The 60,948-nt window shown below is 48.4% G+C and overlaps 2 protein-coding genes across 3 annotated transcripts; one reads left to right on the forward strand and one right to left on the reverse strand.

The window, feature by feature from the left end:
* Window positions 1-11,892: 11,892 nt before the first annotated feature.
* On the reverse strand, window positions 11,893-29,723 carry LOC149334879 (acid sphingomyelinase-like phosphodiesterase 3b). The gene is made up of 7 exons (XM_089551514.1): window positions 29,288-29,723; window positions 27,101-27,317; window positions 23,216-23,463; window positions 22,237-22,397; window positions 20,195-20,387; window positions 15,810-16,006; window positions 11,893-14,566 (listed from the first exon to the last, which is right to left on the reverse strand). The coding sequence occupies exons 1-7, from the start codon at window positions 29,451-29,453 to the stop codon at window positions 14,144-14,146; spliced, it is 1,605 nt and encodes a 534-aa protein (XP_089407640.1). The 5' UTR covers window positions 29,454-29,723; the 3' UTR covers window positions 11,893-14,143.
* A 72-nt stretch (window positions 29,724-29,795) lies between these two features.
* LOC149334880 (protein FAM110B) lies at window positions 29,796-60,658 on the forward strand. Of its 2 annotated transcripts, XM_089551515.1 has the most exons (5): window positions 29,796-29,875; window positions 29,986-30,062; window positions 33,518-33,741; window positions 43,921-44,224; window positions 58,556-60,658. In XM_089551515.1, exons 3-5 carry the CDS (start codon window positions 33,594-33,596, stop codon window positions 59,286-59,288), a joined length of 1,185 nt encoding a protein of 394 aa, XP_089407641.1. In that variant the 5' UTR covers window positions 29,796-29,875; window positions 29,986-30,062; window positions 33,518-33,593; the 3' UTR covers window positions 59,289-60,658. The 2 variants fall into 2 exon arrangements, with proteins under 2 accessions (XP_089407641.1, XP_089407642.1); XM_089551516.1 differs by lacking the exons at window positions 29,796-29,875; window positions 29,986-30,062 and adding an exon at window positions 30,318-30,700.
* Window positions 60,659-60,948: the final 290 nt, after the last annotated feature.

The following is a 60,948-nucleotide window of genomic DNA, read 5'->3' on the forward strand; positions in this document are numbered from 1 at the left end:
CTGCTTAATTCTGCATATCTGCCCAATTTTATCCGTTCTTGAATCGCTCCCTTCACTACTACAGCTACGGACTTCGTACGGTCGAGCTGACCACGTACTATATGTACGAGGTCTGTTAGAAAAGTATCCGACCTTTGGCCGAAGAAAAAAAACTGGCATAACTGGAGCGTTGGAAACCTAATCATCTTCAAAGTAGTCTCCTTGGGACTTCACACACTTCTCCCAGCGGTGCTGCCATTGTTGGAAGTATTCCGAAAGAGCCTCTTTCGGAAGGGAGTTCAGCTCAGCTGTCGTTGCAGCCATAATGTCCTCTCTTGTCTGAAATCGCGCTCTTTTCAGTGTCCTCTTGACTTTGGGAAACAGCCAGAAGTCGCAGGGGGCCATATCAGGAGATTAAGGAGTCTGTTGAACTACAGTAGTCTGGTTTTTCGCCAAAAAAGTCTGAATCAAGTGCGAGGAATGTGCAGGAGCATTGTCGTGATGGATGCGCCAATTTCCTGTTGATCTCAACTCCGGTCTCTTGCGCCGCACAGCACCACGTAGGCGACGGAGGACGTCCCTATAGTACTCTTTGGTCATTGTTTGACCCTGTAGGGTGCGTACTCGTGTTGTGCCACACAGAGGGAGTCAAAGAAAGCTGTCAGCATCACTTTGACATTGCTGCGCACTTGGCGGGCCTTCTTTTGTCTCGGTGACATGAAATGTTTCCACTGTGACGACTGGGATTTGGTTTCCGGGTCGTATCCGTACACTCAAGACTCGTCACCAGTGGTTGTGGTGTTTATGAAGTCGGGGTCACTGTTTGTGGAATCTAGCATGTCCTGCGAGACTTCAACACGCAGCTGCTTTTGCTCCGCCGTGAGCAGCTTCGGCACGAATTTCGCCGCAATTCTCTCCATGGCCAAATCTTCGGGAATAATGGAATGTGCAAAAAAAAATGCTGATGTCCACCTCTTCCACAGTTTCTCGGATAGTCACACGACGGTCCCACATCACCACAGCGTTCACTTCGGCAATGACCTGGTCATTTCGGCATGTTGATGGCCGACCAGAGCGTGGCTCGCTCTCCGCCGATGTGCGGCCATCTTTAAACCAATTGTACCACTGTTTAATTTGTGTGCTGGTCATAGCATATTCACCGAAAGCCGCACTAAATATTCCAAACAATTTCCACTCGGTTGTCATCCCGTTTGTGGCAAAATTTGATGCAGTAGCGCTGCTCCTGTCGCTCCGCCATTTTCCTTGTAATAAAAAACCGACGAGAGCACTGCGCACTGCCTCACTCAAACGCAGCGTATACCAGCGACTGACGCTATCGGCAGGCCGGAAAATATTTGTACATGCGCACGAAGGTTCAACGTCGGCTGGTGCAAGCGCGCTTGTTTCATATTGCCACCTAGCATTGCCAGGTGGCGCATAGCTGCTGACGACGACGAAGAAGGGCTCGCGCCGTGTGGAATCTGTCGCCCTTGCTGCCCCAGCTTGCGTGGCCTTGTCTGTCTTCGCACTTGTTATTAAAGCCCCCTTCGTCAACAAGTACGTTACAGTTTGGTGGAGTGTGCCGGGTACCCGTGAGCCCATGCAAGAGACCCCTCCAGGCAGCCGTCGCGCCAGCCCTGTACCACTCGACACCCCGGTACACCGCTTCAGTCGGAGGATCCAGGGACTGCCTTCGGAGGTAGGACTAGTAGAGAGCGGCGCCATGGCGACAGCCGCTCCTTCTCCTCTGCAAACTGCCGCTGCCGCGCCATCTCACTACACCCTGCAGACTCCGCGGATTCCCAAGACGTTCCGTGGGGAACTTCTTGAGGATGTGGAGGACTGGCTCCTTCATTTTGAGCGCGTAGCTGCGTTTAACCAATGGGACCACGCAGCCAAACTCCGGAACGTTTACTTCAGCCTCGAGGATGGTGCTCGCACCTGGTTTGAGAACCGAGAGGACGTTTTAATCTCGTGGCATGAGTTCCGTCGTCGGCTGCTGGAGGCCTACACAAGCGCTGATCGTCGTGAACGAGCCGAGCGTGCACTACAATCTCGCATCCAGCTGCCGAACGAAAGTGTCCAGATGTACGTCGAGGACATGACGCGCCTTTTCAGAAGAGCTGACCCGGCCATGCCGGAAGACAAGAAACTCCGGCATTTGATGCGTGGCGTCAAAGAGCAGCTTTTCGCAGGCCTCGTGCGCAGCCCACCATCGACCGTTGCTGCATTCCTTACAGAGGCCACAACGATGGAAAAGGTGCTGCAACAACGTTCTGCGACCTACGACCGGCCCGTGCATGCTGCTGCTGTCACCGCATCGTTTGCTACCTCCGGGAGCCACCCTGACGATCTGCGTGAACTTATTCGCACCATCGTGCGTGAAGAGGTCCTGAAATTTTGCAGCCCTTCGCAGCCAGCGCTAGGTTCGATTTCTGCTCTTGTTCGCGAGGAAGTGCAACAGGCGTTCAGGGCTCCTGCTGTCGAAACACCTCCCCTACCAGGAGAATGCCACCGCCCCACCTATGCTGAAATTGCGAGGCGCCCGGCTGCGGTTTCGCCACCACCGTTTCCGGTAACGCCTCCTGAGCCGCGGTCCTCAGTGCCACCAGTGCAGTATTTCGACGATCGCCGAGCGCCCTTGCGGAAGGCCGATGTCTGGCGCACACCTGATAACCGGCCACTCTGCTTTCACTGCGGAGAACCAGGACATCTCTACCGTAACTGCTCTTATCGACGTCTCGGTCTGCAGGGCTTTCGAGCCGATTCACCCAGACCCCGGTTTGGCCATCGGCCCCCTGCCATTGAAGATTTCCTAGCGGAACAGCGAATTTCAGCCCGCACGCCGCATCAGCCGCGCTCATCGTCTCCGAGGCGCTCTTCCCCGAACCCCCACAGCTCCTCGCGAGCGCCACAGGGTCGCTCGCCCAGCCCTCGTCGGGAAAACTGAGACCGGCGACCTTCGGGGGCGAGGTCGCTGGGAGTCGCTGCGCTGAAGACCTCCCGTCGCCGCCGCTACGTTCCGACCGTGAACAGATGGCACCGTCATCCGACCTAGACAGCCCCGTTTCTTTGGACATACCTGTTCTTCTCGACGGTCACAGAGTCAGTGCATTAGTGGACACCGGGGCCGACTATTCAATTATCAGTGATAAATTGGCGACTCTTCTGAAAAAAGTGCTTACTCCATGTTCTGTGGTGCATCTTCGTACAGCCGGTGGTCATCTCGTTACCCCAAAGGGCATTTGCACGGCTCGCGTTCAGATTCATGGATCTACGTTCGTCATCAGTTGTGTAGTTCTGTGCAATTGCTCCCGCGATCTCATTATCGGCATTGACTTTCTGCGGGAGTATGGTGCTGTGATCGACCTCCGCCACCGAATCATCAGCTTTTCGACCAGTCAAGCCACCCACCTCGCCGACTCTTGCCACCGCAGTGCCGCCCTTCGAGTTTCTGCTGACAGTGTCACGTTGCCGCCACGGAGCAGTGTTTTGGTTGAAGTCGCCTGCAACGACTTGCATGACGCAGAAGCAGTCGCCGAGGCTAACTGTTCACTCCTGCTTACTCAAGGCATCTGTGCCGCTCGCAGTCTACTAACGCTTCGTAGTGGCCGATCTGCGGTGCTGGTCACAAATTTTTCTAATGAATACCGACATCTTTTTGCAGGAACCGCTATTGCTTCTGCCGAACCTTTTATCGATACTCCTGTTTGTTTTGTTTCGGCGGCAGCCGGCACTGACGAGCCCTCCCTTGAAAACGTCGACATAAACTGCCACCTGCCTCGGGAACAACGACTGGCTTTGGAGCTTCTGCTGAAGGAATACAAGCCGTGCTTCGCTTCTTCCTCGAAGGTTCGTCAAACACCCATCACGCAGCACCGTATCATCACCTATGACGACGCTCGCCCTATACGACAGCAGCCTTACCGTGTTTCTGCTAAAGAACGGGCAGTTATTCAAACCCAGGTTCAGGAAATGCTTGATGATGGCGTTGTTCAACCTTCCCAAAGCCCGTGGTCTTCGCCTGTCGTCCTCGTTCGGAAGAAGGACGGCACTCTCCGGTTTTGTGTCGACTATCGCAAACTGAACAGTGTGACCAAAAAGGACGTCTACCCGTTGCCGCGCATTGACGATTCGCTGGATAGATTACGGCGCGCTAAGTACTTCTCATCTATTGACTTGAAGAGCGGCTATTGGCAAATTGAAGTAGATGAACGGGAGCGCGAAAAAACCGCTTTTGTGACTCCAGATGGCCTCTATGAATTCAAAGTGCTTCCTTTCGGTTTGTGCTCCGCCCCGGCTACGTTTCAAAGGATGATGGACACCGTCCTCACAGGCCTCAAATGGCAAAGCTGTCTTGTCTACTTGGACGACGTCGTCGTTTTTTCGGAAACGTTTGATCAACATCTCCAGCGCCTGCGGGCTGTCCTCGACGCTCTCCGCTCGGCTGACCTTACCCTGAAGCCCCAGAAGTGTCATTTCGGTTACGAAGAGCTCAAATTTCTGGGTCACGTTGTGAGCGCTGAGGGAGTGCGGCCGGACCCCGAAAAGACTGCCGCCGTCGCGCGCTTTCCCGTTCCAACCGACAAGAAAGCTGTCCAGCGCTTCCTGGGTCTCTGTGCGTACTATCGGCGCTTTATTGCGGACTTTTCCACGATTGCCGAGCCGTTGACGCGTCTCACCAGGAATACCACCTCCTTTGTCTGGACCTCTGAGCAACAGACCGCTTTCTCTACGCTCCGCCAGCGCCTTCAAACATCTCCCGTTCTTGCGCACTTCGACGAAGATGCCGATACCGAGGTTCACACCGACGCCAGTAACATCGGTCTTGGAGCTGTCCTTGTTCAACACCAAGAGGGCCTTGAGAGGGTTATCGCCTATGCTAGCCGTACTCTCTCCCGCGCCGAGAGCAATTACTCCACGTCTGAAAAAGAATGTCTTGCGGTCGTGTGGGCCACCATGAAGTTTCGCCCTTACCTATACGGCCGCCCATTCAAAGTCGTAACCGATCACCACTGCCTATGCTGGCTGGCAAATTTGCGAGACCCATCTGGACGCCTGGCACGCTGGAGCTTACGGCTCCAGGAATTTGACATCACTATTGTCTACAAGTCCGGCCGCAGACACGAAGATGCCGACACACTGTCGCGTGCACCAGTTGATCCTGGCGACGCAGCGCCCGATGACGACAGCGGATTCCTTGGTACGCTCACCGCCTCCGACCTGCTGACCCGGCAGAGGGCGGACTCGGAACTTCGCCCTCTCATTGACGGCCTTGAAGGTAGCGATACGGCTATACCTCGCCACTTCTCTCGACGTCTTGGCTCCTTCTGTTTGCGGCAAGGCCTCTTGTACAAGAAGAACTCGAGAGGCAACGATAGACCTTACCTTCTGGTCATTCCAGCCGATCTCCGAGGTGACGTTCTTTTCGCCTGCCACGATGAGCCCACATCTGGCCACTTGGGTTTTTCACGTACGCTCGCCAGAGTGCGGAACATGTACTACTGGCCTGGACTTTCTGATGATGTCAAACGCTACGTTAAAAGCTGCCGAGAATGCCAGCGCCGGAAAACGCCACCACTTAAGCCGGCGGGTTTTCTCAAGCCCGTTACAGCCCCTCGCGCTCCGTTCGACCAGATCGGTATGGACCTCCTCGGCCCTTTCCCTTTGTCGCAGGCCGGCAATAAGTGGATCATAGTTGCTACCGACTATTTGACTCGCTACGCCGAGACCAAGGCGATCCCTCGTGGCACAGCTTCCGAAGTCGCGGAGTTTTTCATGCACAACATCGTCTTGCGACACGGCGCCCCATCGCACGTCATTACAGACAGGGGGACGGCGTTTACAGCGCAGCTAATCGACCACATCTTTCGGCTGAGCTGCACAACGCACCGCAAGACCACAGCCTACCATCCGCAGAGCAATGGCTTGACCGAAAGATTGAACAGGACCCTTTCGGACATATTGTCCATGTACGTAGATGTCCAGCACAAAACTTGGGATGAGGTCCTGCCGTATGTCACCTTCGCCTATAACACCGCCCTGCAGGAAACTACGCGCTTTACACCGTTCCGCCTTGTGTACGGACGTGAAGTTCAGAGCATGCTTGATGCCATGCTCCCGTGCCCAGAGGATGACCAACTCGACCCAGACGCCCAACAATTTGCCCAACGTGCTGAAGAAGCCCGTCAGCTGGCCCGCGTGCACATCGGGCAACAGCAGAGCACCGACGCGCGCCGTTACAACCTTCGCCACCGACAGGTTGACTACAAACCCGGTGACCAAGTCTGGGTATGGACTCCTGTCCGTCGCCAAGGCTTGTGCGAGAAACTGCTCTGCCGCTATTTTGGCCCTTACAGAGTGATCCGGCGTGTGAGTGACGTAAACTATGAAGTGGTTCCGGACGGTGTTGCGCAACCCCGACGCCGACAGCCCAGCTCTGACATTGTGCACGTTGTACGGCTTAAACCGTACTATAATCGGTGACGCAGACGTGTTGATGTCTTGGAACGGTTCACTTGCGGAACTTTGCTCGTTTTTTGTTTATTTTTTTTTGTTACGTCGACAGCGCTCTTTTTTCATAAGGGGGGGAATAATGCCACCTAGCATTGCCAGGTGGCGCATAGCTGCTGACGACGACGAAGAAGGGCTCGCGCCGTGTGGAATCTGTCGCCCTTGCTGCCCCAGCTTGCGTGGCCTTGTCTGTCTTCGCACTTGTTATTAAAGCCCCCTTCGTCAACAAGTACGTTACAATATCCATCAGGTGTTCGCAAAAAAAAATAGTCGGATACTTTACTAACAGACCTCGTATACGCATAGGCCCTACACATATGCGCACAGAGCCTTCCAGAGGCGTTTCAAAATGACTGGTGACGCCTTTGAGCACGCGTCCCACCCGATGACAACGACCGCGTTGAAAGACAGATAATTTTGCCGCTTTCTGCAAGCTCATAAAGTACGAAGCAGAGGCCAAGAAGGCCAATAATTTGCTTTTGCATTAAAAATATAAGTCCTTCCTAGAAATAAGAGTGGCATAATTTCCTCGCTAGAATCAGATTGGCCACCTGTCAAAACTGTCTCCAGTAAAGTTTGAGAGTAGTACCCTGTGCCATTCAGGTGCGCACGCTCAATTAGCATTTTCGGGAAGCAAGGAGGAGGGGGAAAACTTATTCATCGGCAAGGGTTGGGATGTGATGGGTTGTTGGTCGCACTAGGGTGCCAGAAGCCCCTAGCTCTCGGCGACCTCTTTAGCCCGCTCGACAGCCCGGAGTCGTACCCCGTCGGGTCGGAGCTCAGCAACACGGCCTCCCACTGCTCGGAAGGAGCTGACCCAGGTCCGGATCCGAGAAGGCGGTTCCTCCGGCCAGTTCCAAAGTGTATGATCAAATGTGGCTTTATAGCCGCAGTGGGTGCAGGAGAGAGAGTATTGACCCGTTATATGTGAGAATATACTACCGGGTTGGGGAAGGAGTGGGTCTGTAGCCGGCGCCAGCGTGATTTCCTTGGCCTTAGTTAGACTGTAGAGTTGCCTCTTGAGGCGACAGTGGTGTGTAATACCGTGAAATGAGACCGGTCTGTCTCTCGCAGTCCTCAGGTAGGAGATGTCCACAACTCGGCCGACGAATCCTTGGGCGCTAGTGTGGTAGTGTGGGCGGCCTCATTCCCCGTGTTGGAGCAATGGGCTGGGACCCAGATCAGTGGAATCTCCCGGTGGGGATATGGGGTGTGACGAAGGAGGGGGAGAGTGGTGGGGGATATGCGGCCCTTCGCAAAGTTGCGTATGGTCACTCTTGCTCAAAATTGTGTCGGCGTTAGTGTTGGCTGTCTCTAGAGGAATCGCTGCTTCCTCTGGTGTAACATTTTCGAATCTTTGAGAGTGAAACTCTTCGCTGATACCAGGTATTAAAGTCTTATTTCAAATCACAGTTTAAGAGCGACGATAGTGTCGAGGCACCCTATAGCTGGTACGAACCCATGGGCGCGGCTTAGAATCCGGACGCGAACACAGGAAGGCAAAAGTGAAGGCCAAGAATGCATTTCTGCATTGTAAGTGCACTTTCGCTGCACTACCGGAAAACGCGCTTTGGCTCTTAAGCATTGAGAGATCATTTACGTAATTTTTTTTTTATTCACACTGTTGGAATGAAGGTACAGCATCCCGCACACTCGTCTCGCAGCGCACTGCAGCGTCGGATGCCGCGGCACCGGAGTCACTGCTGAAGACAACCAGGAGCCACCTCGAGATGGCGCTGTCTTCGGGCTTCATGACGTCAACGCTGCCCTGGTGATTCTTAGGGAGCCTTACCATGATCAGCTGCCGGCACTGCAGACCAAGATGAACGAACTCTTCGAGCAAGTGCGGGAAATGGGCGAGATGTTTCAGCGTACGTTTGCGCACGATCATCAGAATGGCGGAAAACCACATGCCTTTGCCTCTGGAGCAGAGACACATCCTTCGAAGACTCCACGCTGTAGCACAATTAATGTGCATTCTTGACACGCTTCCAAGTCATTTTTTCCACACAGCGATAAGCAACACCTACCTGCACCAGACACACCACAGGCACCTCCTCCTGAAAAGGTTCACGACTGAGAGAAATAGTACGAAATTGTTGTGAATTTATAGCTTCTTTACTGTACATATATTCCAGAGGCGTTTCAGCCCTTGGTGTGACAGTTTCAAACTTATATGGAAAAAGCTAAACTCGTACTCCTAATTCTATAACTTTGCAGCTGGCGTCATCTGTAGGATCACTGCTCACTTCTCGATGGCAATTGGAATTCACCATTACAGGGCAAATGGCCATCGAAGAGTCCACTGGACACAAGCTCATTGCGCACCGTGCTGATTAACTCTTTATGACCTTATTCGCGCCATAGGCCATCGGTAATATACGACCGACGTTTTGAACCTGCTGCCAAAAATTCCAAACGGCGCTCCTCGGCAAGCTGCGCCATCTGGTTTGCTTCTATAACGCCATTTCTTTGGTTTCAGTCGTTTTTTCTTTTTTTCTAACGTTAGGAAGTGAAGTGAGAAATGAAATTTTGACCGGTCGTAGTCCGCCGGTCGCTGATCATGGCGTTTATAGTGAACTAGAATATAGCCAGGCTCTCCTAGAAGGCGAAAGGCTGCGCAGAGAACTTTAAATTGTCGGTTCTTGTGCTGCTTTTTTTTTTTTTTTTGTGAACAACAGTGGCGAGTTCGGCAACCACTTGGAATGGTCAGATTTCAGTTTCGATTGCGAGGCTTCGTCTCAAATGCCTGGGACATCAGCACGTGCTCGCACGTTTCGTTAACGATCACGATTGTATCACGTTGTAAACGATGGGTGGTTTTATTTGGTGCTTTACGGCCTTTGGAACATACCGCCAATATATTCTACCAACTGCTCCAGAAGATTTTTGATTATGATGATCATGGGCGTCCGGAAGGGGGGGTCAAGGGGGGGCGGTTGCACCCCCCTAGAATTAGAGATATTATTTATGCACTAGTAGAAAACAATACACAGCTTGATTAGCACACTAAGGTGATATTAAGTTATCGGATTTTGCTTATTGAGTTCAATTCTTTGTTCATTAATAAATTCTAATGTTTGTTCTCCAAGCCTAGCACTAATTTGCAGCTTCTAATTTTTGTTTCATGTGCCCAGTTTAGACAACAAATAGTTCCTTTTTGGAGGTAACCTACCGCCTGCCCCATATCCGGCCATCGGGTGCACCCCCCTGGAAAAAGTTCAACGGACGCCCTTGATGATGATGTTAAGGAAAGCCACGCCCTCTTTTCTGCGCCATAAGCCATCGGTCATTATACGTTTTGAACCTGCCGCCAAAAAGTCGGCGCTCCTGGACAAGCCGTGCCATTTAGTTTGCGTCTATAACACCATCTCTTTGGTTTTGTTTGTTCTTTTAATTTGCTAACGCGATGAGGCGACGTGAAAAATTAAACTGGACGGACGTAACCCGCTGATCGACGATTATGGCATCTGCTGCGCCGCGCTGTCCTGGAAGACGAAAAGCTACACTGAGCACTTTTTTTCTTTCTAGAGCAGCAGTGGCAAGTTAGGCAACCATGTGGAATGGTTTGAATTCAGTTCTGATAGCGCGACTTCGTTTCAGAGGCCCATGCCATCAGCCCGTATATCAGCTCGTATTGCGCGTTTCGTGTTGCTGTGGAGATATTTTATGCAGTACGCTCGCTTTTAAAATTCTGAGAGCGGTTTTAATTGGTGCTTCAGGGCCTTTGCAACATACTGCCAAGATATTTTACGAAATGCGCCCGCAGATTTTTTATTATGATGATGTCAAGGAAGGCCACGCCCCCTTTCACCCATAGAACCCATTCGCTACCAACCGAATAAAAAACAGAGAAAACCTGGCAAGCTCGTCTATATATATATATATAAAAAAAAAACAGGAACACAACTCAGAACAAGTGTGATATGCAGCCGTTCCATATCAACCTCTATATCATGACCTCAAAGGACTGTTTTGTCTAGTCGCAAAGCAGCTATACTGCCCAACTTGAAAGGCCACATAAAAGAAAATTTATTATGTACGCAGCTGAAAATTTCAACAATAGTAGCTAAGAATATGTGCAACGTTTTGAATATTCTAATTTTTTTTGTAACAAATTTCTGGCTCAGTGCAGCGGCTTTTGTTTTGCTTGAATTTTGTTTTGTGTTACCAGCATATTGAACCAATAAATACTTGAAAAGTTTCGCACACACATCTCTGGCATTTTTTTCATTCGAAAGTACAATCAATAAGCTATAGTATGATGTATTACAATGTGCAGTGCATTTAGCACTTCTTGAAGAAACAAATATTGCTACACAACACTCAAAATTGGTCATTTTTTCACAGCAAAAAAAGAGTTAACGCTTTCAGTGAGAGTATATGAATTTCATATTTGAGTCTTTTTATTACAAACCTGTTTTTGTGCTAACACACGTGGAGACTTCAGCTCTCCTGTACTCCGAACAATCTGTGCCGCCGCGGTGGCTCAGTGGTTATGGTGCTCGGCTGCTGACCCGAAAGACGCGGGTTCGATCCCGGCTGCGGCGGTTGAATTTCTTTGCAGGAAAAATTCTAGAGGCCCGTGTACTGTGCGATGTCAATGCACGTTACAGAACCCCAGTTGGTCGAAATTTCCGGAGCCCTCCACTACGGCGTCTCTCATAGCCTTAGTCGCTTTGGGACGTTCAACCCCATAAACAAAACCAAACCGAACAATCTGTGGGCATGCTTTTTTGTACATAAGGCTAGCGTAGAGGGCATTCAGTATGGTAACTTCCAAGCTGACACTGGCCCAATCATGAAAGCCATGCAATATGCAAGGTCTGCCTCCCTGTCACCACAAATTAACTCGGTGTCGTGTCCCAAGTCAGCTCTCAAAAACATGGCACCATTTCCCTTGCAAATAGTCTCATTTTTTCCCCCAAGAACAATGGGAGCTCCTGGCAAGGATAAATACAAACACCCTTGCACCTTTGAGTCCTACAACCTTCCCATTGCCACTCCTGCGCCTAATTATCATCCAATTTGAGCATGAGGACAACACAACTATCACAATTATCATCACCTGCTGCAGCAGCCCCAAGGAACCAAACTAGGTGCTTTCCCATCTTGCCATAACACAGGAGTCTTTCTGCTGCACTTATGCCACCGATTAATTGTTTGCTGTGTATATGAAAAGTTAGGCTCGTATTTGGCCTCCAGAAAAGGGAAGTAGCACCGAAACAGACAACACACAGAAAGCTAGACGGGGAGTGTAGTCTGTTTCGGAACTACAACCCTTTCCAGGAAACATGCACCAACGAGCCCCACAACAAGTATTACTCGCGTTTGGTCATGGCCCTAGCAAAAACTGACTTATTCGGTTTTTATACTTTTCTATGCAGTCAAGTACACACGTATTTTCAGAAAGTTCTTTATTTTTACAACACCCATCAACACACTTCATTCTCAACTAAAAAATCTGCGTCATAATATGCACAAGCTATTCAAATGGATGTTCAAAATGCCTGAAGGCACTGACAATGAAGGTTCTGGTACCTTAGGGTAAACATACTGGTATATATGCATGTGGTTCTGCAGCAATATTGCAAAACCACCTTAGACTAGCTTCGTTAACAGGCAAAAGGTGCCTTCCATTCTGAGCCCTGCCACAGTAGGTCCCCAGAATGTTAGTGCAGAATATTTAGAACACATTTTTTACAGTGAACTTAGAGTCCTGGTGCGATATTCCCATGCCAGCACTCCATACTATGTATTCGTCACCATGTATGTTACAGCAAGAGTCAACAAAGACACTGACTACTAGAAGCAGCCACAAACCTTTCCCAACGACTCCCTATGCAATGACTATTGCTGAATTCCAAACGCAGAAATAGAGCACTTCCAGATCAACTTTTTCTACTCTTCTCAGAGCAAGGCTATTCCAACGCCAAATCGAGATTGGGAATAGCTTGTTCCAATGGCAGATTGGGAGCAGTTGATGTGCAAAGATACCCCCGGTAGAGCAGTCCAGACTGCTCTGCCAAAACTGGCACATTTAACCGGATGCTTACCATTCCATAGCAGACAGCACGCATAGGAAAGCACAAGGAATACTGGGTGCTTTTCTCCCTCAGTGGTACGCAATCAACCCTAGCATGCTTCAGCTGGAGCACGGCACAGCGACGGTGGCTGCATGCACTGAAGTATCGGAGGCTTGGCATTGCTCAATTGTGGTGCACACATCTCAAGTGCTGCCTCTTCAATACGTCGACATATCAGCTGATTTCGTGTTTTACTAGAGAGAGGGAGGGGGGGCACGATTACGGTAGGCCTGAACATTTTGAGATAACATTATATCGTAATAATATTACTTTTACAATTCTCCAGAGCTCCCCCACGCGTTATTTTTGTGCAAATACAGTACAACAGCCATTTTTCCGTCACACTGTCATTCCTGTAACAACAATAGCATGAAAAAAAAAGAATGTGGCTCTTGACACACAATTCCACGAAAAATGCTTAAATCCATGATTTTTCGAAGAATCGCGGAATATTGTGAAACAGGTTGCCTTAAGCATGCCTACAGTAGCACTTCTGTAGTATACAACACAACGTTAGTGTAGTTTGTCATCAAGGCACTGGAGCAGTACAGAACCAAAGAAGTCGGTGGGGACAACTAAATAAGGACATCTTATCTGCCTTCCTCACTGCAGTTCTACACTACAACTGAGAGTGAACATAACAATGCCAGTTGTAGTAAATCACATCACACACCTTCGTTGTAGTCACGCAATTGATGTCGAACCTACCCAGTGAAATGTGTGTGCAGTGCAAATCACAAGTACAATAAATGCCTTTACACATTCATTGCATTATTAGTCTATGTATTATCATGCATGTACACAAGCTAAGCAAGCTAAGCACGCATAATCCCTAATCGTGATATTATGACATATACTGAAATTTGTTCCCACCATGTGTAACACAACCATGGCAGTGAAAACTGCACAACTAGCTAAAAGTAAGCTCATTCTGGCAGTCAAATATTGCAGTTAATAAGTAGCAGCACTCAACTATCAATCACTCCAGGATAAGTCATAAAACCAGAAACACACTCTTTACAGATTTCACAGCCAGCTTGGGCTAGATGTCCTCTACAATAAAAGCTTGCCCATAAAGCAGACAAGATCAGTCAACAATGTCTCCTGTATGACTGCCCACTTGATCACAGTTCTTTCTATGTTCCGCCTGATTCAGACAGTACATTCAAGCAGCATTTACGCCACAGCACTGCTCAGAAAACGGCATATTACTTTGATAGAAAACAAAAAATTGAAGTGCTAATGCACCATAAACTAGCAACACAAGAATGGCTTCAAAGTCTGAAAGCAAAGGCAAGTAGGCACAGAAACTCTCAACAAAGATTCATTAAAACAGGCCTGCACATCTAATTAAATCACCTTTCCTGTAGATTTCAACTGTCAAAAACTAACAAAGCCGCTCCCTTTTTTTCTCTTTTTGTCCTCATATGCTCTTCAACCAGGGCTGTAACAGCCTCGGAACAAATAAAGGTGCGATGCCAGTTTCGATCAGCAATGCAGCTCTCAACAACTATGTGATAACAATGCAGCAAAAATCTTTTCTGCAGTCTACTGCCACGCACAAATCAACTAAAACGGCCATAGCGTGGTCCCTGCATCATGTGTGCTCTCTTGGCTCGCACCAACAGCACAATGCCGGCGACAATCACAACAGACACCGACATGCCCACAAGAACATCCCTGACAGTTGTGGTGGCCTCGTCGTGGCCGCTCTGCTGGATGCTGTAAGCGTGCAGCTTTCCTCCTTCGGACATGCAGGCTGCGTGAGAGTCCTTGCGGGAAGCCAGGATGGCACAGAGCATTGTCTGACGGCAAGCAGTGTCACAGGGCCCCACGTCCTTGAGCGAGGAGCTGAGGCTGATGTACCGCGACAGCAGGTCCGGTGAGCGGGCGATTCGGTGAGCCAACTCCACGACAGAGGCAGTACTCAGGTCTGCCTGTCCCAAGTCACGGCTGGCTGAATACAGGTGCTCCCAGTCTGGCTCCTTCTGCAAGATGAGAAAATTATTAATGCGAAAGCATTACTAGTCCCATTATGAGCTCACTCACTCCATTCACTTTCACTTTTCCAGAACTACAGTTAAACCCACTTTTAACAATATTCAAGTGCCATGGAAATACCATTGTTATAACCAATAATTGTTATAACAGGGTTGTGCCGAAAAAAAAAAGAAAAGATGACAAACTTCAGAGCATTTATTGGCAGTAAATACCCGGAGGCGTTTGAGTGTTCTAATGCCTGTAAAAGCTCTTCAATTCGAACTTCAGGAGACCGGAAAAACGTTCACCGTTCACCAATGACCAAAGCACCGCCATCACTGCACTGGCGGGAGCTTCGCGGACCTCCAAGTCACAGGAATCAAGCAGGCTTTCCGGAAGCGATTCTTACGAGAAATTCAAGAAGCGTGCAGTATCAAGGGTGCGGTGACAGCTGACAAGAGAATAACCGCGCTGGCTGCTGGCGCGCGCACTGCACCGACTGATTGGGAGTACGCATGGCACACATAGCCAATGCAGCAACGCAGCAGCTCCCCTGACGCAATGGCTCCTGCCCCTGGGACACATGAAATTTGTGAAGTGGGGACCGTGGGGAAGTTAGCGAAGAACAGGGGAAGATGGAACAACGCACGCGCTGCTGGTGCCAGCCATAGCTCAGAATGCAAAGAACAAAGAAAAATGCCTCTACGCATTTTTTCTGTGAGCGGCGCACCCCTCAGAAATGTTAATAATGGACTGCTCCGCCAAGGCTCCCTACCATGCTCCCTACTTTCTTCTCTGCATGGGCCATTTGCTGAGGGGAACGCATCCGTTGTTTCTCTTGCCTGTGTCATTGCGACACGCAAGCATCCTCGAGGCGACCGGTGGCAGCGTGTCCGAGTGCGTGGCCACGGGTTCTTTTGCTTTCGTGGCGTCGCTGCGCCGGCTCAGTCTGTTGCTAGGCCCCACACGTGCGCTTTTGTGTTGTAAACATGGTTTTGATGGTGTGGTTGTAGCATTTCCATGTCTGTTTGTTTTTTCTATTATGGTTGACACTCAATGAAAATATTTGATATAATCAATAATGTGTCTTCACAGCATTGCTATAAGCAGGTTATTTTACCATAGAACACATAGTAAAGCTGATGGTGCTGCGAATGACCACTGTTATATCCGATATATTATTACAACCAGTATTGTTACAAGTGAGCCTGACTGTATACATCGGCAAAGCACAATGTTGAAGGCAGTCACCTGCGAAGCGGCAGCCAAATTGGCCTTGACCAGGTCCAGGTAGTAGACGTCGTAGTCGAGGAGGTGTCCGGTGGAGCGCCGGTACGTGTACAGTCGTACGGACGGGTTCGTTGGCACAGAGACTCGCCTGTAGGTGGGACTGCTGCTGCCCCACGGTGTCACCGATCCGGCCAGCTGTATCGAACTGACTGGCGCACCTGCACTTGCATTGCGTATGAGACCGACAACCGTCAACATCAGGCCACACACACATCTGAAGAGGGCTTCCAAAAACCCTCTCCTTAGCACACCTCCTTTTGGAGCACTTGCTCCTTTCAGTCACTACCCGTCCATCATGGCTCACAACCATTTCGTTTTATTTCTATTTCCTCTCATCGACTTGCACCAAGGCTGTGTGTACCCTGTGCCACTGATAATAAAATCACCACCATCAGCCTAAGTCCACTGCAGGGCAAAGGCCTCTCCCACATCCCTCCAATCAACCCTGTCCTGTGGTGCCAGCTGCAGCTACCTTATCCCTGCAAACTCCTTAAAGGGACACTGAGGAGAAATTGAAGTTGGCTTGTATCGACAGGACACCAGCTCCTGATTACAAAAACGCCACTCATACTGACAACAAAGCTCTTGTAACGGAGAAAAGAGCAAGAACCAAAATACAGGTATCGCCGCCACAGGCCAAACTCACAAGTACACGCGTGATGACGTCATAGGACAAAACAGTGTTGCTAGAACCAAAGGTTCTTGCAACGCTAGAACATGAGGAGCCACAAATCACTGAGGCGCAGCCAATGCATGTGGAAATCTCTTTGACGTCGCCAGATGGCGCCACGTACTCAGCAGCTACGCGCGCGCCTGCAGCATCGGGACCAATCAGCGCCTGCTTGCCGGCGGTAGGCGGGCTCCCGGTATTCTGCTAAGCGTAACAAGGTACACGGTATGCTAAAAATGTCTATTTGCTAGAACTTCGTTGACGACTTCGAGAACGGGATCCATCGTAACATTGGCAAAACGCTGGTGCAAACGTAAACGAAGTGACGGTAGCGACGGCCGCAATAGCCAATAGATGCCTTCAACAAGCGGCCGGCGGTAGCTTTCGTTTCGGCTGCTGCCAGGCCGCACTGCTGGTCGCCAGAAATCACGAAGTCTGCGTTACGTCATGTGCACGTCATGTTCCACGTCACTTAGTCCTGTGTCGTCATAAGAGAATTCCAAGTTTGAATGAGAGCGGCGGGAAAAACTTTTTCAACTTCGAATCAAAATTTCTTAGAAATAAATACATCTTTCGCTGCCGGCCAAGTGGCAACAAAGCCATGAAATGCCGAACTATCGGATTTTGCTTAAAAAAAAAATATTAATAGAGCTCTCCTCACTGTCCCTTTAACCTCATCCACCCACCTGACCCTCTGCCGCCCATGCTCTAGTTGCCTACTCTAGGAATGCATTAGTCAATGCCCACTTCTAGATGTAGCGCCATGCGTGCCGTCATCAATCACCACTGCATGAGCGGAGGTACGGTGTCTAAGGGAGGAGAAGTTGGTCTGCGGTGGCCCGCGCCCACGTGCACCCATGCACTGCCTCCTCGCAGGCGTGCAACGGTCCGCTCTGCGAGCAAGCAGTGCTGTGAAATGTGCTGCAAGTGATAGATTGTCTGCGTCAAACTCGCCACCCATAGCATTGCATCGACCACACCACTCATAGCATTGTCTTTCTAGTATAAACAGTCAGCTTATATAATACAATGCAAAATGGCCTCAGCCAGCTCTTTCTCAAGAACGAGCGATGCAACCGGTGGAAATGCTTCATCTGCCACTCAACAAGCTGCTCAAGCGGAGGCTAGGCAGCGCCTTTGAAAGGACACTGCTGTTTACACCACTGAAGCACGTGCTCGTCGTCGCCACCATGAGGACCCTATCGCTTGCGCCCCAGAAGCAGACAGAGCTGCACTCAAATTTCGCATTAGGGAGTATCGTAATTGTCCTCAGAATTTTTTTTTTTTCTAAGCCTTCACCACCACAAGCAGACAGATGTTAGAAAAGCAAACTCGGCTGATGATGACGACAGTGGTGCCCCAAAATGCTTTCAACAAACAAAATTCCGGCTTTATTGGGACTGCATGTCAAGTTGTGCCAGTGCAGATGTGACCTGCATTTCTCTTTTCCAGCATTTACCATTCGCTTGCAATCCTAAGCAAATATTTCAAGCAGGCTGACTAGGAAGTGGAGAAGATGCTACCGGAGGCACACATGCACCTGGAACTTTCTACCATACGCTGACACTCCAGTAAACTGGCAGCATGAAGAGCTCGGCAAACAGTGCCCACTTATCTAGAAAGGGTTTAAAGATGGCAGCTTGTGATGCAGATGGTGCTGCTGTAGCCACGCAGCCCAGCTTTGCACAGCAAGTGGCAGTTGTGCACAGTATTTTAATAATACGTGCTACACTCGCCCACAACAACGTCTCCACGATATATTAACACAAATTTCAGTGCTTAGCTAGCTGGACATAAAACGTACGGCAATATAAAACCAGAGCGTTAGATTTACAGCCACGCTATTCTCCCCTGAAATAAATGCCACTGGCAGGCAATGCAGACAAGCATTCAAGTGAAAAGTGACTGCAGCCCGTATTTTAATCCAGCGAATGAGACATTTGCAGGAACTTTTCCCAAAGCAATATAGCAAAAAGAAAAGTGCGACAGGCATGTAGCTAATACTGCCTGTCACCAAGAGTAAGTGTAGCCGTGAAAATGCAATGGAGCAAGTCGGCGCTAACTGCTGTCTTGCAAACATAGATCAAAGCAGGTGTCTTAGCATCATACAGCACTACGCAGGGAGAATCTGCTTCTTGGTGACAATCTCATTTGGTTCCCCTTCCTTCCTCTTCCCACTTTCCCCGCACTACAGTAAAAGCTCGTTAATTCGACCTTCGTTAATTAGGAAATCCGGATAATATCGAACCGCCGGCACGGTCCCATCCTACGACCATGCAGGAGTATAGCATCCAATGCTCGCTAATTCGGACGTATAGGTCTCGCACGGGTTAATTCAAATGGACAGTCCAGTCTTCAAGAGTAGTCTGACTGCATAGTTTCGGTTCTCTGAGCTTCGCATCAGCCCGCAGTGAGAGCGGCTTTCGGCCATGTATCAGCCAGACAACTGAAACCTGCTGCACGCAGTATCAGACGCTAATTGATGCCACTGCACATTTCCTCTCGCTTCCATCTGCGTGGTTCTTCCATTGTGCCAAAACTATGCACTCATCACGTGCCATTCACTGTTTAATCAGTGCACCTGCTTGTGAGCAGGCACCACCGCTACCACGTCACAATAGGAAGGGTGCCGGGGAAGCCCTTGTTATTTTGAAGCAGCTCTGCTTCGACACTTCTGACAGTATACGCGCACGCTGATAGAAATGTAAAAAACATCCACTGTCATGCTTTTCTCATCTCAAAAGCAGGTGACCATTGCCCAGTCTTTCAGTGAATTCAGCCGCAATGCGTTTTTTGCCAGTTTATTTCACGGTCATTCAATAATTCGAGCTCCGGAAAACTGGAGCATTTTTACTTTTTTTTTCTCATCCCTTGACGTTCGAATTAATGATCTTTTACAGCATTACTCAACAGGAACAGTGGGTTGGTTGGTTGGTTGGTTTATGGGGTTTAACGTCCCAAAGCGACTAAGGCTATGAGGGACGCGGAGTGGAGGGCTCCGGAAATTTCGACCACCTGGGGTTCTTTGACGTGCACTGACATCGCACAGTACACGGGCCTCGAATTTCTCCTCCAAAGAAATTCAGCCGCCGCGGCCGGGATCGAACCCGCGTCTTTCGGACCAGCAGCCGAGCACCATAGCCACTGAAGTGGGCTGCTCCCAGAACCAACAACCTGGCAAGCTGGCCGCCCACCCTGTCAGCAGCTAATGTGACAGCACTCACTTTTTGCCACTGCAACCTTGAAGGCTCCAGAAACAAGAGGTTCTGACCCCTACATAGTTGTTCACATTCCGCTCACTCCTTGGAGCTTGCGTCTTAAGCCATGTAGATTAAGCATTAAGCGAAAGTAATTACTGCACAAGCCGCCGCGGTGGCTCAGCGGTTATGGTGCTCGGCTGCTGACCCGAAAGACGCGGGTTCGATCCCGGCCGCGGCGGCTGGAATTTCTTTGGAGGAGAAATTCTAGAGGCCCGTGTACTGTGCGATGTCAGTGCACGTTAAAGAACCCCAGGTGGTCGAAATTTCCGGAGCCCTCCATTACGGCGTCCCTCATAGCCTTAGTCGCTTTGGGACGTTAAACCCCATAAACCAAACCAAACCAATTACTGCACAAGTGCGCTCGTAATGCAAATGACAGAACAAAAGAAGGTGAAAGCTGGAAAAAGAACACTTGCCATTCTTGTCCGAGAGCACCACAAAGCCGTTGCTGTGCTGGTGACCAAAGAACTGCCCGGCCACAACGTCCTTGTACTGGGCTATCAGGTCCTGGTACCTGTCGTTGATATCCTCAAAGAACGCCACAGAGGCAGGCTGGCCGACAAGGGCACGGCTGAAGTAGCCTGGGCCAACATGTCCCGATATGAACACCTGACAGAGAAATGGAGCACAGAAATGTGTCACCTTTTTTTTTCCCACTGCTCGCATGCAGGCTTGAAGCAAATTAAAGGGTCAGTAAAAAGAAGCAAGGAAAGCTTCATGTGGACTGTCAGGTGCTTAAAAAACAATTTCCAGGCTTCTAAACCTACACCTTAATTAAAACAAGCCCTTGTGCACTTTTGCAACATATCATGCACGCTTTTTGTCAAGAGCTTTTAAGCCATCCACTTCTCAAGAAGTTGATTTGCTATCCTCGCCAGATGAGGCTAGTTTTGAAAATGTATTGCAGGAAAAAATCAATTCCTCACTGCTTGTTTTGAACACCTCCATGGCGTCACGGGAAGACTGAAGTTTCAGCGGCACTGAAATTCATGCACTGCTATTTGGCAGTGAGGAGGACGCAGACTGCAAATACGCTATTTAGACGATAGTGAAAGCAATGAGTATGACTTGATCCACAAGGTGAGGATTATTACTCGGACTATAAACCTGGCATTTCAAATGTCATTTGAGCCCGGGCTTGAAAATCCGGAAGTGTGCGGGGAAATATTCATCAATGCAATGCATTTTGCTGTTTACATCAGGTACAGTAGAACCACTCTATATTAAACTGACACAGACTAGCAAAAATCTTTACTACAGCAGGGTCTTTACTATATCAGTTGTTGGTTTATAAAAGAACTCACAAATACCTTCCATCCTGCTCTTATTGTCCCTTTATGTGATAATTATTTATTTTCAGTTATCAACTCTTGTTATCATGTTTTAGATTTTGTTTACGTCTGGTGGAATTACCCCAACTGCACGAGTTGCTTTGGAACATTAAACCCCAATAAGCCAATAAAGCAACCAAATACAATTTGGCTATGAATATGAGACCAGGCTTGAGAGACACGAGAAAAAGCCAGAATTTTAATCACCCTGGCGTTAATCGTGCAGCGTGCAAGTGCTAAGGAGGATGTGGCTAAGGATACAGAAAGAAGACGGTGAGGGTCGTTGAGAAAGAGAAGGCACTGAAAGAGTTGGACGGAGCACGGAAAGCAAAGAAATGCAAACGGGCGCAGGACTGAGCAGCTCAAAGCACTGAGCAGCGGAGTACAGTGGTAGTGGTGGATTGTACAGCGTGGGAGGCTGCACGCATTAAAGTGTCAGAGGTTTGGCTTTAGTGGTCCAGAATCTGCACACAATTGTGCCATAGCATTTTCTCTTTAAATAACATCAACATATCCGTTGTTTCTGTATTTTACAGTGCTGCCTACGTTGCTTTGGGGGGGACTCTGCTATGGGTGACCTGAAGACTTTCAGCTGCGTTATAACTGCAGCATGCAACATTGTTTTTAAAATTCTCCCGAGATCTCAAAACGCTCCCCTCGCAATATGTTTGTGCAAATAAGATAAAATAGTCACATTTCTATCCTACTGTCCTTGTTACTAATGTAACAATAGCATCAAAACAAAGAATATGCGCCGCCGCGGTGGCTCATTGGTTATGGTGCTCGGCTGCTGACCCAAAAGACGTTGGTTCGATCCCGGCCGCGGCAGCTGGAATTTCTTTGGAGGAGAAATTCTAGAGGCCCGTGTACTGTGCGATGTCAGTGCACGTTAAAGAACCCCAGGTGGTCGAAATTTCCGGAGCCCTTCTCTACGGCGTCTCTCATAGTCCGAGTCGCTTTGGAACGTTAAACCCCATAAACAAACAAACAAAGAATATGCCTTCTAACACAAGATCCCGCGAAAAATGTTTAAATCTGCGATTTTTCGCAGAATCGCGGGAAACTAGGAACGTTAGGGATGACAAGCCCCCCCCTCTTTCCCAACTCTTATGGGCACTTCATGGCACCTTCTGTCCCTGGTGTTGAGCGTTGTGCAGCTGGTCTCTCAGCCAGGCCATCTGGGGGTCACTAGGTCCCGGCTGCTCGCCCTTGTTACCAGTGTACCACAGCACCGAATTGAGGCACACCAGCAGAATGTTCTTGGACAGTGACCGGCTGTAGTAGCCACCTGCACGGACAGCACACAACATGCTCGCGTCTTTGGCCCAGAAGAACCAACGGTGTGACAACATCCACAGCCAACGTGCATGTGCGGACTGGCCTGAGACACTGCAAACACTGGAACACTAAAAACACTGGCAAAGCCTGAAATTCCCAAAAATCAGAAGCTCCTGTTGCACAGATATGGAGCCCAATGTACACAAATTGTAGCTACTTTCCAGAGCACTCTAATAATGTTGCAAATCCTTCAACGCGCTCTGAAAAATATGCAAGCTGGCAGAACCGGGTACCTAAAGGGACAACTGTCCCAACGCACTGGTTGCATCCTACACAGTGTTCATTTTTGTAACAACACATTCAATTACTGTCCTTGAAACAAGTACAGCAGTCATTATAAAATGAGATAGCTCAATGGCCTGCTTTACCTTTGATCATACAGACCAGAATATGATGCTCTCGCACCAAGATCGGCTCGCGCATACTCTCAAACCCAGACATCAGGCGCCATCGTTTGCTCGGCTGCCAAAACGCTACGAAGTGCCTTTGTGCCATGCACAATAAGTGAGTTTTGTAACCTCTGTGAATGCTTGAACGTGCCCATATCAACCTCCAGGAAGTACAAGAAACCATCTGGGTAGATTCCGTAATGCCTGCATAGCTGCTCAAGTTTCGACTGAGCCAAATGCTTTTTCGTAATCTATAAAGGCTATATATATATAGGGTTCGGTTATACCAAAGAACTGAACAACGTGCACATAACATCAGGGGCAGCGTTCTAGCAGAGCTTGCCAGAAACGCCAATGGCTCAAAGACAAAGGGCCTCACCACGCTCGAATGTGGCCCACGCATCCTCAGGGAGCAACTGGTTGAAGCCACCATGGTTGAGGAAACCTCGGTACAGGGTGGAATTCTTGGACTCCATGGCATTGGCCGGAACCCAGTCATGGTTGCCCAGGGTGGGCACGACAAACGAGCGGTGACGCCGAGCCCAGTGCCATAGCAGGTCCCCAATCCAACGCGTCTCATTGTACATGTCGGGCCACGAGATGCCGCTAGTGTGAGGCAGATTGTCTCTGCAGAAACAAGAAAATGAGGCAATTTAATATTAATCAGCCACCCTCAAGAAAAAAAAAAAGGTGCTTCAGTGGCTTTGGCGTTGGGCTGCTGACCCGGAGGTTGCGGGTTCAAATACCGGCCGTGGCAGCTGAATTTCGATGCAGGCGAAATAAAAAAACACCCGTTTGCTGTGCAACCCCGGTGCACATTAAAGAACTCTAGATGGTGTAAATTTATCCAGAGCCTTCCATTACGGCATCTACCGTAGCCTATATGTCGCGTCGAGCCATTAAACCCCACAACTTATTTTAGTGAAACTAGCAAGACAATGATTTATGCAGTGACCCCAAACACCAGTTATTGAATTAGCTTACTATGCGATACCTCTTCCTGTCAGCTTCTCATGATGAAGTAAGAAAAAGTATCCCATACCTACTTATGTGAGCTGCGATTTGAGACTTTCTTAGACCAAATATGATCATTCAATTTTGTGAGAAAAATACATACTTTTCAGCTACAGCCCATTTAGCTAATGTTTTCAAAATAAGCCTTGAAAACTCTCCACAAGCAATGACTTTTCAGCTTTTCTTCAAGTGCTGGCACACACGGCAAACAACAAACCACTTTGCATGCACTCAGTGGCCACATCATCTTGAATTCAGCTATCATGTCAGACAAATACAGAACAATCAAGTCTTCTATCTTCTCTTCTGCTCTCTGATCAAACTTATTTATGGCTTCTCACAATCACAGACTGCAAATCACGGTCAAAGGTTTAGCTAGGTTTTCAAGGCTGTCTGCAATAAAAATGCTGAGTCTTTCCCTCCAAACTGAAAGTATGCTCCATCACTACTGCCCCAGCTCCCACTATACACTGTGCTGTCATGCTGCAAGAGAAACAAAAATAATTTTGCTTCCCTCTACTTTTTTTTACAAAAGGACAAATACCAATGCCACATATTATTCCATTGGTCCCTCCCCTCTGTTCCCTTTCCCTTGTGTTGTTGTTGTTGTGACTGAGAGAAGGATGAAAAAGAAATTGCACGGGCCTGCTACTGGCTCTAGCCAAGCCACCACCGCTGCCAACGTGCAGATAGAGGAGAGGTAAGAGATCAGAGGAAAGAGAGAAAGGCAAGAAAAGACGCGCGTCGCAGCAACAACTGCGTCCGCCGGAGCGGACGCTGCTGAAAAAATCAGATAAGCGGCCGAAGCCGCGCTCGCCGAAGCGAGGTCAGATACTCTTCCGCAGCCTTTCCCTTGCTCCATTAGCTTTAACTGTCTATCTGCAACAAAAGGAAATATAATTTGAAGCCAATATCATGACTTCGGAGTGGACACGGCAATTCTACAGCAGCACAGCTCTAACACAAAGCAACAAATTATACATAGACGATGCAGAGAAAAACATGAGTGCACAGTTCAACACCCGCACTCTGAGTTTACTGATGCCATGCAGTTTATAAGTTCAAAGCTTCACAGTTTTTATAAGTTTTGCACAGACTGCTCCGAAAGTCATTCACGGTATCCCAATGAACTTGCGCAAACATGCTTGTACTGAATAAAATACATAGAAGCACTGCCTTACAACACAAGCTGCTTGAAATAGAACAAAGTCAATGAAGCTCTACTTCCTCCCTGATTAGGGTTAAAGGTGTTAACATAAGAAAGCACAGACATATGAACAAAACAAGATTCAATCACTATAAAGATATCAGCGCAACACCAGCAACAAAACTCTCAAATGCCTAAAAATTTATTGCCCCAACACTAGAACCAAAGCAAATGGAGTCATCACGCTGCCGACACAACGCTTACAACACACCCATAAACTATACTGAAAATGAAACTACATGGTCTGTTCTGAAAGTAGTAGGACTGGTTTTTTCCTGGGCGAACGGGCGGATGAGAGGTGGTCTGCGCGTGCATGATCGTTGAAGGGGGATATTGGGAATGCTGGGAAAAATCGGCAGTCGGCTCTCGGCCGTTGCAGACAGGAGGTCACTTGTACTGTGAACCCCTGCCGAAACGTCTCGTCACGCAGAATCGTCGAACGTTTACTGGATCAGCAATACGCGATCACATTTTGAGTAAATCTTGGTAAAACGGGCAAAGAGACTCACAAAATGATTAAGGAGGCCTACGGTGACGGTTCCATGGGTAGATCAGGTGTTTTTTGAGTGGCACAAGCTTTTCCGAGAAGGTAAGCAAAGAGTGGAGGAAGACGACCGCTCCAGACGCCCTTCGACCAGCAAGACCAACGAAAATGTGTAGCGAGTGAAACATTTACTTAACAGTGATCGTAGATGAGTATCAGAATGATTGCTGATGACTTGAGCATTCCTCAAACCCAAGTTTTTGAGATCGTGACCGAAAACTTATCCATGAGGAAAGTTGGTGCCGGGAGTGTTGTCAGAGGAGGAAAAGGCCAACCGGTAGGATCTTCTTCATCATGTGAATGAGGACCCCGATTTTTTGCCCAGCACAAGGCGGCAACGCTGCCTTAGTCCCCCTACAGCCTCGACTTGGCCCGCCAGACGTTTTTCTATTCCTGAGAATAAAATCGACGCTCGTGGGGAAACATCACGGATCGGTAGAGGTGGTTCAACAGGCCGTGACGAGGGAGCTAAACAGCATTCCGGTCCAGGAGTTCCTGGAGGCGTACGAAAACTGTAAAACTCATTGTCAGCAGCGTGTAGGTGCGGAAGGGTGCTACCTTGAAAAATTGTAATCGTTTATACTATTCTCTTGAATAAATTTTGTTTAAAAAAATCAGTCCTACTACTTTCAGAACAGACCATGTATACTGCTTAAAGAAGGGCCTCAGTTTAAATATGTCGGCTTAACCCTGCTGCAATACAGGCTGGTGTGAGCTCAATGTTTCCCCCTTCCGCTGAACATTCCTGAAATATGCTAGCCCAACATTCAAGCCTGATAAGGTTCCACAACCCTCACTACAGGCTGATATGATCTCAATGTTTTCCCCATACACTGCACATTCCTACAATTAGCTAGTATAACGATCGGGGGCTTGGACAAGTGGAGGTTCCACCACTGTCACATTTTTCTCGCGCATGCTTATGTTTTAAACTGACTTTCACAGTTTTATGTTTTCATTGTTTTAATCACTCCTCCCCATTTCTTTCCTATCTTTTCATGCTTATTCCTTTCATGTAGGTCATTCACAGCTGGATGCAGATTGAACCTTGGTCACTCTTCGCTTTATCTTTCAGCTGATATTATCGTTACACCTTATGCATAGCTTCTGTAGCCGTGCTATACATGAGCATCGAGATGTTTTAATAAAGGGTACTTATTATTGTAACGGAACAATTGATAGCAAAGCAACAGTTGAAATGGTGGAACTGTAGCTTCCCGTAATTGGTGATGCAGTTGTCTGCGTAAATGGCTAAACAACGGTTACGCCCATGCTTTCTCACTGTTACTTCATTCTGTGTGCACAATGCAAAATGCTTACCAGTAAAAATAAGTATTATTCAAAGCTGAACTAAGCAAAAGTTGTTCAAGCACTGAGCTCTGTTCAATGATGTCCTATGAGAGGCCCCACTGATCACCTACATCCGCATTCCGTGCAAAAACAATGACCTCAGAGATGCCCTATTCAACTGCCTAAAGAAGCCATGCAAGCACACTTACCCTGTCCACAGCACAAAGTCTACTGTGGGGTGTATCTTTTCCATGGCTTCTATGGCAGACTGCGCCAACATTTTTGGAGCATCACACAGGAAGTCACCGTATGCCCCAATGTCGTCCATCGTTGTGTGGTTGACATCAAAGTGGCATGACAACTCCCGACTACCTCGTGTGGAGTAGTCCTTGTCCACATGAAAGTCAGTTACATGCCAGAAGTAGCCTGCCAGAAGAAAAAAGCAAAACAGCAGCTGGTCTATGCCACTACCAGTACTAGGCACAAGAACAAAATGCCTCACAGTCAGCAGCTTGGTACACCCCAGCACTACACCAAGGAGAAATGATGACGATGGTCACAACCTATGGATACAGCCTTTCTAATGGGCACTTCATTTACGCTTTGTATGAAAACAGTTTGAGTATTGAATACACAGAGCTTCACCTTCGCAAACCAGTGGTTTGTCTAAACTACTCAAAAACCCCTTCGTCATCACTTCTACAACCACAAAAATCAACCCATTTTTGGTTTCCACTTAAAGGTTATTTTAATGTTGTAAAATGTGCACCTCACAGTCCTCAAAACATATAGAACACAAGCTAAAAGTGCTGTACAATATGGCTCATACTCGCAGCCATGACTCTGTCTGTCCATTACATCTGAAGTGAAAGTCATTACTAGTCACAAATCATGGCTACCTTAGTCATTAACCAGAAAAAAAATCCTAAAACCTAGTGCACAGTGAGAATCGAACCACCATCCTTTTGCTCCATAGCCAAGCGTGCTAACCACTATGCTATGCCGACTTCCTGCCAACACATATGCAGTTCTCCCTGTCTAGCGTAAGGAGGCTGGAGAGTGTTGCGGGAAAGGCTTTCGCCTCATCACACTTTAGATCACCAAAGTGCCCCCTTGAAATTTTTTTTTATACATTCGGGACTCATTATTAAGACACATTAATGCTGTGTGTGACTGTTCTGCGTCCCAAATTTGAGTACATCACAATGAAATGCTATCTGTTGCTGTACTTCTTTCATTAACACGGGTTCCATGTTATCCTAAGCACCCGAACAGTGCGCAGGTTTTGGTTTGTGTACAAGATGCATCAGAAGCAAACAGATCTTGCTTCTCACACCTAATATAATTAGCATTCCGGTTATGGCAAACTTTTGGGTTACAGTACGCTGCTGCCAAAATATGACGTCAGGAGGTTGACACATACGCACAGTACTTCTCTCAAGTTCTAGTAGCGAGCAGCAATGACCTTTGATCTGAAAACTGTGTTCCGTTTGCTTGTGACATCAGCCATACAGCAGCGTCGCAACAAGCGTAAGGTGTGCACACGATAATGTACAGCTGAAATATGTAATAGCAAACACAACAAAGCCTACACATTAAGTTACAAGCATGTCTTTCGTTGTTTATTTACTTCTCCTCAATCATGTGCATCGATTTCACTAAAAGGAATAAAAACATAATACAACTCCCTCTACCCGCAAGTACACCCCCCCCCCCCCCCCCCCCCGAAATTTCCATACATACACACATAAAAGTGAGGCAAGCAAAAGTGAAACTGGAATGCTTTCGTCGACATCAATCACCGAAGAAATTCACGAACGTTGCTATTACGGACACCAACACCCTTGACGATCAGGCAGTAAAATATGAAAGCGAAAAGCGTTATAAAACGAGCACAAGGGCGCAGCCACAGACAGGTGTTTGCCCTTGGGCTCGTTTCATGCCAGAGTAATTTCTGTACGATTCATCCATCCCCCAACTCGATCGTAACTCCACGCAATAACACTTTCTATGGATAGACTTCCAGCACAGTCCAAAAGCTGGCATTAAGCTGGGTCTCAAAACTGCTGGGAGGGCAGCGGTGGGCAGCACTTTACGCAGAAGGGAACTACGCACCGAGTGCATGGAATTAACGAAGCTCAGGTGCGATATGGAAGAAACGCAATTCGCGTCTACTTTCGCACAAGTGGCATGGGATACACTACGACATGTATTGACTCGAGCCAACAGTGCGTGACCAAATGTAAAAATATACTCAGCATAAAAACAAATTAGCAACGCAGTGACCTTTCAAGGCTTTTCTGAGCACTGCGGTATCGAATGATGACAAGCTGATGCCTACGGGTACCGAATCGATGGATGGCGAAAATGTCCAAGTTCGTCTGAAACATACGCACCGATATCATCTTGCGAGGTTGTGACATACACAGTAGATGTCAGTCGAACTAAGGCGACACAGAAAAGCAGCAGAAACAGAGCTCGCTTTGCCATGGTTATCCCACACGCACTGACGATCAGACGTCGAAGTCGAATCTTTTGTCGACTGACGAAAACCTTGGCCATGTGCCAGCTCTTGCCCGTACTTCAGCACCGCGCCGCGCGACGACTGCGCGCAGCTCGGATTTTCTCCAGTTTTCGTCGCAGCTGGCGATGATCGGCCACGACATCAGTCATAGAGCACCGTGAATAGTTCTTACAAAGCTCTGGAAATGATGTAGTCAACGCAGTCATGATTTTATGAAGTCGTTCCAACGTTACTCCGAATAGAGTGCACGTGGGGCAGCAACAGTGCAGGATAAGGATTGTAAGCAGTGCACTCTTTTAAACACGCCTTTAGTTGTTCTTTGTGCACGCTGAGTGGCGCTAGGTGCTCGGCGGAAACGACTGTGACACGCCTCACTTCCGTTCTATGGCGGAGCAGCCAGCAGAGGAGAGTGAGCGGACTGTCAAGCGTCCGCTATGAGTTGTTGCATGTTGCTACGACTGTAAGCATTTAGTTCGCCGCTGGAGAGGTTGGTGCTCACCGTGGGCTTCAACCTTGTCATTTCTGCCGCCGAACGGAAGCAGCGAGCGCTTCAGATGCAAACTTGTGCAGTGGAACAAGCCGGGTGGAGCAGCCTTGAGTGATGGATTCGAAGCCTCCGCGCTCGGGACATCACCGGTCACGTCAGGGTAAGATGCAGAAGCAGCTGCCCCTTCCACGTTACATCCGTCCGCCGATATGCTGCGGCCCTCCGCCACCGCTAGCATCAACGGTGGTCGGTTATAAATGAAAATTTTGATTTAGCCGTCTTCGCAGCCATCGACCACGCATGATCCTCGCCTGTTAGCTTAATCGATTGCGGACAGCTGTAGCTCGTCGTGTAGCCGCGCGGCCTTGGCTGGACGGCTCAGCTGCCTCCTCCCGTAGCCTTAGCGTCGTGTTTTCTTGGGAACTCTTGCCCAGCTGATGACATCGTGCTTCACGAAGCTAGCTTGGCGGGCGGCCAGAAATGTCTATTCGCCATCACTCGCTTCAAGCCCGCATCTGTCCAAACAGCGGCTGCATGCTGCATCGCCACACAGGCTGTTGCCCTCTCCCTGGCGTACGAACAGCAAACCCCGACTCTCGGAGAAACTGCAGAGCGATAACGGAGTTGACTTCCGCGCCGGATCTGTCAGGGGAAAGTTGTCGCTGATAGGAGAGTTGATTTCGGGGAGAGAGATTGGCTTCGGAAAATGTTGCTGCGATAGCAAGCTGACTTCCACTGGTGTTTGTGTCGGACACGCACGCGTGTGACTGGTGTACCGCATCGCTGTTTTATTTGCCGGTGAGTGCATGACTGAAGCTATCTTTCCACGTATTCTGCGCCGTCCACAATGCGGAGTTCTTGTCGCGACCACTTTATTCAGCTACGTTCTCCACCGATGCAGTTTAGCCGTGCATTTTAATTGGTGACGTACCGACATCTATCGACGATTTAGCGCGGGAAAAGTGGGCGATGACCTAATGAGCTCGCCGTTTTTACGACGCAAAACGCTGTGCACTTACACATCGAAGGAGCTTCAACTGCAGCACTTGTAACGCTTCGTTTTTTTATTTAGCAGCTTGGGCTTCTCAGCCTTGCTATTTACAGACATGAGAAATCCATGTACGTAAATGTTTTAAAAGTGTGGCAAAAATTTTTTAAAAAGTGGCATGTGGCTTATTTTGCTGACGTCCTCAATGTTTTCTCATGGTGTTATGAACCAAAAGAGTAGTGTGAAATTAAAAAAAAAAAAGTACAGGCCAGTAGCCTTGACGGCTACCTACCTTCTTGCCTTCTGTATGTTTCATACTTTTTTTGCCACTCTGTACTTATTGTTTTGAAATGCACCTTTTAATCAGCTAAATTTACCAGGACTCCGGTTTTACTTTCAGAGGCATTTGGAAAAACAGCTGTACACATTTAGGCATATATCATTAGACTCCTAGAGGGCCAAAGTTTATAATTGAGTATAATTTCTCCTATTCATATGTGCATACAGCATTTATACAGTATATGGAGTTTTTTGGGCACCCAAATGGATATCTCCTTCCAGTCAGCATTGAAACTAAACCAAATGTGTACATGGCAGACACTGGGCTAGCACTGGAACCGGCAAGGACTCCGGAGTGCTCGCTCTCTGCTGTCAAAATTGGATGCAGATGTGTTATGATGTAAGCATGCATGTGTGATGGGAAAGTTTTTTTTTTTTTTTTTCATCCAGGTGTCATTCAGTTTAACACAGTTCAGCACATGCTTGAAACATCCCAAAGACTGCTTTGTTTTCCTGCTTGTGTGTTCCTTCTGATCAGTTATCATCCTGTGCGGCTTCTATCTCTACATGTAGAGTTTGATGCATCACTGAAAGTCATCATCATCATCAGCTTGACTACGCCCACTGCAGGGCAAAGGCCTCTCCCATGTCTCTCCAATTAACCCTGTCCTTCGTCAGTTGCGACCACCGTATTCCCGCAAACTTCCTAATCTCATCCACCCACCTAACTTTCTGCTGCCCCCTGCTACGCTTGCCTTCCCTTGGAATCCACATGTTTTGCATGCTGTGCTAAGCATGCCCCTGTACCTTTCAATATGCTGTAAGTGCATATTCTGTAGTGGTTGCAAGCTTCCCCTGGCCCGCTGTTGAATCTTCCCTGCAGTGAAAGGAACTGTAAAGTTGCCATGCTGCACCAGAGACCAGATGGGGAATGCTAACGGAATAATTTGGAAGGTTGTCTTTGTGAATGTTGCTTATTTGCACTTGTGAGGCGATGAAATGTTTATTGTGTGTGAAGCGTTCTTCCTTGCCCGAAGAGCTCTTACTTCGGGCTTTGTTGACTTCAGGAAACAGCAGTTTGTCTCTATGTTGTGTCGTGTGTTTTTTGAAAAGTTGTATAGCCCATGCCTCAGCAGAACAGGAAGAAATAAATTCACTGAACAAACTGAATGATCATGACCCATCAGCAAAGTTGGTTTTTGGTTACATTTATGTTCATGGTCAGTGTTTTCTTGTTTTTTTGGAAGCACTAGCTGGTTGGCGTTCCAAGGACGCTTCTATTCTGCGAAATGCATCAAGAAGACACTAATTTTATTAATGTGGTATATAGCTAGCCTAACTAGCCTTGCATATTTGAGATGTACAATTCAAACATATTTGGGTGTACACTTGTCAGCTACATTGTCCCATTCTTCAATGTCAAGGTCTTACCAGGTAGTGCCAAGAGCATGCATACATGCAATTCACATTGCAGGTTCTTTGGCTGGAGTTAGGTTAACTTGTCTGGTAACGATTCAGGATGTATATGATAGTGCCAGAATCACACACACTTCAACATTCACCACATAGGCAGACTAATGGACTGGTGCTCTCATAATGAGCTACAAGTGTCATTAGCTAACTGTATACTATGATATGACCAATGTCTTTCCTGGGAGCATTGCTGTGAGTATTGGGTAGGTTTATTGTTTATTTGTGGGCACACAGCTGGCTAAATGTTTTCAGCACCCTCAAGGTACAGGTACTCCGAACATGACAGTCTGCATTTCCTGTCCTTCAACGCATTGCATTTCACTGAACCCCACATACACCGCAGGAAGAAATCTTGATGCTTACGACTGGATTTCTGGACCATTTGTATTGAGAAAAGACGCCATAATTTACGACAATTTGTTTGTTTTCATTTGGTCGTGATGGCAATGACGAAAGCATCGAGAGGTCAGGAGGCATACAACAGTCACACACACGACCAGACTGGTCGTGACACCACAGTTATCCACCCTATTGCCTCAGCATCCACTTCAGCAGTGCGATGAATTGGTTTGTGTTCCAATTCATCGCACTGCAATGCCCCAGTCTCTATCCCGGGATGGGATTAGCTCAAATATAGCTCGTCAGGCGTGCAAATTCATTGTGCTTTGTCATTTGTCACCACTGGCACCGGTCGGTCGAACAGTGAGGCATGGTCATGGGGTTTGTTTGTGGAAGTAAGTGGCATTTTGGGCTTGTTTCTGCTCTTAGTAGTGTTAACGTCATCCCCTGCAACCTACATCGCCAAGAGCAGCGACCAGTAGCAGAGGAACAATTGAAATGAACTGAATTGAAATGAACTGCAATGGTTGATGCAGGATCCAGGGATATCCCTTGGCAGGCAGCAGGGGGGCAGCAGCAGCAGCGAGCGCGTGTGCGCCGTGGTCTTCTGTGATGGCGGCTTCGGTGCACGCCTGCTGCCCGACACCGCTGCAGCCACGCACTCGACGACTCTCCGCCCAGGCTGAGCTTGGTGCTGGGGGGCAGCAGACACGACCACCCAGGCCACACAGCCATGTCACACCCGAGCAGCAGACCCCTGGTGAGTGATCGCTGTGTTAGGACAGTGTGGCGGTGGAGGGACTAGTTCCGGGTGATGCAACGAGAGGGCGCTAGCGTATTGGCAAGTAATCATCATCATGAGGGGGAGAGGCGGCGGCGGCGGGAAGATGGGTGAGGCGTGACAGCTGCACCAAGGTTTGCTGTTCACATGTGGTCAAAAGACAGCACAGCGTGAGTAAGCGCCCTCCGGCTGCGTATCTGTCATCTTTCAGTGCCATTCCAAGTGCTATTTTATTTATTTATTTATTTATTTCACAATACTGCGGACCTTATTGTAAGCCCTGGCGGGAGTGGAAAAGAACAAAGTACAGAATCCATTTCAATCAGGTACAGAAGCAGCCGCACGTTGGGGACGCATAAAATTACAGAAGGAAACGTGTCAATATAAAAGGTACATTTATAGCGTGTAATAAATTCACTGGCATCAAATATCTGTTTCGGAAGTAAATTCCAGTCCGAAATAGTACACATACGAGAACTGTACCTGAGCGCATTGGTTTCTGAGAAAATAGTGAAGTACACATAACATTAATTTCCCTGGACTTCACAAATGACCAAGAACCAGCACAGTGTAAACCTGTCTTCTTTTGGTGTCAATTCAAGCACTTTTACTTAAGTATACATTACTAATTGTTGTTGCTTCCATGTTACTAGACGCTCAAACTTTGCCACTCAAGTTGTATGTCTGGAGTTGTGTAGAAAAATACAAAAGTACTTCTTGCTGGAATTTCTGCCCCGCTTCTCTTGATTGCTGCAGCATTATCATCATCATCATGTCATACCTCAGCACCCAACTCCCAAGTCATTTCTGCCTGTATGGTCTTATAGAAGCTGCAGGAACCTGAGCATTGAAATCAATCAATCAATCATTTTTTATTCAAGACAATAATACAAAACTATTGTCTTGGAGGACGTGACAAAAGGCGGAAAAGTGCCTGACGAGGTCACGCCACCCTGTGGCAAGCAGCGGTTTGACACTCATGCAGAGTTTACAACAGAGTTTGCATGCAGAGAAATGTCTTAGATGAAACTGTATCCCCCAACCCTCTTATATTTTTTTTTTACAGTGCAAGAATATGTACAGGAACGGAGTACAAGAATAAGTGCAGCAGCTTCTACTAGCAGTACATGTTAACAAAACACTTCCAAACATAAAATACATGGAAACTATCGAACTTGAAGCACATGAAACATAAAATTGAAAACAAGAAGAAAAACATGAAAACATAACACACTAGTCTTGGTTGGTTGGTTTATGGGGTTTAACGTCCCAAAGTGACTAAGGCTATGAGAGACGCCGTAGTGGAGGGCTCCGGAAATTTCGACCACCTGGGGTTCTTTAACGTGCACTGACATCGCACAGTACACGGGCCTCGAATTTCTCCTCCAAAGAAATTCAGCCGCCGCAGCCGGGATCGAACCCGCGTCTTTCGGGCCAGCAGCCGAGCACCATAGCCACTGAGCCACCGCAGCGGCCACACTAGTCTTCCTTTAAGAATAATCCCTTCAATGTTTTCTTAAACCTGCTTAATGAAAGATTTTCGGTTAATAGGTCATGAATGACGGGATAGTTGTTTAATAAATCTGCTATCTGACAGCTTAATCTTTGATGTCCATAGTTAATATAAAACAAACACTGAAGCTTTGTACCTGAAGAGGCTTGCCCAGAACAGCGTAGGAGAGTGTGGCACTGATTACTGCGGGTGTCATCTATCTTCTGACTAGCGTAGTGTAGTTGTAGTCCTTTGTTCCACCTAAGGCTTTGCTCTCTTGCTAACACTGCGCTATAAGCCAGGCATCGCAGCAAATGCAAACATGGCACCATTCGAAAAACAAGTACAAGGTATTGGTCAAATGTTTAGGGGAATTCCCCAAGGTGGAGTAGATTTGTAATAAGGGAGTAATTACTCGTTGGCATCCACCCGAGCGCAGCCATACGGCTACAAAGGAAAGCTATACAGGGTGTTTTTTTTTAGAAGGTCCAAAATTTTTAAAGAAAGGTAAATTCCTTTAGATTTATTTTAACCCTGGGGCTATACTGAGGGCTACGGCGGACACCAGGTGAGAGGCAAACTACTTTAATTAGTTCGCTGATTAACTGATTACGTTAATTAAATTTTAGAATTTTTATTTTAGGGGATATGTTGTATTAGCAGAATTGGAGATAATCTTCCAAACAGTCCAGCCAAGAAAGAAGTTTTTCATGAAAAAATTTTTTTCGCGCGTAACGAAGCGAGAAAAAGTCTCCCTGGTAGGCAGCTTCACACTGTAACACAGCGTCTGTGAGCGCTCGCTCCGCCCTGCACTATCTGTCAATGCGTTTTTGTTCCAGCGCGGCATTCCGTGAGGCCGCGGAGCGAAGCGAGATAAGCAGCGATAGCGCAGGCCGCCAGTCCGGGACGCTTGACGCAAAGCGCAGGGCGGAGTGAACTACGTCAGAGGCGCTCCCGCCGCTGCGTTACGGTGTGAAGATGCCTACCAGGGTGACTTTTTCACGCCTCGTAACGTGCGTGAAAAATTTTTAATTAAAATTGTTTTTTCTTGGTTGGACTGTTTAGAGGACGATCTCCAATTCTGCGAATACAACATATCCCTTAAAACAAAAATTAGAAAAGTTAATTAACTTATTTAGTTAATAAGCGAACTAATTAAAACAGTTTTCCTCTTGCCCGGCGCCCGCCGTAGCCTCCAGTATAGCCCCAGTGCTAAAATAAATCTAAAGCAGTTTACCTTTTTTTAAAAATTTTGGACCTTCTAAAAAAAAACACCCTGTACAGCTTTCTCAGAAACTTCATAGTTAAAGAAAAATTCGTCCTGGTCCGGGGTTCGAACCCAGGACCACCGCTTCACCGGAGCAGTCGCTCTACCAATTGAGCTAACCAGGACGGCAAGCTTATGGTAGGGCGAGAGCAAATTGATCAATAACTCGAAGTGGGAACTGGGTTGGTCAAATGTTTAGGGGAATCCCCCAAGGTGGAGTAGATTTGTAATAAGGGAGTAATTACTTGGGCTTGAAGCCTTACTAATGAAATAATCGCACAGTATAGATTCATATGAAAGCTTTAAAATTGCAGGATTTTCAGATTTGGCATTTCTTGGAACAAAAACTGATGGCCTGATTCAAAACTGTGCTTCAGTTTGTTTTCTCCCAAATGCAACCAGTTTCATTAAGATCAGTTGAGCTGTTACTGAGTAAAGCCTGTTCACCATTCCCACGCGTTTAGAAAAGCCCTAGTTTCCATAGAAAGAAAATGTCAAAAATTTAAAAGAGGGAGTAATCTCTTTCAACTTAGGACTTTGGTATTTGTGATTTGGTGTACTAAACTATTGTTAGCATCCGTCAGTAATACTTCGTAAGTGGTTCTTCTGTGCATTATGCCACCTTGGGTCAACGCTGATGAAAAGGTCAGCGTGTTGGGCAAAGGGAACTTTGGCAGGGAAGAGGTGTTGGAAAAAAGCATTAAAACAAGTCGGGTCGCCTCTTATCTGGGCTGTAATAATGCATACTCTTCTTTGGCACATATAGGACAACTGACTGTTAACAGCTTACTGCACCCAGTGTTTTGAGCTTTGTTGTCTGCTGGACTGTATGGCACTACAGCTCTTCATTGCTAGCTCTAGAGTGATGAATTGGCTCAGCACTGAGCTAACGAAACTGAGCTCGAAAAATGTCGAATAGTAAAGGTAGTCGTTACACCTTTTCCTGTGGCACATTCACTGCCTGCCTAAGCATGAATCCCGTTACGTTTATCCGAAAAAAAGATAGGCAACACACAACAGGGAGACAGGCGTGTCGAAAACGGTATCCACCTGCAGTACAGTGTACGGGCAAAGAAAGGCAGGAGGACGACGGGTCACCGGCGAGACAAGCCAGCGCCACGCGTGGAGTCCCCGAATCCGATTAGCCGGTCGCACTTGTCGCCACGCGTTTGTGTCCGCCTGAATGAAAAACAGTCGTCACGGCCGCCCTTTTGAGTCGCCGCCGGACGAAAGCTCGCAAATTTTACGAGGGGGAGAGGGAGCGTATCCGCGTGCCACGGGCGCGGTAGTTATCCATTGTCGTCGCTGCAGCTGCTGCTGTTCCCATTATTTATTTTGTACTTCTTTTTCTCGCAAAACCGTGCAGGGCTACGGAACCCATGACGCTCAATGAGGCTCTCGCTAGGCGCGCAGTGAAACATGCTGCCAAGTCGACAACGCCAAAGCTGCAGCCTTTTTTTGCGCCCGATAAGTTCGAAAATAATATTCCGTCCTCCACGCGAGTCAGATGATGATGATGCTGATAGACTGTATGGATTTTATTGCCCTTCCCTTAGGGCCGCGGCGGTTAGTCTCCAGCTGCCCCCTTGCGGCAGCGGCGTTCGTTGCCGTCATGGAGAGCAGACGACGCTAACTGGCGCGCGTACTACGCTAGGATTTGCGACTCGCGGACGCCTGCTTCCCCTCCTACAATACTGCACGGTTTTAGTGGGGAGTTAGTTCCAGCGTTGCAAACGCGTTGGCTGCCGTTTGCCGCGTCCGCTTCAAGGCGCAACAGCTGCACGCGATTGGCGGCGCTCCTCATTGTGCAAATGGTGTGTGTGTGTGCCTTCATTCTTTCTTCTCATATTTTTTTTATTATTTTTCCTTTGACGTTTCCCGGAGTGCCGAGCGTCCGGCAGCACTGTGACTCCCCTCACTGCTGTCTTTCTTTTTGGGGCCGAAGCGGGCGCTGGACCGGAGCGAAGCGACGGCTGCGCCAACATCGCTCTGCTCGCCGCCGCATATCCTCCGTCGGTTCTCTCGGCTAGAACGGCATGAGTTGAGGAGGGAGGCAGGGGTGGGAGGAAAAAAAAAAAGAATACAAAACGGTCGTAAACCAGCGAGATGTGTGTTCATTGTGCGCTACAAAGAAACGTGCAGTCAGCGACGGCAGGCGATCGCGCATTCTCGAGATCAGCGAGTTCGGTGACAGGACTTTTTTTTTTTTTTTTTTCTTCGTCTGCCGGGAAAAAACCGTCTGCTAGCGTAGCGCTGCGCGCTCGAGTCACTGGCCAGACAGATGATCGGCTGCTCGAAGCCTCGGAACGAGACGGAAAACGCGCTTTTCGCCGGCGCCGACTTGCGCTGCCTTGCGCACACCCGCGCGCCGATAGGTTTGCGGAGGGGTGTAAGCGCCGATCGACGGCTTTGATGGCGATGGTGGTGACGGTGCTGGTTGCCTTTTCCGTGGCTGCACACGCGCGTCGCGTGCCAGACACTTGCGCGAACTAGGCCGTGCAGCCCAGGAGCGAAGCTAACGAGGCATGCCTGGGTCATCTTGCTCGCTTTTGCGCACCAAATGACTCCGGCATGTGGGCGGGCCGAGAATATTCTTCTCTGAAGACCGCGAACGCACGTGATGCGCCTCACCGCCGCGAAGGCCTCATCCGCGGCACGCGAGCCTTGCTATGGGATCGGGCACAACATTTTTAGTGGCTGCATTATATGTGTACTCCAGATGGTATGCGCGAACCTCCTCCGTCTGCGTTTCTTACTTCTAAATCCTAGTTTAAAATCCAGTTTCTAAATCCAGCACGCTGATTCTTCCAAAGTGACTGTACAAATGTGTAGTCGGTGCCACAGATAAAATTGCAGATTGTCACCCAACCCATGGTTGAAGAATGAACTGCGCAGGACTAGGCACCCGCACTAGATCTCACTGGCTGCGCCTTCGGTGGAAAAGGACTAGAAAGCTTACGGCTGGCTGTGCAGGCAACATCAGGGACAAGGAAGCGGATGTGCTCGGAGTACGAAACACAGCTGTTAACCACTTTAATTACAAGGCAAGGCGGCACTCACCACAGCCCGGTACAAAGGGGATATGAATAGTTGTCTGCGGTTTTGGTGTAGCGTTTCATAACTCGTGTTAAAACGCTGCATTCGCCCATAAGGGCACCATGCAAACCATTCTGGTTATGACTGCTTGACCCTTTGCTAAAGTTACCTTGCTGGATGAATGCTTACGAAGGACTACACATCTTGTGCTTTATTGAAATGTCTTCAAGACATCTGTGTCTGGAAGTTTACTCAGAAATGTTTTTAAATTGCCTCCCTCAAGACAATGTGAACATTATGCTTTAAAAAGTATTAGCATTTGGCAGAAAAACAACAGCCATCTGGTGGAGAGTTACCACCATGGCTGTAAAAGCATGTCATACAGTCACATCAAGCGTCTGACTTCGATATGTTTTATTCAGGCCATTCACCTGCTGCAGTGACAATTAATGTTTGGCTGCTACGCCCGAGCACGCGGGATCAATACCCGGCTTCGGCAGCCGCACTTAGTGGAAGGGAAATGCCAATCTTTCATTGCCCTTATGTGCAGCTTCAGGACGTTAAACCCCACATACATTCACACATACATATTCCAAGTCACTACGCTGAATAGTGAAAGCCTGGCTTGCCTTTAAAGGGACTTACAACTAGCCTGGCTTGCCTTTAAAGGGACTTACAACTGACTAAAACATGTTACAAAATTAATTTGGAAATGAAAAAAGAAACATCTTGTCTGATATTACTCGAATAGAGCGTTCTAATGCCAATTAAGTGAAGCTTTGTAATTTTAATTTGGCATTGAGCATTGCCTAAACCAAGATGAAGTAACAGTCTGTGATGGCACTTTGCTGTTATCAATGTATCCCACCATGTTACAGTGCATTGGTAAAATACAACTTATGTGTTGTGAAGTGGTTTGTGTGTTTTCCTTTAAAAAGTGTTGCTTAAGGTGTTTTAAAAGTGTTACGTATTATAGCCTCTTCATTGCTTCTCTCAGTGTAAACGAAGAGTACGGGACAAAGCTGTGTCTCACCATTGCTGTAATAGCTTTGCGTGTGAAATCTCCAGTTAACTCTACACCGTGCTAAAATTGTCTAATTAGAGTCGATTCCTAAATTTTTTTCCGTAACCCTCAGTCATCATTTTTCTCATGACAAAAGATTATACTGAAATATGCAGGCAAAATTTAGAAAAGAACATTTTGTTTGATGTGAGGTCATTAAAAATTTGAATGAATCGTGTTTCTGATGGTCCTGGTGCATCATGAATTCCGCGAGTTTCACCGAGTGAGCACAGCCATCTTAGTATCTCATAAAGGGGAGAGATGAAATCAGAGTTTCCATTGGTTGCAATGCCACACTTCTTCGACAAAAAGCAAAAGCATGTGAGGAGATGAACGAGGGAAACAAGGGAGCAAACTTTGATGTTGATTTTCCCAACTTACATTTTTTTCTGCAGTTGCAGTCACTCATCTCTTTGGCATTTCATAATGAATGATGACAATGATTGTATTTTGCGCATGAATCCTGAAACGTTATTTTTTTTTAGGAATATTTTCATGTAAATATGCATGCAGGAGCTTAACTTTTATTTTTGTTGTACGAAGAAGATGAGGGCGAATCAGCACTGCTGCGCTTCATCGTCATCACTGGTGGCTAGAGTGCGAGTCTCAGGCTGAAGCCTGCTGCCTCCGGCTGGCTGTCCTATCCTGCTGCGACCTGACCGCTGCCTGCGTTGGTCGCCGTGACCCATCAATAAATCCTCACCATGATTACTGAGCATCTAAAAAAGAACTAATAGCTTAATTACACGGAACAGGGCTTTGTGGGCATGCTGGTGTAAAAAACCTGCGCTCTTTCGTCTTAATTATATAACACCGTGGGGATAACTTTACAAGGGTGTTAATTGTGTTTGCTCAGTAGATGTACCAGCTAGTTTAAAGTGAAATGTAACTCTGTAATTAGCATAAGAAGTTACATACCTGTGCCAAAATTGGTTGCATGTCGTGCATAATTCACGGAAATAGTTAATTGCCGCATCCCCTCTTAAAAGAGGCTGGTGGGTGCACAGTTAGGAGTGATAGGTGTGGCATTGGAAAGCTGAGGCATACTTGGGTGGAATGCTCAAGCACTGAGCAGCAAGCTGCAGAAAGCACAATTGGAGAGCAGATGATGGGTTCAACGCTGTATGTTCAGACTTTACTTTTGTGCAAGCGTTGCCTGTAGAACCTAGCAGCTGTGGCTAGATGTCACCCTGTTTGCAGAGCATTGCACCACTTGAGTACTGCATACAAATCTGATGCCCACTGTCCCGTCTGCATCACCCTTGTGTGGAGCTCTCAATTAACTTATTCGTTGCTGATACCCCTTGTTGATTTCTGCGTATTCTATTCGGTTATAGACATTGCTTATATTGATTTTTTTATTCATGTATGACTTGATGGTCAATTTAGTTCCTCGTTTTCTGTCACTGCCGTCTGAACAGGAGAGGAGAACTCCGTCAAGCGGATAGCCGCTTTTTTTTCTCCCCTCCTCCATCAAATTGTATTTGATTTGGTGGAAATAAAGTATTATTATTATTATTATTATTATTATTATTATTATTATTATTATTATTATTATAACTCACTGCCCTGTAAACAGAGTGACACCCCGCCGCGGCTACTATGTTCTAGATGCAACATTTGTGCAGAAGTAGAGCAGCATGTCAAATTCAACAAGATGAGTTGCACCATTTATATACCATCACAAGACAGACAGCATGGGAATGGCGTGGTCTCACAATGAGAGATTATTCGAGGCACACTTAAAGGGTCCCTGAAAAGGGTGTTCGAAGTTGGCTATATAATGCTTGCTTTATGTAGAGTACAGGCCACCAAGCGTTCATGCCGTGCACAAGACCTCAAAAGCGAGCCGTTAATTTACAATACGTTTTTAAAAATTTGCGCACATGTCATGCAGCACTCGTTACGTCAGCAGCAGAGAGGTATCATTAGTCCTCCATGCCAGCTCTTCTGGACATCACTCAACTACCATGGCCACGGCCACTCAAGCAGGTCGGGAAGCTCTGCCTCCCCCCCGTGGGTTCCCGCACGTGTTGCCAGCCAGCGGAGGAGCACCGACATTTCAGTGTGCAAAAAGTGATGAGAAGACAGAGAAAGGCACGAAGTTATTGTTAGTGGCTATTTATTGGTAATAAGAAAATAAAATATTAAGGGAAAAAGGTGTTGCTAGCCGCAACATCTGCCATCCAAGCCTGAAGCACCTGAGCTGCGGCTAGTGGGAATAAAAGGACAGGGAGAAGGAAAGAAAGGGGGGAGGGATAGTAAGAAAGGATAGGGGCAGGACGCGAAGACTCGGAAATTCAAATTTTGACTGCAGATAACTGAGCTTCCATAAAACACATTTTAATTTTTGCTGGATGATATTTGTGAAGCGGCATCCCTTAACATCCTAGGCGTACCGCAACTTTGTTACAGCTCCTTTCAGAGCCCCTTTCAAATATATATACTATGGTCGCACAAGGGTGAAAAGGTCTAAGAGTTGGGGAAAAAAAAAAATAAGGATTACGAAGAGGTAGGGCCATTAGGGACACTGCAAGGCCTTGTTAGGAGGAGGGAAGAACTGTTCAGTACATAATTTATATGGTCAGGAAGGCTTTTTACAAGAAAGCATAGCTAGAGCACATAGACAAAGCAGCGACCTCAAATGAGAGTCCTTGTTTTTGCACCAATTGCTGGCCTTTCAAAGAGGCAGCATTTCCCAGAGTCCCGGAAAATCCCTAGAGATAGGGAGGCTAGGCTGGCTGATAAGGGATTGTCCTGTAAAGATCACACCCGTGCACAGTCACACCGTTGCCGCTGCTGGTGATCACTGCACCAGACCCTAGTGATAGGAGGCAAGTACACTTGCAAAGAGGATGCTGTCACCACCTTGGCATGCAGTTGGGGCTATGAGGACAGCCATGTGGGTCCACACATGGTCTACACATGTCAACACAATGGCTCCGCTTTGGCTAGTCACAATGGCAGGAAACTGCATGTTAGCCCATGACAACTCTAACAGTATTACAAGCTGCTAAGCAACAATAGGAGGGAGGAAGAAAGATGGTTCTTCTAAGGGGCAAACTTGAATAGGGGGAAGGGGGGGGGGGGGGGGGGGGGGAAGCCTCACTTCATTCACCATCTTGACAAGGGCGCTGTCAGTGACTGAGGCCTAAGCGAAGCACGTGAGGGCTATTGCCTCTGTTTCTCTGTCGATGCCCGCGTGCAAGTTCATTTTCATTGCTGATAGAGCTGCCCCTAGCTTTGCAGCTGGCACAGCTGAACTAAGTGCCTCACTGGGTGTGTTGGTGGTTGCCGCAGGCGAGCAGCGCCGCAGCGCGGTGGAGCGTCTGGAGGAGACCAAGGCGCAGTACGTCAAGTCTGAACGAGTGCTGGACAGCCGTCAAGGGCTGCGCAGCCGTCGTCCCGAGGGAGCCGTGTTCGAGCCCCCGCTGCTGGCACGGTCGCCTTCGGCCTATGAACTCGTCGAACGTCTCAGGGCATCGCCGCCAGCGGCACTGCTTGCACGGGCCCCCTCTCTGAAGCTTCGGCGTGCACCATCCCCTCCCATGCGCGCTCGGGCTCTGTCCGAGACGCAGGCAAGGCGCCTGCTAAGACCAACCAGGTGAGGGGCACAGCTGATGCAGCATTCATTTGTTACACCAACTCTTACGAACATGTTTCCCATTTGTGTGGTATCAGTATTGTTTGCATAACTCAGTAGGTGCACTGATTGGCCAGAACAGAGTGGCATCATGCATGACATCATGACAACGTGCCACTCTAATTGGTCAGAAAGGAGTGACAATACATATGACACCATGACGATGTGCCGTGCTGCTTGGCAAAGATACCAATCACTGATTCGTCCAGACACAGTGATTAAGACCTCTTGTTTCCAGTGATACCGCAAAAAAAATCACTGATTATAATGGAGACCTGAACCGCTCGAGCCAACATTAGCAAAGGGAGGATCGGCTGCAAGTCAGATTTCTGCCAAGAAAAAAGGTTGGAGTTTGGAAGCTTGCCTAGACTTAGTCAAGAGTCACCAGTCCTAGGTGTTGAGTGGCAAGTGTTCCTGAAAACTGCTCGACAACTGAAATCCAGTGACAGAGACCTCACGCCATTTCTTTCTAAGCAAGACGAACAAGGTGAAGATTTTGATGTCCCATCTTTCTAGCCTGGAATGGAAGAAGTGAGAAGTCACCCAGTACTCTCTTTCATTGCAGTTGTTATGGAAACCTTGTTTCAAGCATGTTCCATTCATTGAGTGAATGTATTGAGTGAAGGGTGTCGGGTAGGGAGACACGATCTCGCCAATGTTATTCACCGCCTGTTTACAGGAGGTATTCTCAGGCCTGAATTGGGAACAGTTGGGGATAAGAGTTAATGGAGGATACCTAAGTATTCTGCGTTTTGCTGATGAAATTGCCTTGCTAAGTCACTCAGGACATGAGCTGCAAAGCATGATCACAGCATGATCAGAACGGTAGGTCTAAAAATTAACATACAGAAAACCAAAGTAATGTTCAACAGTCTAGTAAGGGAACAGCAGTTCGCAATTGGTAGCGAGGTGCTGGAAATAGTAAGGGAATATATCTACCTAGGGTGGAATGGGGTGGAGCGCATATGGCAAGTTCTCTCAGATCCTGAATGGCACTTTACCAATATCCCTGAAGAGAAAAGTATACAACAGCTATATCTTACCGGTACTCACCTATGGGGCAGAAACGTGGAGGCTAACAAAGAGGGTTTAGCATAAGTTAAGGACAACGCAGCGAGCTATGGAAAAAAAAAATGATAGGTGTAACGCTAAGAGATAGGAAGCAGGCAGGGTGGGTGAGGAAACAAACGCGGGTTAACGACATCCTAGTCGAAATCAGCAGGAAGAAATGGGCTTGGGCAGGGCATGTGTAATGTGAAGGCAAGATAACCACTGGTCCTTGAGGGTACAGAGGGGATTCCAGGAGAAGGCAAGCATAACAGGGGGCGGCAGAAAGTTAGGTGGGCGGATGAGATTAAGAAGTTTGCGGGGATACGGTGGCTGCAACTGGCAAGGGACAGGGCTAATTGAAGAGACATAGGAGAGTTCTTTGCCCTGCAATGGGCATGGGCAGGCTGATGATGATGATGATCAGTGTCCCCTCTAAGTTTTTCGCCTTCGCCAAAGGGCAGATTCTAGGTTACTGCGGGAATATCTAGACAACTGTCTAACCCGACACAGCAGTTTCCTACATATGAATATGCCGTTCTGGACGGCCAGACAGACAGATAGTCCTGCGTCGGAGGGTTACGTCATCGCATCGGCTTTCAAAGTCGTCACATTACCTTCAGGTGATGTGCGATAGCTTTAGTATGGGGGTGGATGTATGGCCCGTGAGTACAGCTTAAAAAGAGCTTCCAGCCAAGGTCAGGAACAGTTTGAATTGGATAAAAAGCAGGAATGGACGCCACGCAAACAGAAAATTCAGTCAAGCATGAATATGTCTTGCCATTGTTAGTCCTGCTACTCTCACAGCTCCTACAAGGAGAGGATGCAGTTGCACCGGGTTCCAGCGAGGAGCGATTCTGGTGCACATGTTCTACTTCTTCCTCGAGTGTTCTACTTCTTTCTCTACTTCTTTCTTTCCATCTAATGCTTTTTGCATTGATAATTTAGCAACGATCAGACAGCCCTCCTGCAATAAATAAACATTGCGTTGAGCCTTCCCATGGATATGCCGTGGTACAACCATGCGGGAGTGGTCCCTTCATGTCACATACCTCAGCCTGGGAGATCCCAGCCCCTTCTTATTCTTGGCTCCATCTGTGAGCCGTGCAGGGCGCTCACGCTAGCATACCGGTAGCATGTCACTCCGAGTGGGAGTGGAGAGGAGTCTAGAACCACCGGAAGCTTAGCGTTGCTAACCATCTTGGCAGAGTCTCGGCAGGGGTCTGTGGTCAGCCTGGTTGCCTGACTTTTCCTCTGCGATGGTCCAGATCAGAAACCGCGTATTAGACTATTCCAGTAGCCTTTTCGCGACATCTGCTGCGGAGCGATCCGAGCTGCCTAGTGGCTGGATGCGCCGTGCTTGTCTCAACGCATCCAGACTCACCGGCTTTCGGAACGCTCCCTCTCGCTGGCATTCGCTCCTCAGACGATGGTGGCGGGAGCCGCAAACCTTTATATTGTATATATTTTGCGTTGCCCTACATCCCACTTGCGGGGTTGGTCAACCTGGGCCGCAACAGTTCCGGTGGTGGATTGCATCCTGCCACCTCCCGTGCCGACAGCAGGTACAAGTTTGCTATTGTACTTTTTTTTTCTTTATTGCATGAAAGAACTTCCGTAAAAAAGGGGGAAAACTTCAATCAGACTGGTTCGCGTCTAAAGTTACCGGGCTGCTTAATAGGAGCCCGCCATAGCCCTAACTCAACACTGCATCCCCACCCATCAAAACATCAAAATTCAGGGAGGCACACACATGCATCTAGGCACGGCAGCCAGCTTGGAGGTTCTTCGCGTGCAGCGTATACACTCCTCACTCCTCATTGTACGATGATGTATCAGAGGGTACAGTGGCCTTATATTACTGAGCCGATTGCTGTCCGACTGAAGGGTAGAGTATACTATGCTCTAGTCTGCTGAAGCTAATCTTTTGAAGAGGTTGGAACATTCATAAGAATGGTGACTGAGATCAACAACAGATGTTCAACACTTCCCATTTGCCACACAGGCACAAGAAGCTGAGGTGTCTAAATGCCCCCTCATGCCCTCTCTCAGAAACCCTGGAATAGATGGGGCGCAGGCTAGTCGCCACGTGTTCCAGTATTTCTCGTGATGGGGCAGCGCGCCCCCATTGGACAGCTCCAGATTTGATTTCTGACAAGCCCTTCAGTTCTAGGGCGTTATTAGTGTAACGGAACTGGGGTTAAGCTTTTTTGCATCTCATTACTTTTCAGTTTTCAAGATTTTTACCGGTCAAGAAAAGTCGTGTACTGCCAGGCCTCGATTGACGAGTATGTCTTGCCCTTTTATTGTAAAACTCTCAAGAAATGAAATGAAATAAAAAAATGCGAGAGAAAGCCCGCACCCAACTAGAGGTTGTCACGGCTCAAAATTCTGCCTCGCTGCAGCTGCTACACCTTTATCACCCATTGCGAACGTCCGACTTGCGGCCCGGCGCACAGTTGTTCATTTCTGTGGCCGAAAGAATGACAGCCACCTTGAATGTAGCCGTGAACAAGCACCGGACGCTTACTGGACCCGGAGCACAAATGACAATTGACGAGGCACTACATTAAATATACTTCCAAAACGCGGCCGGCAGTTTTCAGATGCGTCAGGGCTTGAGAAACTCCGCGTGAGCGTCGTCGGCTCTTCTGGCACTGCTGCCGCTCCGAGTGGCAGTACCGCCACTATTGGAACAGCGGCCCTTCCATCAACTATCGACTCTCCCTTTAGCGCCGAGTGCGCAGTTGAAAGTAACAAAAAATCTTGGAGGGTGCTTGAGTATCGTCTTTAAAGAGTAGAACACGATAGCGTTACTGTATGCCGCCACTTATCAACAGCCGCCATCAGTCGCCGAGCGCGGGGAGGGGATGCCAGTTCTGCGTGTTGGCTTAGCCGCTGCTCAAGGCCAGCACCAAGAGCGATGTGACGGATCCGCGCAGCAAAAATGCAACCACGCTGTATCATCCCTGATGTCTCGTTTGTCTCACCTTTATTTATGGTGCCATGTTCTGGTTTCGATTGTAAATCAACCCGCCCACTTCAGATTTTCAAATTTTAAAAATAGGTTGACTTATGATCGTGTCAATACGGTACATTGCGTCTCTTGCCACAATTTTGGTTGTGTGTGTGTCCGTAGGCCTTGTTTCAGCCCAGCCAGTCTCACTGAGTCACACAAAATCTGTTGAGTCCTGTGGGGTACCTTAGTCTCGCCAGGGCCTTGCCTCTGCATAAACCATCATCAGTGTACATAAAGCAAGAAAGGTCATTCAGTGCTAGTCAGTCCAGTTGTTTGACTGTCATTCAGTGGGCTTTGGGTCGAGCTTTGAGTTCATTTGCACTAATGTACAAAGTGACACAGGGGGCTGCTTTGCAATGTGACAGAGGCAAAGAAACGCTCTGACTTCATGGTGAGAGATGTGGTAATGGAGATTAGCATGCAGCAGGCTATTACAGGGTAGTAAATTGCAGTGTTCACTCCTAATTTGCAATCATTTCACTGTTACATTTTCTTCAGACCACTGCATGGGCTATTTTTTCTTGCAGAGCATCGCCACTTTTAATGCGACAGCATCAGAGTTGTCACACTAAAACTCCACCGATGTCCGGGACAGAATTCGCTGATTGGCCAAAAGAGATCATGTGACTGTGTGATTTCATCGCAATCTGCCCACCAGGTTGTGAGCAATCTAGTTTCTTGACGGCAACCTACATGGGCTGTTAAAATAAAGAACCAAGGGGAAAAAAAATGAGGTGATTTAGCATAGTTGGTCCAAATGTAAATTAGGTGCGCTAGCACGGTTTCGGTTCGAGGCTCGGTTTTTAAGGGCATGCAAGCTTCAGACAAAGATCGGTGAAATCGGTGAGTGGGGGGCCTTAGTGCTAGTTCACTGAAACTGGAGGGGAAACTCAAGCTACGCCTTAAGGGTATGATGCAGTAGTGTTAAACGGGTAATGCCCACATATGCAGAATTGGTCGTTCTCTACTTTGGATTCACCACAGCGGTGGCCTAGTTAGTGACTGAGCATCTGCCTCGCATGTGGAAGGGAGGTGGCGGGTTCGATCCCCAGTGTCGCCGGGTGCCCACCGGTCATACAATGGGTACAAGCTTTCCGTGACCTGGTGCTCAGTGTAATCAGGGTGAAATGCTTGGGAAATGGGTCTTTGACCCCACCTTGAACAAACGAAAATACCTTGAGCCATGGCGCTCATTCACACAAATTCACTATCATCAACGCCATCATCTCTACTTCACATTCATATGCCCCTGGGAGTCCTCATACCCCTCCTGGGGCAGTGGTGCAGCGGTTAAGCGATGCGCCACTGCCCTGCGATGGCAGGTGCTGCCACCAGTGGGACTTGTGAGATCCAGTTTTCTTACCATAAGGGCATAGGTACCTCTTAAAACTTAAACACAGTGGCACTGAAGGAAAAGGCAACTTCACCGATGTGTATGAGACGCCACCAGAAAGTGTTCCATGCATAATGTGACCACTGCACCATTCCCTAGGGGACGTTGCAAGCGTTCGACCATTCTGTGTGTTCATTTTTTTCTTGTCTTGTTAAGCATGTTCGTTGAATTTAAGAGAATCAGATCAGAGAGTTTGAAATTGTACATAGGCCTGCTATGCAAATTTTTGCCATATGCTAGAAATAACAAGCATGTGTAGCTAAATTTCTAATATTGACGTGCACACTGATTGTAATTACTAAAAGGTTCGAGTTAATTATGAGGTCGACAATGGCCATCTCTTCTCACTGTGTGTCCACCTGCTTGCATAACCTATTTGCAAAAGTGGCATTTGTGTGCTTACCGTTTCTTAAAAAAAAAATACCTTGAAAGCCAAATTTTGAATACCTTGCATAGGTAATGATAACCAGAGAGTACACACGTCTTTGTGACTGCGATGTTCAAGCAAAAAATTAAAATCATAAAGAGCAAAAATGCAAAGTCTGTCAGTAATGCCTAGTGAAAAGCTAGCTTTTCTGACGTGTGCTATCAAAGGCTAGCATTCGAAACTTTTACCAGCGCTGCAACAGGGAACAAGAAGAGACGGAAGGACAAGCGCTTGTCCTTCCGTGTCTTCTTGTTCCCTGTTGCTCTGTCCCCTGTTGCAGTGGTGGTAAAAGTTTCGAACATGAACCAACTAGCTCAAATCTCCTGTGTTACTGCAATTTAGGCTAGCATTCATGGCAAGACACTGCACAGCAAAGCACTTGCGTGTTGCTTCATCGTTCCTCTGTGTGTCTTCTGTTGTGCGCTGTGTTTCATCCTGGATCCTTACAAACATGCCTGTCTAGCAATTCTGTTAAAAATGTGCAACCTTTCAGAAATTTCAAATGCCGAGTCATATTTCCTTCTATTCAATTGTTCAAATGAATCAAATAGTGTATGTTCAAAATTATTCAAAACAAATTGAATATTTCTTCAAGTCTTGGAATACGTTTTGAATAATCGTCACCGCGGTGGCTCAGTGGTTATGATGCTCGGCTGCTGACCTTAAAGACATGGGTATTCCAGCCGCGGCGGTCGAATTTGGATGGAGGCGAAATTCTAGACGTCTGTACAGTGTGCGATGTCAGTGCACGTTAAAGAACCCCAGGTGATCGAAATTTCCGGAGCCCTTCACTAAGGCGTCCCTCATAGCCTGAGTCGCTTTGGGACAGTAAACCCCCATAAACCAAACCAAAGTTTTCAAGTAATTGGTGCGAAGTTCAAATAAGGCTTGCCATATATTTCTTCCATGACTATTCCAAAAGCGGGGACCATACACGCCGCTTACCATGCTGCTATGATTGGTATGCGCGAAATAGAGGGTTCAGCACCGTGTTGAGGTTGTGGGGATTGAGCTTCTTGGGCTACCCGAGTGTGCGCCCGCTTCTGCCGTTTCGTTCGTTAGAGAGACCCCCCGTGGGGTGTCCGCGAGCGGAATGGGGGCGGCCGCGCTGCTTGTCCTCCCTTGCAAGGGAAGCTCTTCCGAGAACCGCACTAAATCACCCTCCCTTCCGTTCTTCCCGCTTCGACCTCGCTTCCCCATTGGGTCACACCGAGTGACAGTTGGGCGGCGTTGTTTCGGCGAGAGGTCTCGAGTGGGAAATGAACGGGGAGATCGCCACCGACTCGGGCAGCAGAAAGGAGCGTAGAGTTTGGCTCCCATGTGCCCCGGCCTTTGGCGGGGGCCCAAGAACGCGGGTGCTTTAACGTGCGCATCTAGTATGTATGCTCGAGTCCAGGCCCGAACCTCTGGAGTCGTGTAGCCCGCCTGTGCGGCGCCGACGCGCTCCGGATTCGGGAGGGCCTGATTTGGCTGGTTCTCCGTCATCGCCGGGCCATTGCCGGTGACGACGCGCGATGAGCCATCGATGTGCGACCTGCGTCGTCAAGATGTGCTCCGCGTAGACCCCATCCTCCCTTGTGTTGCGCTGCGCGCGATTTAACCCTTTGGTTGGCCGCGCGGCATGCGATCGCCCTTAGCTGTGCCGTCACGCGCGTATGTAGTCTTTGCCTTCCGCGCGCGGCTCCGCGGGCCCGCTTTCGGGTGCTGCGGCGGGGCTACGGGTTGCACCGAGGTCTGGGGATTAGTGCAGTGTTATGTAATGCAGCTTACTGTGTAATAAACACTCGTGCTTTCGGATAACTGCGCCTTCCTTCGTTCAGAGCGAGAGCGCAGGCGCGCACCAAACGCTGGCAGTGCCCTAAGCTTGCTCCGGCCCGAACCCGCAATATGTGGGCGAAGTGCTACCTAATTAGCACACCGTCATTCGGGTGATGACGATCCCACAAGGTCCATTTGCATGACTGTGTTCATAACCCTCATAGATGGCCTCAAGGGCTTGGGACGACGGAGGATACGTTGTGCACCTGTGATAATGAATGCAGCTAGCTTTATAGACACACATAATTGAGCAGATCGAGCTACATCGCACCAGTTCATTTCACTCGTTTATGCCATTTTATGCGTACATTGTGTATCAGTAGTTCCACTGATCATCCAAACAGTTGCTTTTGAAATGTGTATGCAAGTCCTTGAGTCGTGATCCAATTCACATGTAGCGCTCCCTCAGTTCAACCTTGTCACGCAGCCATAAAAAGTGGCGGGTTTTATCTGAGATCAAGGGCTTGAAATACCCCAGTAATATCAACGAAACCAAAGAATTTGTGCACCTCTATTTGTGAGCCACTGTTGTCAAGTGTACAGTTCTCTACTGATACATGTTTCAGTTGAAAAAGCTGCCTATTCAAGAATGCGCAGTTCTTTAAAATGACTGGTGCTGCAGCTTACTCATATTCAGGGTTTTTTTTCCTGAATTTTGCATCGAGAAGTCTCAGCATGACCTTTGAACCTCCATAGCTGTCAACTTTGCACTCTCTGGTCATGCTGATGTCACCTCGTTGTGTGTAGGTGAAAGTCAGTGCAGTAGCACGTGCCACCATCACCTGTAGACTCCACTCGATGCTTGTATGCTGTAGAGACTCCTCTTTCTTATTTGCCAAGCACTGAAGCCTGAGGCTATTTCTCTACACCTTCCAGCGTCTTTGGCATCGGGCACTTAGTCTCCGAGAAGAGCCACTTGAAACCTGGCTGCCCAATTAACGTGGCTAACACGGAAGATGCAAGGATGTAGAAAGTAGCAGGCAATACGAGCCCTGTCCAGCTGGACTTGCGTGACAAGCAGTCTTGAGCAAGCAGCTCTGCAACTTGTAGTAGTTTTCACAGTGTTCGGTTTTTTTTACAGGGGTATGTGACTTTGTCTGCTATGTCAGGTTGTGTACAGTCGAACCTCGATGTAACGAACCTCAATGTAACGAAATTCGCGATGTAACGCATTTTTTTCATTTCCCAATCACTTCCCCATTGAAAACCATGTATTTTTTTTCGCGATTTAACGAAGTAATTTTGCTCCGCACTTTCGATGTAACGAAGTCCTTGCGCATCGCATGCATGTGCCAGGAGCTACCTTGACAATCGAATGAGAGCTAAAAGTTTAGCCGAGACGAAACTCAGTTTGTATTTGCCCTTTTACGCGCCAATTTTGCCGGCAGTGTGGGAATCTGCGAGAATAGGGTGCCTCGATGCCAGCGCCGCCGTCCAGGGTGGTGACACGCTTTGGCATGCGCCGCGCCGCCGTCTTCTCCGCGCTCGCCATCTTGGGGCAAGTCGCTTTTCGTGCCGCTGCTGTGGAGGGTTCGAAACTGTGTTTTGCGCTGGATTCTGAGCTGATGAACTGCTTTAATTCACGAAAAATAGCATGCCAGGGTGTTGTGTTCTATTGTGTGCCGGCTCGGCGAAGAAAGGAGCGCGACGTTTTCGTTTTCCACGGGATGAGGGACGGAGAAAAATATGGGAAGCGAAAGTGAAGCGTGAGAACTGGAAGGCGAATGACAGCGCGAAGATCTGCGAGGCAAGCCACAATGTCTGTGCTGTTTTTATGCATCATTAAAACTTCTTTTCTTGGCTAGTTTGTTCATATAGATAATGTAAAAAAATTTAGCGCGAACAGACACAGACCACGAGAAAGATGAGAGACACACACAAGCGCTTGTGTTTGTGTACCGTCTTTCTCGTGGTCGTTGTCTGCGCTAAAGATTTTAGATCTTTTTCTAAATGTCGCTCGCAGTTATGTGCTTTCAGTAGGAATAACATTATACCACACCGCTCCGCCCATCCGCTTGTAAGCACTGACTTTGTGCGGTTTGAATATATGTTTTTGCCTTGTTCGCCAATCTCGCACTGTGCGCAACAGGAATTTTTGTGTGCCTTCAAAGCTGCAGCTCGAAGCCAATCTCGCACTGTGCGCAACAGGAATTTTTGTGTGCCTTCAAAGCTGCAGCTCGAAGCCTAGTTAGAAACGTGAGTACAGCACGTGTTGCATCGCATTGCCTGGCATTGGAAGTAGCGCGCTTTGTTTTTGAGGCGGAACATTTTGAATTGCCAGTTATGTGAAGGCTTATAAGCTAAATACATGAATCATTGCGTCTTTTCACTTTCAGTGAGCTACACTCATTCCGTATCATTCACGGAGTGTCTCACGATGATCTTTACTCTCTCGCGATCGCACATTTTTTTTTGTTCAGAGCCGCGGTGAAAACACGTGAAGCAGGTGGATCCCGGTATTTGTCGAAGGAATGCGCCATTGTACTCTTTCAACAGCTGCCCTTTACACTCGATCTTGCGAGGCTTCCAGTTCACGCAGATTAAGGAGCATTCCCCTCTCTCCTTTTCAAAAAACAATATAATAGAGGCTGACGGGTGAACCTCCCACGTGCTACCTACCCACTTTTCTGGCCAGAGTAGGAAGTGAAAATGCAGTCTATGAACAGAGTTTTGGCTGCAAAAACCTGCCTACGAGCCAGCCGTCCTGGAATTTTGCAAGTGGTCTTTTCGCAAGTGCTAAATTCTGCGCAGCACAAATAATAAGCCCCTTCACCTTCCTTTTCTCAAATTATTCACGGGAATAATTTTTCGAGGTATTTGCGATTCGCAACGAACGCAAACGTTAGGACCTCGCGAAAATTAAGTCGGTTACAGCATATGGCTGGCAATTCGACTAGTCGCGAAGAAACTTCTATTGTGAACTGGCCGTCGCTTTAAGTAAGCGGTCGCGAGGAAGCAAGGTGCCTGCGCAGTACAGAAGTTCATCCCGAATACAGCTCTTTCTTCTCCATGTAAGGACACATCGCGAGGCGAAGTGCACCTTTGTCAAACGCGCAAATACCGGTCCGAGGTTAAGCCAAATTTAAGTGAAGTTAAATTTGCCCCTCCGACACCCGAATTAGTGCTGTCGCTTGGTTGGCGTCCACAGAAATACTTCGTGAGCCTGTGCTTATAATATCGCACCGCTTCCTTAACGCTTTTTTATTATCTCATTTGTTTGCGTGCACACGACCAGAGGCGCGAAATGACAGTTTCATCGTCTCTCTAATTTTAGCGCCACTTCGAGGAAGATCAGTTTGAGGGCAACAGAATGGATGGACGGCGGCTCCTCAAGTCAACGGCTGTCCCGACGTTGTTTGATTTTAGACGTGTTTGCCCACATTCGGCTTGCTAGCCTAGTATCCGCATCAGATAATCTGAGGAGCACTAGAGCCTCGGATATTTTTATGTACTGATGAATTAATTTCTTTCTTGCGCGAACAGCTCAGCCGAAGCGAAGAAAGCCGCCTGCACCGCGGCTTTTTTCCGGTAGTTCTACACCTGACGCTACAAAAGGCTCTTCGCCAACCCCGGAGACGCCACCTGACCAGGAAGAGACCCGAGCCGACTGCGATGCAAAATATTTTTCATATGCGCGGCTGACTAAAACGTGAACTAGTTGTTCATCTGCATCAACAGACGCAGTTAAAGCCTTTTGCATGTCATGCACCTTATAAACTCCGTCATGTTCTGGCAGTACAAAAGGCATTGCTCTGTAAAGCAGTCACTGCAGTTAAAATAACCGCTTTGAGCATCTGAGACGGCCAAAAAGTAAGGGCTGTCCTAGCTGCACAGTGGCCATTTGCTCTAAAAGCTGCGCTTGTAAGCAAACGCTAGCTCTTTTCTCATTTATATCACTAAGCAAAAAGTGCTCAGAACTGTGAGCATATATGCAGAAACCTTATACAGCTCAGCCTGCTAGCGAAAGCGCGTTCTAAAGAAGGATACGGGCCGACGCTCCGTAGGCCCGCTTTCAGCGCTTGCCCCAAGATGGCGCCCACGAAGGTCGTGTCTCCACCCTGTACGGCGCAGCGCTGGGCATCGAGGCACCCTATGCGAGAACGTACCGCCGCGCCATCTGTCGTGCGCATACAAAGCCCGCGGCATGGAAGTTTCAAGACGCGCCGCGCCATGACGCCACTGGAGAGCTGTAGACTCTCAACGTGAAAGCGCAAACCGGAATTTTCTTGCAGCGTCCGTTCGTTTTTTTTTTTTTTTTGCGTGCGATGTCTTCGTAGACAACAACAAAAAAAAGTCTTCAGTGTTGACAAACTCGTGGAGCTAGTGTGGTCGTACCTTTAAAACGGGTGAGCGGCGAAAAAAAAAAAAAACGTGCCCTGGCAGAGGAGGCGAGTGGCGACGGGGGTAGAGGGGAGGCGTGGCGTGGGAGGCACGCGCGGTGCATTCTGGGTGGGCGGCTTCGGCGCGCTCTCGGCGCGGCCCGCGCGAAATGCAGCCGGCGGCTTCGGCGCGGCCCGCGCGACATGCAGCCGGCTGCATTCCGCGCCGGGCGCCGTCAGAGCGCGCCGGTAGCCGCCGAACACGCTGGCGATCGGGCGCCGCTGTTTCGCGGACGTGACGTCGCCGTGCCGCGCGCGCACGCGCGCTCACGCTACGTCGGAGCGCCGCGAGCACCATGGAGGAAGAAAAACTAGGAGGGAGCATGACGTCACAATCTTGAAGCCTAGTCATAAAAAATATAATGGAAAGAATCATGGGAAATAGGCCCTCACGTGACAAGGCAGTGGTAGCTCTTAGCTGGATTTCGGTTTCGGTTTCGCTCTCTCGCTGTACGAACAACTGCGCGACCATCTGCTTGTGTTCACTGACGGCTCCGTGGTGAGCGCAAACTGCTCGCTCGCCGCAGCGGCCATCGTCCCCGAGCGACGCGTGCGCTGACTGCGGCGCAGTGGAGACATTGTAGCACATGCTCCTTCGCTGTGCCGCTTCTGCAGTGCCACGTCGCGAGATTCTCGCGGCCTGCAGGGCGCTGGGAATCATCCCGGACAGTCTCGAAGCGCTCCTGTGGCCGCGCGGCAGTGCGCGCACCCGTGACAGAACAATGGTGAGCCTCTGTGCGTTCATCGAGCAGGCGGACTTGACTTCCCGCTCGCTCTTCGCCAGGTAGTGCACTGCACGCGTGACATGAACGCTCCGTGGGTGCTACCTCGGACGGTATACGCGGCCGGGCGCCCCACACAGGCCGCTAGTGCAGTGTGCCGCGCGCGCGATTAGTCCGAGACAGGACGCTACGAGCGCGCGGCTATGTATACATACAGTTTACTTCTTTTTGTAAGTGATTGTGCGCAGTGGCCGGGAGACCCCGCGCAGGGGCAGACGTAAAGCCGCCGGCACTCTCTCTCGACAGCGAGAGAGAGAGAAATACTTCACTGCTGCATTTCACGTCGGAACCGCGTATGTGCGCGAGCGTATTCGGCACGACTTGTGCCGGGCCCATGGGCGGGCCGAAGTCCGCCTGAGAAATAGAATCTTGCCCAGCGCGCCGGAGCGCTCGTTAAACACGTCCGTCCGCCGTGAGCGCTCTGGAAGCCGCTGCGCCCTTTTTTTAGAGGCTCGTTTCTTCGCCTACTCTCGAGTTCTCCGCGCTGAAATAAACGCTCCGTATGTGTGTATAACGACGAAAGGAATTCCTCTCCATTCTCTTTATGAACCACAGTTGAACAGTGACGAGGTCGCGGCCGCACCCTTTGATGAAAAGTTTACCTGCAGTTTTCTACAGTGCGCCCAAAAACTCAAGAGTGTAATCAACAGAAGTGTTGAGACGCGGAGCCTTCAGACAACCTCGAGCTCGGTACGCATTCCGCCAAAGCTGCAACACAGGCGCTGCGCTTCTGCGCTACATCGGAGCACGGACGTTCACTGAAAAGCACCGCTGGTTGGCAGTCTGGTAACTGTGGAGGGCCTATTTCCCAAGAGTCAGTGCGCAAAAGGGCCCTCGGCAGCGGCGTCAGAGGAGGATGGCTTGCAGAGGCTGAGCGCACTCTCTCCTAGTTTTTTTTACCTCCATGGCGAGCACAATCCCACCGCGCCGGCGTGAGCGATGCGAACATTTTTCTTTATTTTTCTCTGATGCGTCCCCGGCTGCAAATGTTCAATGCTGATGATGATGATACCAGTAGCGACATCTTGTGGCGGCTTTCAGTACTAGGCGCTGCGCTCGTTCTTTTGCTATGCGCACACGGAGAAAAATGATGCCGTCGCGGTGTTTGCTATCACTCATTATGCTCCTGATGTAGAAAAAAACATCCGGTGCCCTTGTTAGCGATACTATTACTCGATTTTCTTGCGTATTTCCTCAATACGTGATTTACAAGTTCCCATCAACAAGCAGTGTTCCTGAACCAGTTATACTTTATTTTGACAGCTGAAACATGGGAACCTCGACGTAACGAAATTCGCGATGTAACGAAATTTTCGGCTGCAATTAGGACTTCGTTACATCGAGGTTCAACTGTAATGGCAGTTTTCAGCTGGTGGCAGTCCCCTCAACAAGCGCATAATTGAGATGAAATTGTGCTTGCGTTTCAGGACTGACCAAGATGTTCAGCACCAGCTCAGGCAACTCATTGCCGGTGACACGCCACCATCTCTTGGTCAGCCGTCCAGCCTGGCGGTCATCCACAAGAGCTTGCCAGACCTCTCGCCGTCCAGAGTGCGGCGTGCGAGCACCGAGCTCCGAACCAGTGGTGGTGACTTGGGTGAGCCATCTCCAATCTACTACAGGGACCGCTGCCGGAAGCCACGGCCCTCGTCGGAAACCGTGGGCCGTAGCCTCTCGTTCCGGCCGCTCGACATGCCAAGCCGAAACTACGGCTTAGGCGGAGGAAGACTCGGAGGAGAGGTGACTGCTTGTTCCTCATCGCGGCGACCCGTGCTGCGTTCCAAGTCCGACGTGGCGCACCGTAGCCAACCGGATTTGGGAGGCCGGGGGGAACCGCAGCGCTCGCTTCCCGACCGCTTCTTCGACACCCTGGGCCTGGATGCGAGCACGTGGCACAGCGTCCTCTCACCGTCATCGTCAAGGTCGAGCTCGTCGCGCTACTTCAACAGCGTCAGTTCGGTCGACTCAGTGGACCACCACTCGTGCAGCCTGGCCGGCAGTGACTCATCCTCGCTGGGCGGCGGCGCCGAGGGTGGCGGCATGGGTCTGCGCAACCGAGACCTGGTCGACCACGGACCGACCGAGACGTCCATAGTGGAGAAGAACGCCCGGGTCATTAAGTGGCTGTTCAATTGCCGCAGGGCGGCCATTGGCTCCTGACCACCACCACCGCCAAAGATGATTCCACCTAGTGTTTTTCCAGGGGTGTTGCATGCAGTGTCAACTAGCTTTCCTGCAGTGTGGCTGTGAGGGGTGTTTCTTGGCTTGAGTTTTGTCTCTCAGACGTGGTGTCCTCTGCAAAATCGAAAATTGTCAATGCTATGGCATGGTGCATCTTAATTGAGGGTAGTATGACCACTCAGTGTGGTGCCTTCTTTTTATTCTTTCTATCGCAGAATTGGATGCTGTTCAAAGAAATCAGAATAGTGTATATTGTAGCAAACCTCATGGCAGTTACTTGTACCTTTTTTTAAAAGAAAAAAGGAAGATTAGTAGTTTTGGTACAAAAAAATGTGTTGTTACAAGCATTTTTTTTTCCTCTTTTTGATGTTTCTTGTTTTCCTTTTTCCTTTTTATTAACAAGCTTCAGTTTTGTAGCTAACCTGCTGACCACTTATTCGTGGTTCAAGATAAAGGGGAAGTCAATGTTAGAATCAGATAGTTCTTCATTTTGGCCTAATATCTTTAGTTACGACCTGCCTTTGGGGGCTTTTTTATAGTTTCCTTTTTTATTGTCAGTTCAAGTCAAGTTATTATCAGTAGTAACTGGCAATTGGAAGGCTGCTGTACGTAGTTGACATGGAGTTTTTTCGTGCAGAAATCACCAATTATAGCCATCGTGTCATGTTTTCACTGTTGCCCTTGACATGCATGTGTATTCAAGCCCCCAATTCTTTCAGCTTCTTCTCCAAGTTGAGCCGTGTCGTTTAGGCTGGGAAAATACGAACTCTCAAACCGAACCGTTCCGTCCAAGCTTCTGTCTCTTGTCTCCGCTGCATTCTCTACACCCATTTATAAATCAGTAGAGGCGCTGACCGGCATTCATATGCAACTGATTACGATCACTGCTGGGTGGCATACAACGAGGCAAAAAGCTTGGCTGCCAGCAGGCACCACTCCAGGGGACATAGATGCACTATTTCTTGCTTTCTCTTTAACCTTTTGATTTTCCATAGTTCTCTCATAGTTCCTGCTTGGCATTGTTGCCGTCAGCTGTTACGGCCTCCTATTTCAGGAATGACTCATTGTACTGTAGATGCAGTGTAAGCAATCTTGAGCCCTTTTTCACAGTCAGCTGTTTTCCATATGGTGTGTCATGCCTTGTGCACTGCTGCCTGTTCACTTCATCCATGTTCTACATTAATCTGGACGCATACAGCTGGTTGGAGCATGTTAGGTGAAAAGTGTTCAGAATCTTTGGCCTAAGGTTTATTTGCAGTTAAAGGTGCACTGAAGAGGAATCTGAACTCGTCTTTTTGCCACGGGAACTCTATCTACACGTTCCCAGCATTCTTAGAAACTGCGACTTATTGCCCTGTGTGGCCGATTTCCCTAATTAAATCGAATTGACGCTCGGCTCCCGCCTTTCTTTTTGAATTCTCCCTCGTACAGTGGGCAAAGTCGACCAACGCGGGGAGTGCCTTTCAGCCAGCTCCGTGGAGGCTTTGCTTTCGCTTCATTTTGTTTTTTAGGTTTCCGCGAATAAATAGTTTCATTTGCAGATAATATAACCGCAAAATAAGCCCGCAGAAATAAAAATACGCGCGGACTATTTGCTTCTACGGACTACTACGTATTACTCCGCCGATGGCAGAGCGGC

The sequence above is a fragment of the Amblyomma mixtum genome, chromosome 7, assembly GCF_055824585.1.
Source record: "Amblyomma mixtum isolate Tamu chromosome 7, ASM5582458v1, whole genome shotgun sequence".
Taxonomy (NCBI): domain Eukaryota; kingdom Metazoa; phylum Arthropoda; class Arachnida; order Ixodida; family Ixodidae; genus Amblyomma; species Amblyomma mixtum.

Excerpts from the sequence above, each read along its gene's own strand:
- LOC149334879 (XM_089551514.1), bottom strand. The coding sequence starts at position 29,453 with ATGGCCAAGGTTTTCGTCAGTCGACAAAAGATTCGACTTCGACGTCTG. Across the intron at positions 27,318-29,287 it reads AACCTCGCAAGATGATATCG|GCTACTTCTGGCATGTAACT; the intron begins GTGCGTATGTTT and ends TTCTTCTGGCAG. Across the intron at positions 14,567-15,809 it reads ATTTGGCTGCCGCTTCGCAG|AAGGAGCCAGACTGGGAGCA; the intron begins GTGACTGCCTTC and ends CTCATCTTGCAG.
- LOC149334880 (XM_089551515.1), top strand. The coding sequence starts at position 33,594 with ATGGCGGCTTCGGTGCACGCCTGCTGCCCGACACCGCTGCAGCCACGC. Across the intron at positions 33,742-43,920 it reads ACCCGAGCAGCAGACCCCTG|GCGAGCAGCGCCGCAGCGCG; the intron begins GTGAGTGATCGC and ends TGGTTGCCGCAG. Across the intron at positions 44,225-58,555 it reads CGCCTGCTAAGACCAACCAG|GACTGACCAAGATGTTCAGC; the intron begins GTGAGGGGCACA and ends CTTGCGTTTCAG.